We start from the raw sequence: 72,089 nt of genomic DNA on the forward strand, positions 1-72,089 counted from the left end.
GTTCTACAGTAAAAAATTAATGTTCCACATTAATCCTGAAGTAAAATAGTGATTATTACTTCATTCTCCTAACACCTCTATTAAGTATACAGAACAAAATACTGTAATGACTATTTTACCTATGGAGGTTGAGCAACATGCCCCAAGCGCCAATAGTCAGCAGGGAGCAATTTCTTGTTGGACAGACACTGTGCATGTTACAACTATAGAAACTGTATCAGATAATCACCCTAAAATGTGAACAAAAACAGGAAATTCCTTTACTAATAGCTTATTATCTAAGGAATTTTCTTCTTCTGAAATAATTTTGGGTCACAATTTGCTTGAAATATAAACTTGAACCAAAAAACTCACATTGTGTGCTAGATAGCTTTTTGTGAATTCAGAAATTAAGAACGAAGTTTTAAACAATTGTAATGAGGAATTGCTTTGTCCTTGCGTTAGATAAAAGAAAATAAGCAAGCTACAATTAATTCTGGGTGAAGTGTGAATGTGAATGATTATACTGCTAGGCTATAGCATCACTTTCTTCCTAGGCTCTCCTTTCAATTTCAAAAGTACTTTTAAAAGTGTAACAAAATGTGTAAGATGAAAGAGACAACAACTATTTTCAAAAAACACAACAGGGAAGAAATAATGACTGTTACTGTAGAAATCACATATTTTGGCAACCCATGGACATTTGGTCATTGGTTTTCAAGTTATACAAAATAAGCTGGCCACTGGAAGAAAAAAACACTTCAAAACATCGATGGCAGAAATACATTAATCCCAGTATTTTATATTATGATAATATATATGAATAATATTTTACCAGAGAGAAGGTAAATGGTCAAAGACAAGGAAAAACCTGACATGAAGGAAAACAAGAACGTTGACAATTCAGTAAAAGAAAAGGAGTTAAAGTATCAGATTCAAGTTTCGTAAAATTTTTTTTTTTAAATGTAAAAGCAGAGGTAACAAAAATTGGTCTTCACCTGGTAAGTGTGTACTCCCTGAGTCCTGAATGCAAATTCATGGCAGAAAAAGTACCTATGCATCCACGTAATCTTTTGTCTCGACCAATCTTCCATGTTACAAACAGTGGGCTGTAATGGAAGATAAAAATAGGGTAAATCAATCAATTCAATTCAAACAAGTATTTATTGAGTATTGACTGTCTGCTAGGTTAGGTGCCTGAGACATAAAGACCAAAAGACAGGCCTTCAAGGGGCTCAGAGGCCAGCCCAATAGGACTACATTTAGCAAAAGTTATATTATACTACTACTACATTATATTTAGTGTATCCTATATGTTAGGCATCTCAATAAATGTTTTAAACAAATTATGTTCATCTTCATCAACAACTCTAGGAGGCTAATACTAACATTCCTATATGAGGGAGTCTCACAGTTGATACATAATGAAGTAGGCACTCAAACCTGGGCAATCTTAACTATAGAGCCTTAACCATTATGGCTAACTGCATAATTACTCATTTAAACCTCAAATAACTGACTTATATGTAAGTCTAATTTGGAAAATCCGGGATAAAAAACAATGATTTTCATAAATACTTCCTGAAAATATAGGGGATATGTGCTGTGAAAGGTGCTACAAGGATGCCTAAAACACAGTCATTGCTCTCTAGGAGCCAGTATAAGAGGGAGGCATAACTATTACACAGATAACTAATACAAGGAAAAAGGGAATAGATACTATAAACCATGTCCAAATGCCATAATTTAAGCTATTGGGATAGAAGAAAACTTCATCAAGCTTGACATTCTTTAGCTTCACCTAGAAAAATCAGTAGGGTTCAGAGAGGTGAAGGGCAACAGCAGACATTAACAAAATAATACTCTGAAACCAGAAAATTTATTTTAATTTTTAGATAAAATTATTACCTGCAAATACAATCTCTCAAGCATCAAAGAACAAAGTATCAATTATAACAAAATATCATCAAGAATAATGTGGTTTTAGATGAAGTTTAATACAGTAGATGTTTGGATTCTGCTGCAAACTACTGACAGCCTCAATTAATGGTTAAGTCTAAAAACAATTACGTTCTAATTAGAGCAACTTTGTATGCCAGTTTTTATGAAATAATTTACCCATTTTAGGACATTTTGTAAAAAGATAAATACCTTACAATTGAGGATGATCTTTGGTAATATGAGTATTCACAGTAATACTGGAATAATGCATTTCTGCTTTCTAAAAACTTAAATTTTAAGGGGATATACCATATGTCATTTTTCCTCTAACACACTGGTGAGCTGGAGAACATCCTTTCTTTAAAATACTCTTTAGTGAGTCATCAGCAGATGGATGAAAAGATATCTCATTCAAGTACTTCAATCACCCACCTTAAGCATTTAAATTATGCTGAGCTCTGACAGCCACAATGGCAGATAGGTTCTCAAATAAGTAATATATACAAACCAGGGAGAAGTACTTACTACTAAGAAGTACTAAGAGTTACCATCTTCCAAGAGCCAAATGTCCAGTGGCATTCAAAAAGATGACTAAAGCATAAGGTCAAGTTACTGTCAACATTAGCATTCAAGTGAAGGACGACCTACACTAAAGGTATTAAAATAACAAACAAAAGGTAAAAGCCAGGTTTTTTGCTTTCTATATCATATGTAATAAACCTGTTATAACTTGAGACAAGATTCTAATGCTCCATTTGGAAATTTTTCTCCAATTGTTCTTGACTAACCACTGATCAGGAAGACAAGAATTAGATGGGATTACTTTCTCACCAATTCTTTCATTACTCACATAAATACCAGTATCTTAAAATTTAAACCTTATCTTTAAGGATGAAATTCACCTCTTCATTTTTCAGTTTCTAACTTGGCATAGTCAACATCAGCAACCATTTTTTTGTTTTGTTTTGTTTTGTTTTGAGATGGAGTCTTGCTCTGCTGCCAGGCTGAGTGCAGTGGTGTGATCTCGGCTCACTACAACCTCCACCTCCCGAGGTCAAGCAATTATCCTGCCTCAGCCTCCTAAGTAGCTGGGATTACAGGTGTGTACCACCATGCCTGGCTAATTTTTGTATTTTTAGTAGAGACGGGGTTTCACCATGTTGGTCAGGCTGGTCTCAAACTTCTGACCTCGTGATCTACCCGGCTGAGCCTCCCAAAGTGCTGGGATTACAGGCGTGAGCCACCACGCCCAGCCTGTCTCTCTCTCTCTTTTTTTTTTTTTTTTAATACTTTAAGTTCTGGGGTACATGTGCAGAACGTGCAGGTTTGTTACATAGGTATACAGGTGCCATGGTGGTTTGCTGCACCCATCAATCCGTCACCTACATTAGATATTTCTCCTAATGTTATCCCTCCCCTAGTCCCCTACTCCCCGACAGGCCTCCATGTATGATGTTCCCCTCCCTGTGTCCATGTGTTCTCATTGTTCAACTCCCACTTATGAGTGAGAACATGTGGTGTTTGATTTTCTGTTCTTGTGTTAGTTTGCTGAGAATGATGGTTTCCAGCTTCATCCATGTCCCTGCAAAGGACATGAACTCATCCTTTTTATGGCTGCATAGTATTCCATGGTGTATATGTGCCATATTTTCTTTATCCAGTCTATCACTGATGGACATTTGGGTTGGTTTGAAGTCTTTGCTATTGGGAATAGTGTTGCAATAAACATATGTGTGCATGTGTCTTTATAGTAGAATGATTTATAATCTTTTTGGCATATACCCAGTAATGGGATGGCTGGGTCAAATGGTACTTCTAGTTCTATATCCGTAAGGAATCGCCACACTGTCTTCCACAGTGGTTGAACTAATTTACACTCCCAACAGTGTAAAAGCGTTCCTGTTTCTCCACATCCTCTCCAGGATCTGTTGTTTGCTGACTTTTTAATGATTGTCATCCTGTCTCTTCTTTGAAAACAAAACAAAACAAAATAAAACAAACTTTATTTTTTGATCACAGAAGTAGCATATGATCATAAATTAAGAAATTAGAAATACAGAAATGTATCAATCCTCTTCTATAACAATGGTTATACAAAGTATCTCTATATAAGACAGGTCTTTTGGCAGCTTCAGAATGAAGTGAATCACAATGTAATATAGATAATAGCATGTTTTTAAAATACCATTATGGTTTCTGAATAAGTCAGAACTAAGTTGTATATTCTCTTCCTCAATGAATTCCATAAGAAACCTAAAAGTGTGAGTGAATTCATTTCCTATCAAAAACGCTAGAAATGAAAGTCATTTAAAAGTCTTTTACCTTCTACTTTCTCATTTATATACACACACCATTCTTACTATAACATAACCCTATCTGCTCAAGTAAACATTTAAAACTTAAAGTATAAATAGAAAAATAACACAAACTAAACACTATACTATGAAATATGTTGCAGGGCACTCAAACATATGGTGGGAGAAATTATATATTAATAGTTTCTTATAATGCCATGCTATCACTGATGACGGAATGATTAATTCAGAGCTTAGGTTGCTGGAGGACAAGCTGCATTTTACAAGGCAGCCTGAGGAGCAAAGATGCTCCAAAACAAGCATGGGTATGGACATGTAAAAGTGCACAGCACATTCAGGAAACAGGAAGTAGTCTGATAGTTTTGATAACTTTTGCTATGGGCTCTTTCAGATTTAACATTTCTTTGAATTTGAAGCACCGTGGACTATGTGTTCTCAAGACCCCTCATAAGATGTGAGCAGACACAGAATCATCTACACTCTCCCTGATCCTTACCTGCCCCTGGCAACATCCACTTTGGGAGTTGGGATTTCGGGGAAGTATGTGTGTCAAAGATGGAGGGAGTGCTACTGTGTTTAGGACAGATGCCTGAAGATGGAAGTAGTCAGACTTTTAGCAGACAGAATAAAACTATTCATTAAAAATCTGGGACTCTAATTTCTCATTACAAATCCTCATCCAACATCGTTTATAAAGTACACGTGTATGGAATTAAAACAACTAAAATACCTAAAAGCAACATTTAATCAGGGAAAGAACCTGGGAATTTAAGCATTTTAAAGTAGACAGACACATAATAAACATCACTGAGCACAAGAGATTGTATCTTGTGTGTGATAACCACATTGTACAGGGCAATGACTACTAGAACATTCAATACATATTATCTAAAAATAGGAACAAATTTTTTTCTTCACGCAACACAGAGGGAAGGAATAGGCAATTTCATTTTTAAATGTGCTATTAAAACATGTATGAGTTCCAAAAAGGACCTAATACATCAGCATAATCAGAGGTAGATCAAAATAGAAAAAGGGTTTTGAGTCTGTTGAGAGGAGCTGCTCAGTGAGAAAAAAATACAGAAAACCAGTTCATAGTAAGACAAAGATTGGATGTTTTGGGAAAATGCTTTTGCCATATGGTTTGAGGCCACCTACATACATTGAAAAAATACTACAAACTAGAAGAGAGTTCAAAATGAGATGAAATATTAATGGAAATGTTTATCTGAAGGTAACCAGACAAAGCTTTTAAAGTAATTTTCCTATTTCTGAGAAACCTTTGCAGAAAAGTAAACACTCCATTTTTTCATGTCTGTAGACAGGAACAGGAAGTAATCATTTAATCTAGATGAATCCTCCCTGCCAACTAGCAGCCAATACTGTCAGGTCAACAGTAGCTCTAGGGAAATGTAGTTGCATACAATCAGCAAAAGTACGAAAAGCAATGTAAATCTGAACAGGACACTCCCCATCTATTGATGTGAGCCAGAACAAATTAGAAATATGTTTGCAGGAGCAGAATACAATTAAGTGATACAACGAAAAAGGTGTATTTACTTAATACTATTTTACCTTAAACTCTATCTCTCCTGCCATATCAAGGCAAAATAGAGGTTACAAAAAAGTCTTAGACCCTGGCAATTTGCTCTTTTTTAGAATAAGATTATTTAGAATAAGATTTGTAGGAGTCAGCATTAACAAAAAACATCAATCTCTACCAATGCAATAATAATTAATAAAACAGGGTACTCAACAAGGTTATTTATATTGGAGGGGGGGATATAGGAAAAAAGAGAAGCCCTGTAACTTATTCTGTTCTTCTGCCATCAAATAATGATTGTTTCTCAACTGCATTCAGGTTTCTCAGCAATTTAGCTCAAAAATACAACTATATTCCTCATAACATCCAGCTAAAAATACCATAATTCCCCAGGATCTAGCAGCTTACAGAAGTACAGAAATGACGGTGTCTTCTTTCCACCACCAGGTAAAAACCTTTCACTTCCTGTTTCAACAAAAAGAAGCTTTACATTTCATTTCTAAATCATATAAACTACAGATTCAATTCATAAAAACATACCTAATAAGGTTAAATCATGTAATAGGGATGCTATAATAAAATACTGTACACTAGGTGGCATAAACAACAGAAATTTATTTCCTCACTGTTATGGGGGCTAGAAAGCCCAAGATTAAGATACTGGCAGAGTTCAGTTCCTGGTAAAGGCTCTCTTCCTTTACTAGGCTTTAAGGCTGCTATACGGCCACTTTGTACTCACATAGTCTCCTCTGAGTGTGTGCAGGGAGAGGGAGAGCACGAGCTCTCCAAGTGTCTCTTATAAGGACACTAATCCTATTGGATCAGGCCCCCATCTTCATGACTTCATTAAACTGTAATTAATTTCTTGTAGGCCTTATCAAATACAGTCACATTAGGGGTTAGGGCTTGGACATATGAATGCAGAGGTTGGGGGGGTGGGTTACAATTCAGTCCATTACAAATCCCTAACCCAAACTTTAGTACATAGTTTAAAGTGTGTATAACAATGTATGTAAGCTCATTCACTGAAAGAGTCTTTAAGAGATAATCCATTTGCTTTTCATTTTACAGGTGAAATACAAAAAGACATCCAGGCAGACAGTGCAGAATCACCAAATTGGTTAATGTTGGAACCTGGCAAGTCCTCCAAATTTTCTTACTACTGGTTTAATAAGGGTTTTTTTTTTCCCCACTACAGGAAAAAAAAAATGTGAGTGGCAAACCTAGGTGTCTTCTAAAAGACCAAAGAATAGGAAAATTCTATGAATACCACATAGCACTACATAGGTGAGCATAAGCACAAATCTCCTCTTCCTCCTGTTCCTCCCAGTAGGGGAGACAGAAAGATTAGCTGAAAAGATACCAGGACAAACTAGAAATGCTGCATCAGCCTGGAAACACTAGCCCTGATTTATAAGTTTCTACATTATCACATAAGAAACCCACAGTAAAGCCTACCATTTTATGCTTGATGGCTTCCCAACACTCTTTCTGATCTCCCTCAGCCTTCTCACTTCATTTTTTCCTGTTGTCTAGCTGGACTTCATCAAACCCAGGTACTCTGTTAAATACAAATTTCCTCCAAATCGAAATTTCCATTTATTATACCATTGGTTAACAACTCATCAGCTAGGTATTGATCTGATTATTTGATTAAGTAGTTCATATTATAGAATGAATGAGACTCCTCCAGATAATTTGAAAATCAAATTGAGAGGAATGGAGAGAAATAGGAGGGGGCTAATCTGAGTCAGGGTCGAGAAGTAAGATTCAGATGCATTTCTCATCCAACCATTTGCTGTAGATAAAATGCACTAAATCACCACTGTATCCTTATACCATACTCCTCCCTCCAACCTTTGTATAATAAATAGCCTGTATCCCATAGGGCTCAGGAAAATAAGGTCACACTGCTTAGACAGACAGCATAAATTAGTATAGGAGACCACAAATATCTGAAAGCGGGGATCAGGAATTACCAATCTTTCAATACTTTTCTTTGCCTGGTGTTCCAAGAAATTCTATCATAGCAGCATTATATTCTCTTTCTCCCATTTATGTAATTCTAATTTAACTGGCAAATGCCAGAGGAAGGGATGCAGACTAAAGTCTTAACAGATGATTGGGAAGGTAGAATTTTTTGCTGTTGTTAATCAAGTGTAATCACCACAGACATACAATCAACCAAAGCACAAACATACAGTAAGGGATTAGCTTGATTCTGCCAATTTTTGAACTGAAAGAACCATTTCTTCCTTTAACAAGAGCAAATCAACAATTTTCAGCAAACAAAAAATAAATTAGTCCCAGACTTGATATGCTGAGACAATCTTATAGTTTTTTAGAGCCATAAATTAGATGAGAAAGACCACCTTAATTGGAAAAAAATAGAATTTTTGCACATATTTTCTTAGTTTATACTGCAGTTGGGTATTCAATTTAATATATAGTAACATTTCAAGGGAAAAATAGCTGTGGGTTTTTTTTTCCTGATAATAGGAACACACCACAAATCTCTATTACCTGAAAATCCAACTTAATTTTAAATGACATTTTGCTATAGATTTCAAAAATGAAGTAATTTCTATTTGGAAGTCCTATTCTGAACCCATTTGTTCAAAGGGCTTTAAGGTTTGAGACTTACTCTTTACTATTAAAAAAATTAATTATTTTAGGCTGGGCATGGTGGCTCACGTCTGTAATCCCAGCACTTTGGGAGGCCGAGGAGGGCGGATCACGAGGTCAGGAGATCGAGACCATCCTGGTTAAAACGGTGAAACCCTGTCTCTACTAAAAATACAAAAAATTAGCAGGGCATGGTGGTGGGCGCCTGTAGTCCCAGCTACTTGGGAGGCTGAGGTGGGAGAATGGCATGAATTGAACCCGGGAGGCGGAGCTTGCAGTGAGCCGAGATCATGCCAGTCACTCCAGCCTGGGCAGCAGAGCGAGATTCCGTCTCAAAAAAAAAAAAAAAATTATTTTAATATGAAACAAATCAGGCAAAAAAGAGCTTCTATTGAAGTCTTCCAATTCCTATGCTAAATGTTAAGCAAAACTAAGAATAACAGAAGAACTATGTCCAGAAATTTTAGAATGAATATTAATTGATACAGTCAACTCCTATTTTTTATGCCGTTAAAAACTTGTATGGAACTTTGTTTTGGTATTTCCATTTGACTGTGTATGCAGGATGGTCAGGGAATGCATAACACTTCAAACAAAACAATGAAAACAGTTAGGGGTTTCTTATTTGTCTTTATTTTCTTTTAGGTTTAGGGTTTACACGTGCTTGTTGTTACATGGGTATACTGCATACCGGTGAACACTTGGTTTCTAGTGTACCCATTACCCAAATAGTGAACACTGAAATGGATAGGTAATTTTTCAACTCTCACTCCCCTCTCACTCTTCCCACTTTTGGAGTCTCCAGTGTCTATTACTCTTTCCATCTTTATGTCCATGTGTACTCACTGTTTAGCTCCCATTTACAAGTGAGAATACATGGTATTTGGCTGTTTCTTAGTTTACTTAGGATAATGACCTCCAGCTCCATCCATGTTGTTCCAAAGGACACAATTCCATTCTTTTTTTTTATGGCTGCACTGTATTTCATGGTGCATGACACACCACATATTCTTTGTCTAGTCAACTGTTGATGGACACTTACACTGGTTCCATGACTTTGCTATTGTGAATAGTGCTGCAATGAACACATGAGTACAGGTATCTTTTTAATGTAATGATTTATTTTCCTTTTGGTAGATACCCAGTAGTGGGATTGGTGGGTCAACCAGTAGTTCTATTTTTAGTACTTAGAGAAATGGCCATCCTGTTTTCCACAAAAGTTGAACTAATTTACATAGCCTCCAACAATGTATAAGCGTTCCCTTTTCTCCACATCCAAACCAACATCTGTTGTTTTTTCACTTTTTAATAGTAGCCATTCTGACTGGTGTGAGATGATACCTCAGTGTGGTTTCAATTTGCATTTCTCTGAGGATTCACGATGTTGAATGTTTTTTCATGTGCTTGCTGGCTGCTTGTATGTCTTCTTTTGAGAAATTTCTGTTCATGTCCTTTGCCCAGCTTTTAATGGGTTTTTTCCCCTCTTGTTGAGTTGTTTGACTTCCTTGTAGATACTGGATGTTAGTCCTTTGTTAGAAGCATAATTTGCAAATATTTTCTCCTGTTCTGTAGGTTCTCTGTTTACTCTGTTGATTATTTATTTTGCTGTGCAGAATCTTTTTAGTTTAAGTTTCATTTGTCTGTTTTTGTTGCATTTGCTTTTGGAGTTTTCATCATAAGTTCTTCACCTAGGAAAATGTCCAGAAGAGTTTTTCCTAAGTTTTCCTCTAGGATTGTTATAGTTTCAGGTCTTACATTTAAGTCTTTAATCCATCTTAACTTTTGTATATGGTGAGAGATAGGGGTCCAGTTTCATTCTTCTGCACATAGCTAGTCAATTTTCCTAGCACCATTTATTGAATAGGAACTCTTTCCCCATTGTTTATTTTTCTCTACTTTGTTGAAGATCAGTTGGTTGTAGGTATGTGGTTTTATATCCAGTTCACTATTGTGTTCCACTGATCTGTTTGTCTATTTTTGTACCAGTATCATGCTGTTTCAGTTTTAGTTACTATAGCCTTATAGCGTAATTTGAAGTCAGGCGGTGTGATGACTCTCAACTTGGTCTTTTTGCTTTAAGATTGCTTTGGCTATTCGGGATCTTTTTTTGTTCCATGTGAAATTTAGGATTGTTTTTCTAATTCCATGAAAAATGACATTGGTAGTTTGATAGTGATTGTGTGGAATCTGTAGATTGCTTTGGGCAGTATGGTCATTTTAACAATATTGATTCTTCTAGTCCATTAGCATGGGATGTTTTTCCATTTGTTAATGTCATCTATGATTTTTCATCAGTGTTTTGTAGTTCTCCTTACAGAGATCTTTTGCCTACTTGGTTAAATGTATTCCTATATATTTTATTTTTTGAGTGGCTGTTTTAAATAGGATTGACTTCTTTATTTGGTTCTCAGCTTGAACACTATGTATAGAAATGCTGATTTTTGTACACTGATTTTGTATCCTGAAACTTAACTGAAGTCACTTACGAAGTCTAGGAGTCTTCAAGGAGTCATTTGTGTTTTCTAGGTATACAATCATGTCATTGACGAACAGAGATAATTTGACTTTCTTTTTCCAGTTTGTATGCCATTTCTTTCTCTTGCCTGATTGCTCTCGCTAGTACTTCAGTACTATGTTGAATAGGAGTGATGAGTGGACATCGTTGTTCCTGTTCTTAGAGGGAATGTTTTCAAATTTTCCCTATTCAGTATAATGTTGGTTATGGGTCTGTCATAGATGGCTTTTGTTACTTTGAGATTATGTACCTTCGATGCCTTATTTGCTGAGGGTTTTTATCATGAAGGGATGTTGTTACTTGTTCTGGGTTTTGTACCTATATATTCCCACCACCAGCTAATGACCTATCTTCTACCATCTTGTCTTCCCCAGAGCCCATCACTCAATTAGCAGAAATAGAGTAGAAGGGAAGTAAATATACTGATTGATTTAAACATAAATATTAAAAGAGCTAGAAAACTATCCATATTCTTCATTCCAGGTTTTTATGTTGTTTTCCACTCCAAAGACATCTGATGCTAGCTTAATAAGTAAGACTTGCAGTAAAACTGTGATGTATTTGTTTTTCACATGTTTTCTGGATTTAGAAAGGTAACTGTTAATGAATTTAAGATCCTTATATTAGATTACTCACTCCCATGAAAGAAAAGAGCTGGAAAGACAGCTTTATAGCAAGCCCTCCTCACTGTAGGGAGAAGAAGAAAGGCAAGATCGAGGGATAAGTCACCAACAACTTGAGACCATATTTTGTGTCAGGGCTGTGTATGTTGCTTTTGCTTCTGCCGCCCCTTCCTTTACCGTTCAGAAAACAGTTCTGCCTCTTGAGAACCTCTACTAGGAAATATTCAAGAGGTTGATGCATTTTTAGATGAAACTGATATCCTTGCCTCCAAAGTGCTTCTTTTTAAAAACCAACCTTATTAAAATATAGTTTCCACATAATAAAAGCACCCATTTTAAGTGTAAAGTTTAATGACTTTTGGCAAACGTATACATATATGTAACCTAAACCACGACCAGGGTATAAAACATTTCCATCACCCCAAAGATCTCCCTTGCATCACTTTGCAATCAATCCCGTCCCCACAGTCCTGGACCCTGGGGCAAACACTAACCTGCTGTCACTATAGTTTTGCATTTTGTAGAATTTCATATAAATGGAATCATCCAATATACAATCTTTTGTGTCAAACTTCACTTAGCATAATGCTTCTGATATTCATTTATGTTGTCTTTTTTTTTATTGCTGATTAATATTCCATTGAATGGATATATCAGTTTTTTGTCCACTCAACTGTTGATGGCTTCTAGGGTTGCTTCCACTTTGGGCCTAATATAAATAAAGCCACCATGAAACTTGTGTTCAAGGCCTTTTTAAAAAGTAGCTTTGTTGAGTATAATTGATATAAACAGAACTGCACATATTTAAAGTGTACAATTTGATGAGTTAGCACAACTGCAACTTTATACCTGTTGAACAAATCCCCATTCTCCCTTCCCCCAACCCCCGGTAACCATGAATATAGTCTATACTTCTATTTGTTTGACTAGTATATATCTCCTAAAAGTGGAAATATGTGGTATTTGTCCTTCTGTGACTGGCTTATTTCACTTAGCATAATGTTCTTTAGGTTGAGCCACTTGTTGCAAATAACTACTACAATAATTTCCTTCTTTTTAAAGGCTAAATAATATTCTGTTGTACGTATATACCACATATTCTTTATCATTTGTCTATTAATAGATACTTGGGTTGTTCTCTATCTTGGCTACTGTGAATAATGCTGCAATGAACATGGGATCTGAGATAATCTCTTCAAGATCCTCATTTCAATTCTTTTGGATATATACCCAAAAGTGGGATTGCTTTATGGTAGTTTTATCTCACATTTTTAGGAACTTCAATGCTGTTTTACGTAGCTGCTGCACCATTTTACATTCCCACCAGCAGTGTACAAAAGTTCCAATTTTTCTAGCCTCACAGTTTGAGTTGGGAAGAATTCTATCCTCCTCTATTTTCTATGAGTTTGGTTTATTTGTTCCTTAAATATTTGATAGACTTTACCATTGAATTCATTGGACACTAAAGTTTTAATTACAGGATGTTTTTAAACTACAAATTTAACTCATTTAATAGACATAAGGCTATTCAGATTTTCTAGTATTTCTGAGTCACTTTGTTAAATCGTGTCTTTCAAGGAATTTTTCCACTTCATCTAAGTTGTAGAATTTATTGGCATAAAGTCATTCAGGATATTCCCATATCATCCTTTTAATGTTTGTAGGATCTGTATGTCTATTCTTTCATTGTGGTATTGGTAATTTGTTTTAATTTGTGACTTTTCTCTCTTTTTAATCTTTATCAGTCTAGCTATTATCAATTTTATTAATCTTTTTAAAGAGCAGGTTTTTGCTTTTATTGATTTTCCCCATTTTTTGTTTTCTATTTTCCTGATTTCTATACTTCTATGATTTCTGTTACTTAATTGGGGTTTAATTTGCTCTTTTTCTAGCCTCTTAAGGTAGAAGCTTACTGATTTCAATCTTCCTTCTTGAAAAGCTATAACTTTCCCTCTCAGCACTGTTAGTTGTAGCTCATAAATTTTAATATGTTATCTTTTCATTATCATTCAGTTCAAAATATTTTTAATTGCCCTTATGATTTCTTCCTTGACCTATGATTTATTTAGGGGTATAATTTTATATAATTTCCTAATGTTTGGGAATTTTACAGACACCTTTTTGTCACTGATTTCTAATTTAATTCCATTTGAGTCAGATAACATACTGCATATGACTTTAGTTCTTCTAAATATATTGAAGGCTTGTTTTATGACCCAGAATATGGTCTATCTTAGTGAATATCCCTTGTGAATTTGAAAAGAAAATGTATTCTCTTAGTGAATATACCTTGTGAATTTGAAAAGAAAATGTATTCTGGTAATGTTAGGTCCAGTGTTTTATAAGTGTCAATTAGGTCCAGTTGGTTGGTAGTATTGGTCATGTTTTCTATCTCCTCACTGATTTTTGTCTACTTGCTCTAACAATTACTGAATTAATAATGTTGAAATATCCAACTCTAATTGTAGTTTTGTCTACTTATCCTTTTATGTTTTTTTTTTCTTTCATGTATTTTGAGGATCTGTTAGGCACATACACATTTAGTATTTTGTCTTCTTGAGTTAACTACTTTATCATTGTGACATGGCCCTCATTCCTGCTAACACTGGCTGTCCTGAAGTCCAATTCATCTGTTATTGGCATAGTAACTCTAGCATTCTTATGAATGTTTGTATATCTTTTTCTGTCTTTTTGCTTTTAACATACCTGTGTCTTTATCCTTAAAGTGGATTTCTTATATACAGTATATGGTTAGGTCTTGCATTTTTTATGCAGCCTTTTAACTGGAGTGGTTAGACTACTTACATTTAATATAACTGCTGACAGAGTTGGGTTTAAGTCTACCATCTTTATATCTAATATTTGTTTTCTGTATTTCCCATTTGTTCTCCACTTCTCTTTTACTGTCTTTAAACTTAAATGAGTATACTTTAGTATTTAATTTTATCACCATTATTAGCTTATTAGTTATGCCCTTTTAAGTAATTTTTCTAGGTTGTATCGATGCATCTTTATGTTATTTCAACCTACTTTCAGCTAATATTATATCACTACAAAAGCAATGTAAAGACCTTAACAGTATGCGTCCATTTCACCCCTCCCATACTTTGAGGCTACTGTTATACCTTTAACTTCTATATACCATATAAACCTATAATAGATTATTAATTTTCCTTTAAACGATAACTTAACTTTTAAAGAAATTTTTTAATGAGGGGAAAATGTCTTTTATATTTACCTTACACTTGCCACACTTATCTGGCACTCTTCATTACTTTGTAGAGATCCAAGTTTCTATCTGTTATCATTTTCCTTCAGCCTGGACAGCTGCCTTTAAATTTCTTGCAGTTAAGGTTTGCTAGTGATAATTCTTTTCATTTTTGTCTGAAAAATATATATATTTCACCATCATTTCTTTTTTAAAGGGTATTTTCACTGGAATCAAATTTGAGATTGGCAGTATTTTTTTTTCAGCACTTTTAAGATGTCATTCCATTGTCTTCTGGAAGCTTCCATTGTTTCTAATGAGAAGTATTCAGTTCTTCTCTTTGTTCCTCTGTAATGTGTCCTTTTTTTTCCTAGTGGCTTTCAAAATGCTCTATCACTAGTTTTCAACAATTTAATTATAATTGCTTTAGTGTGGTTTTTCTGTTTTGGATACATTGAGCTTGTTGGATTTATGGATTTACATTTTCATCATATTTGGAAAATTTCTAGCCATTATTTCTTCAATTTTTTTTCTGCCTATTTCTCACTCTCCTTTCCTTATGGGACTCCAGTTGCAAGTATGTTAATCGGCTTGATACGGTCTCACAGTTCACTGAGACTTTTTTCCTTCCATTTTTCCTATTCTGTTTCATACTGGATAATTTCTACTGTTATGTATACAAATTCATTGTATTTTCCTCTGCAGCATCTAATTTGCTATTCATTTCATCAATGAATTTTTCATTTTTTATAATATACTTTTCAGCTCCAGAAGTTCCATTTGGTTCTTTATATGTCTTCCATTTCTTTACTCACTACATTCATGTTTTCCTTTCAATCCTTCAACACATTTTAATAGCTGTTTTAAAGTCCTTGTCTGCTAATTCTATAACCATCATTTCTGGTTCTGTTTCCACTGACTGGCTTCCTCCTGGTTATGGGTCACACTGTAGTGCCTCTTGAAATGTCTAGTAATTTTTTGTATGCCAGATATTATAATCATCATATTGTTGAGTGTTTGGAATTTGCTGTCCTCCCTTCAAAGAGTGTTGAAGTTTTGTCATGCAGTTAAATTATTTGTGGATAATTATTTAAAGTCCTTTACTTTAAAGTAGCCTTTACTACTAAAGTATGACCCTTCTGGGGTCTCTATGGAATGCCCTGGGTGTTCAACAAGGGCTCACAACTCTTGCTGTAGGAACTCATGTCTCTCAGGTCTGTATGAGCTCTGGTAAGTTTTCAGCTTATAGTTCCTGAGCAGTTGTTTTCTGCCCAGCCTCATAGTGTTGCCCTTGATACATGCACAGATTCATATTGAGTCAGAGATAAAGGGAATATCTATGCAGATTTCTGGAGCTATGTCTCTGAGTAGCTTTCCCTCTCCAGTACTCTGCTCCATAAATTTCTGCCACCTAGGCCTCCCCGAGTTCCTATCTCTGTCTCACCAATTCAGCAAGATTGCAGTTCTGCTTGGGTTCCCCCTCACAATGCTGTGGTCTAGAAACTGCCTGCTGACAAAAAGTCAGGGTGATGGTAGAGCTCACTTCGTTTGTTCCCTTTCTCTCAATGACCACAGTCCTGTGCTGTCTGTTGCCTGACATCTAAAAACAGTGGTTTCATGTATTTTGTCTGGTTTCTAGTTGTTTATGGGAGATGTGAGGTGGAAAGGAGCAAGTCTTGCACCAGTTACTTCTTCGGGGACAAAAGTAAAGTCTCAAAGCACTTTAACCCTAAGTCACATTAAGGTTCAAACTCTGTGGTAGGTTTCACATATTAAATGTGAAACTATTGGTTAAAACTCTGTGGTAGGTTTTACATATTAAATGTGGGAAAACTATCACAAATAAGAGAAGACTAGTGCCAGCAGAAAAATGGTTCAGGAACATCATTCTGAGCAAACTATCGCAAGGACAAAAAACAAAACACCACATGTTCTCACTCATAGGTGGGAATTGAACAATGAGAGTACTTGGACACAGGGTGGGGAACATCACACACTGGGGCCTGTCATGGGGTGGGGGGAGGGGGGAGGGATAGCATTAGGAGACATACCTAATGTAAATGATGAGTTAATGGGTGCAGCACACCAACATGGCACATGTATACATATGTAACAAACCTGTGCATTGTGCACATGTACCCTAGAACTTAAAGTACAATAATAATAATAAAAAAAAAGAAAAATGGTTCAGGAAGTAAAAAGCAAAAGGGACAGATCTCTTCAGCTTTGACAGGTGGTGAACTCTTAGAAGAATATGAAATGAGTCAACCAATTTCAGGGGCAACACACTACTCAGAACCCAAAGGTTAGACAAGTCACTCTTAAAAAATTTCATACTGAGAACTCTAAAGTCCAAAGTAATGAAATTTTTAAAAATTTAAAGCCATCAGGTAGAAACTGAACTTGACAAACATGTCAGTTACCAGTCACGCTGATATTTCCTTCTTTAAGCCCATGCCAAAAATAGCTCACTCCTCTTATACTACCTCCATGAGTTTAAAAAAAGTGCAATCTGAACGACCTTATTCATAACTCCTAAAAAATCTTGAGGAAGTCATTAATAATCATGCATTATGTCTAATGTATGTGTACTCTGTTATTGCTATTTTTAAAGGCCCATTTTTTCAGCTATGTTGATTTAAACAGTCTTACAGCACAGCTATTTACCTCACTACTATCCTAGAAAACACTAAATTTATCATAGTCTTACCAGTACAAATCTTGTAATAACAATGCCATATCTATAGAAGGACAGTCACCTAAGGACAGGAACCCTACATTAAGGAAACCAGATATGAAAATTTCTTTTATGATGGAACAAATAGAAAAAATAATGTGATATGTATCATTAAATTATCAAAAATTATTTTTTAAAAATTCCTCACTAACACATCAGACACGGCTTTGATAGTTAAATGTTCAGAAAGTAAACTGAGCTAGCATCTAATCTGGAAGACACAAAACTAAGTTTCCACAAAAAAATTAGGATAGCAGTAAGTAAGCCAATGTCAAGCCTATGAGAAAAGCCAAATTTGTGAAAGACACTGGCTGAGAAACTGAGGTAATAAGGCAGTGAAATAAGGATAATTGCTTACCTATAAAGGAGACTTCTTGCTTTACACATCTCTTTAGGCAATCCTAAATAACTGCCTACTTCAAAGCCTATAACTCTGTAAACAAATGAAACAGAAGCTAAACAAAGGGACCAAACTCCCTAGGAAGATAAGAAAGAACACAGTAGCCACCAATAAGCACCAGTACAACAACTTCCTATGTATATTTAAATACTTTGGTTTAAAAAGCCTCCAGCTGAACTGCTAGGTACATGACAGAAGACAAATTAGCCAAAGGTGGTGTATATGGTCTGGAAATGGCAGTGACCCACCCAGCTTATCACATCAATACCATAAAGCAAAATTTGCCACCTGAGCTATTGAACATATTCATCATCCCTAAAAGCTAATTTTTCTCTAGAGTTCCACCCAGTCCTCTTCTTTCACCAGCAAGAATGATACCCCAACCCACTGCTTCTTAGATAAATCCCACAGATAAACGTACATTTACATGTATAAATGAACTTCATACTCGATCCAGAATTTCTACATAGCTGTAGAACCAAAGACCAAAGAAAATATAATTTCCCATAGGGACTACTTCTCACACTCTTTCTTGGCATTAAACACTAACCAAATATCCAGCTAAAGATAAAGATATCTGGATTATCTATATGTGTCTCTGTTGAATATTACTAGATTGATAAAAAATAAAAAAAACCTTTGTACTTGAAAAGAAACTTTCAGTGACCAGTTTCATCCTTTCAAACTTACCCAGATTCTTTCTTTATTCTGCCAATGCAAACATACCACAGAAACACCTCTGTTTCAAAAAAAATGAAACTGAATAATGGAAAAACTATTGCAATTAGTTATTTAATAAACAGTTAATCAGTTAACTCCAAATTGTTTTCTATAGGAACACATTTGTGATTCTGTAATCTAGGACAGTAAAATTGCCAAATGATTGCTTTACTTAAAATAGTTTTCATATTGGACTACAGAATTATATAATACATGTAAGGGTCTAACCCAACATGTGATTCAATAAAAGGTAGCTCTCTCCCCCGGCCCCGCAAATCTGTCTGGGAATATCCATTTGATTAGATAAAGCTGGATTAAAAAGTTTTAAAAGAAACAAATGTAGTTTTATTATTTTGGAAGTACACTGACACCTATCCATCCCCCTCCTTCTCTATTAAAGCAGTACTTTAATAAATGAGGTAAATAATAGATGAGAGTAGCTGGTTATGAATATATCAACTTTGTGTATGTAAATAAAAGTTCTTTTATACCTAGAATGAAGCTGATCTTCAGTCCATCCAGCCCAGATGAATGATCAGTTCCAAATATGGAAAAAATATGATTGAAAACAAACCAAGTTTCTACTGCTGAAAATTTTTTGAAATAATTTCAAAGCATATAAGGAAAACTAATTTTATCTGAAAATAAGATAAAACCCTTCATTTTAAAATTAAAATTGTATAAAAGGCAGATATAAAAGGTCATTTTTCAAATTATCATGAAAATATGTATGTGTATATTGTGCATATATGCACAAACTACTAAAAACAGCCAATTTTTATTGAATATTTACTATATATCAGGCCTTTTAAAAATAAGTACTTACATGTAATAACTCTTTGAAATGCTTATAACAACCCTATGAGGTAGATACTATTATTATCCCCTATTTTAAAGATAGGGAAACTGAGAATAGAGAGTGCCATTAACTTGTCAGTGGTCACATAGCTGCTAAGTGTGGTAGGGCCAAGATCTGAACCCAGGCATTGTGGCTCCAGAGTCAACTCTCTTTATCATATACTATGAATGTGTGTGTACCACATACTATGAATGTGTGTGCTGTTTGATGTAAACCACCTGAAAAATAATATCCCAACAAGGAACTGAATTATTGCCTTTAAAGAAGAATACCTAGAAATTAGAGCAAGCAGAGGTAAAATTGTTGACATTATGGGTCATAAAAATAAACATTAAAACATTAAAAACAAAAATTCACCAAAAAATGCTCTAAAGCTGAAAATGTGGAAAAAATTATGTCATAATAATATAAGTGGACTGGATATTCATAAAAGGCATCCTTATTGAAAAGATCAAAATACTTATATAACATTTTTATTCACTATAAATTCAATAAATGTTCACTATAAAAAATTCTAGACAATACAGAAAAGTAGGAAGGAGAAAATAAATATCATGCACAATCTCAAACCCAAAGAAAATGAAAATTTATAATGTTTCCTGACACTCTTTCTATGGAAATATTTTCACATTTTTAAGATCATACTGGATGGTTTTGTATAGTTTTGTTTTTCAACTGAATTGCATACACATTTTCCTACATGGTTAATACTCTTCAAAAATATTTTAATGGCCCCATGGTAAATCATATAGTTAGACCATCATTTAGGCAACTATTTCCTTGATAAACTGTGAGGGACATCTTTATTTATTAAAGTTTATCCAGATCTCAGATTTATTTTCTAAGGATATTTAAGAAACTGAATTACTGTACCAAAGCGTATGAACTTTATTTTATTATTATTATACTTTAAGTTCTAGGGTACATGTACACAACGTGCAGGTTTGTTACATATGTATACATGTGCCATGTTGGTATGCTGCACCCGTTAACTCGTCACTTACCTTAGGCATATCTCCTAATGCTATGCCTCCCCACTCCCCCCACACCACAACAGGCCCCGGTGTGTGATGTTCCCCTTCCTGTGTCCAAGTGTTCTCATTGTTCAATTCCCACCTGTGAGTGAGAACATGTGGTGCTTGGTTTTTTGTCCTTGTGATAGTTTGCTGAGAATGATGGTTTCCAGCTTCATCCATGTCCCTACAAAGGACATGAACTCATCTTTTTTATGGCTGCATAGTATTCCATGGTGTATATGTGCCACATTTTCTTAATCCAGTCTATCATTGATGGACATTTGGGTTGGTTCCAAGTCTTTGCTATTATGAATAGTGCTGCAATAAACATATGTGTGCATTTATAGCAGCATGATTTATAATCCTTTGGATATATACCCAGTAATGGGATGGCTGGGTCAAATAGTATTTCTACTTCTAGATCCTTGAGGAATCACCACACTGTCTTCCACAATGGTTGAACTAGTTTACAGTTCCACCAACAGTGTAAACGTGTTCCTATTTCTCCACATCCTCTCCAACATCTGTTGTTTCCCGACTTTTTAATGATTGCCATTCTAACTGGTGTGAGATGGTATCTCATTGTGGTTTTGATTTGCATTTCTCTCATGGCCAGTGATGATGAGCATTTTTCCATGTGTCTGTTGGCTGCATAAATATATTCTTTTGAGAAGTATCTGTTCATATCCTTTGCCCACTTTTTGATGGGGTTGTTTTTCTCTTGTAAAGTTGTTTGCATTCTTTGTAGATTCTTGATATTAGCCCTTTGTCAGATGAGTAGATTGCAAAAATTTTCTCCCATTCTGTAGGTTGCATGTTCACTCTGATGGTAGTTTCTTTTGCTGTGCAGAAGCTCTTTAGTTTAATTAGATCCCATTTGTCAGTTTTGGCTTTTGTTGCCATTGCTTTTGGTGTTTTAAACATCAAGTCCTTGCCCATGCCTATGTCCTGAATGGTATTGCCTAGGTTTTCTTCTAGGGTTTGTATGGTTTTAGGTCTAACATTTAAGTCTTTAATCCATCTTGAATTAATTTTTGTATAAGGTGTAAGGAAGGGATCCAGTTTCAGCTTTCTACATATGGCTAGCCAGTTTTCCCAGCACCATTTATTAAATGGGAAATCCTTTTCCCATTTCTTGTTTTTGTCAGGTTTCTCAAAGATCAGATGGTTGTAGATGTGTGGTATTATTTCTGAGGGCTCTGTTCTATTCCATTGGTCTATATCTCTGTTTTGGTACCAGTACCATGCTATTTTGGTTACTGTAGCCTTGTAGTATCGTTTGAAGTCAAGTAGCGTGATGCCTCCAGCTTTGTTCTTTTGGCTTAGGATTGACTTGGCAATGCAGGCTCTTTTTTGGTTCCATATGAACTTTAAAGTAGTTTTTTCCAATTCTGTGAAGAAAGTCATTGGTAGCTTGATGGGGATGGCATTGAATCTATGAATTACCTTGGGCAGTACAGCCATTTTCATGATATTGATTCTTCCGATACATGAGTATGGAATGTTCTTCCATTTGTTTGTGTCCTCTTATTTCGTTGAGCAGCGGTTTGTAGTTCTCCTTGAAGAGGTCCTTCACATCCCCTGTAAGCTGGATTCCTAGGTATTTTATTCTCTTTGAAGCAATTGTGAATAAGAGTTCACTGACGATTTGGCTCTCTGTTTGTCTGTTGTTGGTGTATAGGAATGCTTGTGATTTTTGCACATTGATTTTGTATCCTGAGACTTTGTTGAAGTTGCTTATCACCTTAAGGAGATTTTGGGCTGAGACGATGGGGTTTTCTAGATATACAATCATGTCATCTGCAAACAGGGACAATTTGACTTCCTCTTTTCCTAATTGAATACCCTTTATTTCTTTCTCCTGCCTGATTGCCCTGGCCAGAACTTCCAACACTATGTTGAATAGGAGTGGTGAGAGAGGGCATCACTGTTGTGCCAGTTTTCAAAGGGAATGATTCCAGTTTTTGCTCATTCAGTATGATATTGGCTGTGGGTTTGTCATAAATAGCTCCTATTGTTTTGAGATATGTCCCTTCAATACCTAATTTATTGAGAGTTTTTAGCATGAAGGGCTGTCGAATTTTGTCAAAGGCCTTTTCTGCATCTATTGAGATAATCATGTGGTTTTTGTCTTTGGTTTTGTTTATATGCTGGATTACATTTATTGATTTGCATATGTTGAACCACTCTTGCATCCCAGGGATGATGCCCACTTGGTCGTGATGGATAAGCTTTTTGACGTGCTGCTGGATTTGGTTTGCCAGTAATTATTGAGGATTTTTGCATCAATGTTCATCAGGGATATTGGCCTAAAATTCTCTTTTTTTGTTGTGTCTCTGCCAGGCTTTGGTATCAGGATGATGCTGGACTCATAAAATGAGTTAGGGAGGATTCCATCTTTTTCTATTGATTGGAATAGTTTCAGAAGGAATGGTACCAGCTCCTCCCTGTACCTCTGGTAGAATTCGGCTGTGAATCCGTCTGGTCCTGGACCTTTTTTGGTTGGTAAGTTATTAATTATTGCCTCAATTTCAGAGCCTGTTATTGGTCTATTCAGAGATTCAACTTCTTCCTGGTTTAGTCTTGGGAGGGTGTATGTGTCCAGGAATTTGTCCATTTCTTCTAGATTTTCTAGTTTATTTGCGTAGAGGTGTTTATAGTCTTCTCCAATGGTAGTTTGTATTTCTGTGGGATCGGTGGGGATATCCCCTTAATCATTTTTTATTGCATCTATTTGATTCTTCTCTCTTTTCTTCTTTATTGGACTTGCTAGCAGTCTATCAACTTTGTTGATCTTTTCAAAACACCAGCTCCTGGATTCATTGATTTTTTGAAGGGTTTTTTGTGTCTCTATCTCCTTCAGTTCTGCTCTGATCTTAGTTATTTCTTGCCTTCTCCTAGCTTTTGAATGTGTTTGCTCTTGCTTCTCTAGTTCTTTTAATTGTGATGTTAGGGTTTCAATTTTAGATCTTTCCTGCTTTCTCTTGTGGGCATTCAGTGCTATCAGTTTCCCTCTACACATTGCTTTAAATGCGTCCCAGAGATTCTGGTACGTTGTGTCTTTGTTCTCATTGGTTTCAAAGAACATCTTTATTTCTGCCTTCATTTCGTTATGTATCCAGTAGTCATTCAGGAGCAGATTGTTCAGTTTCCATGTAGTTGAGCGGTTTTGAGTGAGTTTCTTAATCCTAAATTCTAGTTTGATTGCACTGTGGTCTGAGAGACAGTTACAATTTCTGTTCTTTTACATTTGCTGACGAGTGCTTTACTTCCAACTATGTGGTCAATTTTGGAATAAGTGTGACGTGGTGCTGAGAAGAATGTATATTCTGTTGATTTGGGGTGGACAGTTCTGTAGATGTCTATTAGGTCTGCTTGGTTCAGGGCTGAGTTCAATTCCTGGATATCCTTGTTAACTTTCTGTCTTGTTGATCTGTCTAATGTTGACAGTGGGGTGTTAAAGTCTCCCATTATTATTGTGTGGGAGTCTAAGTCTCTTTGCAGGTCCCTAAGGACTTGCTTTATGAATCTGGGTGCTCCTGTATTGGGTGCATATATATTTAGGATAGTTAGCTCTTCTTGTTCAATTGATCCCTTTACCATTATGTAATGGCCTTGTCTCTTTTGATCTTTGTTTGTTTAAAGTCTGTTTTATCAGAGACTAGGATTGCAACCCCTGCCTTTTTTTGTTTTCATTTGCTTGGTAGATCTTCCTCCATCCCTTTATTTTGAGCACATGAGATGGGTCTCCTGAATACAGCACACTGATGGGTCTTGACTCTTTATCCAATTTGCCAGTCTGTGTCTTTTAATTGGAGCAGTTAGCCCATTTACATTTAAGGTTAATATTGTTATGTGTGAATTTGATCCTGTCATTATGATGTCAGCTGGTTATTTTGCTCGTTAGTTGATGCAGTTTCTTCCTAGCGTCTATGGTCTTTACAATTTTGCATGATTTTGCACTGGTTGGCACCAGCTGTTCCTTTCCATGTTTAGTGCTTCCTTCAGGAACTCTTGCAGGGCAGGCCTGGTAGTGACAAAATCTCTCAGCCTTTGCTTGTCTGTAAAGGAGTTTATTTCTCCTTCACTTATGATGCTTAGTTTGGCTGGATATGAAATTCTGGGTTGAAAATTCTTTAAGAATGTTGAATACTGGCCCTCACTCTCTTCTGGCTTGTAGAGTTTCTTCCAAGAGATCTGCTGTTAGTCTGATGGGCTTCCCTTTGTGGGTAACCTGACCTTTCTCTCTGGCTGCCCTTAACATTTTTTCCTTCATTTCAACTTTGCTGAATCTGATAATTATGTGTCTTGGAGTTGCTGTTCTCGAGGAGTATCTTTGTGGCGTTCTCTGTATTTCCTGAATTTGAATGTTGGCCCGCCTTGCTAGGTTGGGGAAGTTCTCCTGGATAATATCCTGCAGAGTGTTTTCCAACTTGGTTCCATTCTCCCTGTCACTTTCAGGTACACCAATCAGACATAGATTTGGTCTTTTCACATAGTCCCATATTTCTTGGAGGCTTTGTTCGTTTCCTTTTACTCTTTTTTCTCTAAACTTCTCTTCTTGCTTGACTTCATTCATTTGATCTTCAATCACTGATACCCTTTCTTCCAGCTGATCCAATTGGTTCCTGAAGCTTGCGCATTCGTCATGTAGTTCTTGTGCCATGGTTTTCAGCTCCATCAGGTCATTTAAGGACTTCTCTACATTGGTTATTCTAGTTAGCCATTCATCTAATCTTTTTCAAGGTTTTTAGCTTCTTTGTGATGGGTTCGAACTTCCTCCTTTAGCTCTGAGAAGTTTGATCGTCTGAAGCCTTCTTCTCTCAACTCATCAAAGTCATTCTCCATCCAGCTTTGTTCCATTGCTGGTGAGGAGCTGTGTTCCTTTGGAGGTGGGGAGGTGCTCTGATATTTAAATTTTCAGCATTTCTGCTGTGTTTTTTCCCCATCTTTGTGGAAAAGACCTTTGGTCTTTGATGATGGTGATGTACAGATGAGGTTTTGGTGTGGATGTCCTTTCTGTTTGTTAGTTTTCCTTCTAACAGTCAGCACCCTCAGCTGCAAGTCTGTTGGAGTTTGCTGGAGGTCCACTCCAGACCTTGTTTGCCTGGGTATCAGCAGCGGAGGCTGCAGAACAGCAAATATTGCTGCCTGATCATTCCTCTGGAAGTTTCATCTCAGAGGGGTACCTGCTATGTGATGTGTCAGTCTGCCCCTACTGGAGGGTGCCTCCTAGTTAGGTTACTTGGGGGTCAGGGACCCACTTGAGGTGGCAGTCTGTCCGTTCTCAGATCTCAAACTCCGTGCTGGGAGAACCACTACTCTCTTCAAAGCTGTCAGACAGAGACATTTAAGTCTGCAGAGGTTTCTGCTGCCTTTTGTTCGGCTATGTCCTGCCCCAAGAGGTGGAGTCTACAGAGGCAGACAGGCCTCCTTGAGCTGTGGTGGGCTCCACCCAGTTTGAGCTTCCTGGCCACTTTATTTACCTACTCAAGCCTCAGCAATGGTGGGCTCCCCTCCTCCAGCCTCGCTGCCGCCTTGCAGTTCGATCTCAGACTGCTGTGCTAGCAATGAGCGAGGCTCCATGAGCATGGGACCCTCCGAGCCAGGCACGGGATATAATCTCCTGGTGTGGTGTTTGCTAAAAGCATTGGAAAAGCGCAGTATTAGGGTGGGAGTGACCCGATTTTCCAGGTGCCATCTGTCACAGCTTTGCTTGGCTAGGAAAGGGAATTCCCTGACCCCTTGCGCTTCCCAGGTGAGGCAATGCCTTGCCCTGCTTCGGCTCACACTCGGTGCACTGTACCTACTGTCCTGCACCCACTGTCCAACAAGCCCCACTGAGATGAACCCGGTACCTCAGTTGGAAATGCAGAAAGCACCCGTCTTCTGCGTCACTCACACTGGGAGCTGTAGACTGGAGCTGTTCCTATTCGGCCATCTTTGAACCTCCCCCTCTCTGTATGAACATTTTTATAGCTCTTGATGCATTTTACCAAATTGCTTTCCAGAAAGAAAGTGCCACTAAAAAGACTGACTTCACTGAGTTAAAATTTCAAGAATATTTATTTACAACCAGCATTTATGAATCATTTTAATTGGTGGCAGCTGCTTTAAATGTTCTCATTGTTAAACCAGTAAAACACCACAATGAAAACAGACTGTCTTAATTTAAGGTCAAACAGCAGTTATAGTTTAAAAATTAAACTCAAGTATATTTGCCTCATGGTAAGAATGGCTTCTGTCCAACTTGCAGATTCCCTGGTTCTTCAAAACTTTTAAAACACTTAAGTCAAAAGAACTTTTTCTACAGTAGTACACCATAAAACTAGAAGCATTTGAGGAGGCTGCTTTTTATGCTGTGTTCTGTTGAACATAGTATAGCTAAATACATATTTTGAAATACATCTGTTATCAGTGTTCTTGATGTGACACTCTATAAGGCAAGACATTACATTTAAAGGATAAATGACAAATACAACTCTAATAGTATTTGTTGTGAGACTGTTTCTCCAAAGGTGCTTTATTCCTAACAGTCCTCCTCTCCAATCTGTCTATGTTTGGCCATGCCCTTACACTCTGCTCGATCAGGGTTGCTCACAACCATACAAGAAAGCAAGATCTTAGTCCAAATAATGGAAAAGAAAGTAGAAACTGCACAGGGATATCAGAGACAATGTTCCTTTGCTGAGGCCATCTTCTCAATAACTAACTTTTTAGGGGGTCTATGAGGGGTCACTGATAGATACCACAATTTAGTAATCTCATGGTTTGAGTGAAAATTTTAAAGTGCTTTATTTTTCTTCACAGTACACACCACTACACATTTGCTTATTTCCTACCCACTACAGTGTAAGCTCCAAGAAAACAGAGGTTGTCTTTTGTCCGGTCTTATTCCTATCCCCTGACACATAGTAAGGGCTAAATATGTTTGCTGAAAGAATAAAATAGGTTAATATAAAAAAGCAAATGAGAATACATCACACTAGAGAGTTTTGTTACAAGTCTAGGCCCAAGAAATACTGTTTTAGAATGTGTAGTCTAGTCTAAGTATGGTGCACAAAATTTACATCAAAGGCATAAACAGCTTTCTCTGACCTCTAGGTAGAGTTTAAAACTCCCACACATAAGAACTATCTCTTAGGAAGATAAACATCTCAGAGATAAAATTAGGGGAAACCTAAGAAATATTTTGTCTTAGAATTCTAGTGATTTGATAAATCATGTACCAGAACCTCAGATTAAAAAAAAAAAAAAATGTGGCATAGTAGGATAAAGTGCTGGAATAGGGCAGGGAAAGGAGGGGTGTCAGAAGACGTAGGCCCAAAGCTCAACTCCACCATCAATCAGTCAAAAGACCATGAAGGAATCATCCAACTCCCTTCATCCTTGGACACAGATATGCAAGATGGGGACTGCTTACTTGATGAACTGCTACAGGAATCCAAGGACGCTATCCATTAAAAAGTTCCTGGAAACTGCTAAGTATTATAATGCTATCAGTAAAGGTATAATTATTAATGCTATCATCATTTTGGGTCAATAAGACCTCTACTAGGTAGACCCCCAAAATTGTTAATTTCCTTTCTTGGGTACCTTGAAGTAGGGATACTCTGAGATTATCATTTTTTATAATAAATATAATTTAGCAGGTAGTTCTTAAGTGGATTCCATATCTAGGAAACGTAAGATTCTGGTGCTGATGGGGTACACCATGAGAGATTATGCCTTGCTCAATCGTGTTTCAGGGCTTTAAGAACATCAAGGAGGAAAGCAAGCATTAACATTCAGTGAGAGCATATTATGAATCAAGTACTATTACGTGCTTTCATGTGCATTTTATTCTTCTTGGCAAGATTGGTTTACTTGCCCAAGACACTTAATATGGAGCAGACTTTACACTACCAACCAGGGATATCTGACTCTAAAGCAACAGAAAAGGTTTATCGTCTCCAGCTATGAGTGAGCTGGCACACCATTTCCTTTTTTATTTCAGTCATTCTTATGGTTGACATATGGGTTAACAAAAAAAAATGTTGATCTGCTGTATACCATCAGGAACCAGACCAGCAGGAAGAAAATTATGAGTCCACAAGGAAAAGGAAATGTTCAATCTGGGTAAGGTAGTTAAATCTGGCCTCTATGTGCAGATGGGTATGACAGACAGCCCATTTAAGCATGCACTGGATAACTGTTCAAAATATTTTTCATATAAACTAAAGATATCTTTGGCAACCAGAAAAGTCAATTACTAATATTCCCATTCTCTGGTTCAGGAATTTATTGAGAGAAGACTAAGGAAGTCTGTTATAAAAAAATATATATACCTAGGCCAAGTGAAATGCTCTGCCTGAAAATACCTAGAGAAATATCTGTTGCCTTAGTCTGTTTGGACTATTTACAATACCATAAAACAGGTAGCTCACAAATAACAAATTTATTTTTCATAGTTCTGGAGGCCAGGAAGTCCAAGATTAAGGAGCTGGCAGATTCAGTGTCTGGTGCGAGCCCATCCCTCATAAACAACAACATCTTGCTGTGTCTCACATAGTGGGAAGGATGAATGAGCTCCCTTGGGCCTCTTTTATAAAAAGGCACCAATCCCATTCATGAGGGCCCCACCTTTGTGATCTAATCACCTCCCAAAGAACCCTACCTCTTAATAGCATCATCTTGGGGATTAGAATTCAACATATGAATTTGGTGGAGGGTCACAAATATTCATACCATAGCACATAGTAAGGGTCTCTTTTCCTCCATAGGAACAGAATACCAGATAAAATGTTTAATTAAAATAAACTGAGACTGGGTGCGGTGGCTCATGCCTGTAATCCCAACACTTTGGGAGGCCAAGGAGGGCAGATCACTTGAAGTCAGGAGTTTGAGATCAGCCTGACCAACATGGTGAAACCCCATCTCTACTAAAAATACAAAAATTAGCTGGGTGTGGTGGCGCAGACCTGTAATCCCAGCTACTCGGGAGCCTGAGGCAGGAGAATCACATGAACCCGGGAGGCAGCGGTTGTGGTGAGCTGCAATCTTGCCACTGCATTCCAGCCTGGGTGACAGAGCGAGACTCTGTTTCAAAAATAAAAATAAAAAATAAAACAAAACTAGAGAGCAAGGAAATGGCTCCAGAGGCAGGAGGGATTCGAAGCAAAAGCTAGTTAAGTCATGGCAGGACAGAACCAGAGGGGGGGAAAAAGAGTAAGACATCAAACTTCAGAACTAAAACTCTGAAGGCAAGAAATCATGATAGTTTGGTAGAAAGTCTCCTTCAAATATCTAGAATTTTTCCAGCTTTAGTCACCACAACTGGAAGGAAAGTTTGGTTTTGTGTTGCTCTGACAGCACCTTCTTAGACTGCAAGAATCTAGAAATCTTCCCTAGAGAAACCTAACATCAGGGTAGCTAAGGAATTGTGTGGATTCCCACACTGTCACCCCTTTTGAGGCAAATTTGCAAACTGACAATTAAGACAGAATCTTAAGGTATCATTGATAGTTATAAGGTAAGGGCAGTGGCCATGAATGGCAGGCTCACAGGCACAATTCCTTAGCGTATATTCTTCTCAAGCCATCATATACCAAAGAATGTGATCTAGATGAAGCCAGAAGACAAAAGTAGCCCGCTCTTAAAATTCCTCTGACTTCTGTATCTACACTGGATGGTGGGGGAAGGTTGGGGTGGAGAGGGGGTAAACAATCATAAAGGAAATATGCAATCAAGCTTGGCCAAGGCCACACAAAGTACCAAAGAATGAATTACACAGAGGTCAGTCTGAAATTCATGGAGTTCTCCCAAGGTAGTCATCACCAGTGATGGCAACAGAAGTTGGAGCTGAGAAAATTCAAGTGTGAAAGCCATATGAGCTCTTCATATCCTTAGGTCTTGGACTAACTATCACCTCCTCAAAAAGACCCAACCACTATCCTTTAGACAGGGTTCTCAACCCATCTAAAGTAGAGGATAGCAACTCTGTTGTTCTCTACGGCAATTCCTGTTCACTTATCCCAATAAAATTAGTCATCTGTCCCACTAGACTATAAGCTTTATGAAAACAAAGACCCTGCCTTACCTTTTCATTATTATACCCACAGTGCTTAGAACTGTGCCTAGAACACTGTAAGTACTGAATAATAATTTGATGAATAAAAAATAATTAGTATGTAACAATGACTCAAAGTGTGGTCCCTGGACAAGCAACATTGGCATCACTGGGAACTTACTAGAAATTAAGTCTCAAGCTTAATTTTACACACTTAATTCTCACACTTACTGAATCAGAAACTGGGAGTAACAAGCCCTTCAGGTGGTTTTCATGCATTCTCAAGTTTGAGGACCACTGGTATACAAGAAGAATGTATAAAAATTCATCTACCAAGAGTACAGAAATACTTATTTCCTGGTGGTATCAAGTAAAAAGGTAAAAGTTCTCTTCTATAATGGGGTAAGAATCATTGGTCAGTTCATCCACAATTCTAAGTCTGGTATGGGTACAACTAATATCTTATTGGAATGTAGCAAGGATTTCCAAATGTAGGACCTTGAAAAATTCACCTAAACTCTCTAAGCATATTTCCTTATCTGTGAAAAGGGAACACTACCAACCTCACAGGTGGTTAGGATTAAATGAGATTTTTAAAATATTTTACCCAACTTCTCATACATAGTAAACACTCAATAAATGGTAGTAGTAGTAGTACTGCTTCTTACTGAATGTGTTTCCGGAGGCCTCTGAAGATAAGTATCTCACAGAACAATTTTCAACCTCTAAGAGCACCCTGGGAAAAAAGAAAGTGTCCCATTTTTCAAAAGAGTACATCCTATTACCAAAATGCTAGGATACAAGTAGCTCTGTTAGAGTATAAGGATATACAATTTGCTGGTGTCTCCAGAGGCAAGGAGACACCAAAGAAAAAGAGATACATTAACTCACAAAGGGTTAAAGTAAGGGGCGGGGGATACAAGATGGGAGCAAAATCAGAGACTGCTGGCAGTTAGGATGGCAGGGTTGAAAGAGCAAGGCTACGCTGTGATGAACTGTTTTCAGTTGGCAAGAAGGAAGTCCTTATATGCCTGATGTCCATATTTTCTAAGCCAAAAACTGGCATAAAGTCCAATGAATATAACTATACTTATGGACACAATGGGACAAAATGAAACAGGGCTGTCCTGGGAAATCCAGAATATATGGTTACTATCTGGAAATGGTCTATTTTTAAAAGAACCCAACCCTAGCATGACTAAAGAACTGCATAGAGTTTCACAATACCCTTATACAGTCTCCAGTTATGACTCACCTGAATGATGAATGCTGAATGGGCACATGACCATTAAAAAAATTAGAGCATAGGCCGGGCATAGTGGCTCACTCCTGTAATCCTATCACTTTGGGAGGCCCAGGCAGCCGGATCACTTGAGCCCAGGAGTTTGAGACCACCCAGGGTAACATAGCAAAAACTTGTCTCTATAAAAAATTTACAAAAATTAGCCAGGCATGGTGTTGCATGCCTGTAGTCCTAGGTACTTGGGAGGCTGAGGTGGGAGGATCACCTAAGCCTGGGAAGTTGAGGCTGCAGTGAGCTGTGATTGCGCCACTGCCCTCCAGCCTGGGTGGCAGAGTGAGACCCTGTCTCAAAAAAAAAAAAAAAAAAAAAAAAAAAAAAAATTAGAGCATGTATGAAAAGTTACTTAGCCTCATCTTCTCTGTCCTCCCATTCCACCAGCTCCTTCTGGTTTCATAAATTCATTGGCCATCTGGAGACCTTAGTTAAAAAAAAAAAAATCATGAGGCTAATGCCTAGTATCCTACATTAGTTACTACTGAATTTTGATACCAGTTCAAGGGTCCTTTTGGACTATCTGATTACCTTTGATAGCCAGGAGGCCCACAAGGTGCTTCAATACTAAATTATGTTCATAAGTTAATAGTTTCTTGAGATCCAATAGATAACTAAGTAGAATTTTCAACCATTGGCTAAAAGAGATAATGGTCTTACTGCCAATGAGTCTGTCAATTATGAGATTAGCTACTATCATGTGAGCGATAGGTGAGTTTAAACAATTTGCTTCTTGTGAAGGTAGTAGGTTTAAGAAAGATAAAAGAACTCCAGCTATCAGAATTGAAGAGCAGGGTGTCAAAAGAGGGGATGAAGGATAAACTGTCTCTTACTATTGTGTTACTTTCCCATACAGAAACATTTTTCTCAAATAGAACCAAAATGCAGAGACACACTAACTGGTGTAGTCACCTAATGTGACTGAGACTGAGGAGGAGTTGTTGAATCAGAGGATCTTTTTACTTCAGGGAAGTGCCTCCAGACCTAGTTGACAAAAACTTTCAAATTGTTTTGGTTTCCTCTCCAATTCTGGAAAACACAGACCACCTTGTAGTTGTAGGGAGGATATCTATTAGACCTCAGAGTTACAGTAATGAGGATGTCTTATTCCAATTTCTATCTGGAGCAGTTCACACTTCCTTATGTAACCAGGGGCTCCCTGGTTTCCTGAGTATCACCATTCTGGGGAATAAATCAGTGTGTATACTGATGCTCAGAATACCTGACCTCAACCATTTCTTACACCTTAATCTTCCAAGATACTAATCTACATGACACTGTCTAGTACAAGGTAGAGTTGTGAATACTATACCCCTGAAAGACTTAGTCCATTACCTGGAAGCAAGTCAAAACTAGATATTCAAAGCATAGAGTGGTCCGGAATAAAAGAAACTAAAAAAAAAGTTAAGAAGTTTCCTTGCCCCATTCTTTCACAATAGAGAGAATGGTTTAGACAGTGTACAAGGCCATCCCACAAGGATAAACAAGATGAGAAACCAAACTGCGGTTGACGGGGTCAATTTAGTACAAGAAACCATTATTAACCACCTTCTCTACTATTTTTGCCATGCACTGGGGATAAGAAAGGAAAAAGACCATCCTCACTCTTCAGGAGCTTATACTCTAATAAGTGAAGGAGAGAAATACATGAATAGAATTTAATATAAAGCAGTAAATGATAAGAAAATAGTTATGAATGAGGAATTATGGGACACAGAGGAGAGACACTTACCCAGTTTGGGAGTTCAGGGAAGCAAGAAAGAGGACCATGACTGGAGAAAGTACTTTAGCTTGGTATCTGTGACTTGGAGCCATCAGATAGCATACATGAAAAAGGGTAAAAGGAAGAAGGCAGGCTAGAAATCTCCCAAAGAGCTGAAATAGCACCATGGCTTTGGGCATTTTTTAGGCGGCAAAAATTTTAAAGAGTGGAGAGTTCTCCCTCAGCACGATGCCCATTTACCTACCCACCCTCATACACCTTTACAGAAGATTTGATTTGGTGGAAAAACAGGGAAGCAAAGCAGGTATGTTAAACATCCAGAAGGATGTACACCATATAATAGGTTCTCGGCAATTTCTCTTGATTTCTCCTCACAAGCTCTACCACAATTTCAAGAGTCAGATTGTGTGCTCTCAGAATTTGACAGAATACTGGAGATCTTCAAAGTATACCTGCAAGCAAAATCATAGACATTACTGCAGGGCTTCATCAATGTATGGCTGACAGAGCTCTCCAAATTCATTAGAAATGGTACAGCCCTTCTCTTTGGATGAACAATGCTAGCCTAACATGAGCCTCTAGATCACCACCCACATTATTCAGTTAAATGCCAAACTATACCATTTATTTCCTGTACTGTTATTTGTAGTTATTCTTTCCTCACAAATCTAATTTCACAGCTAATTCTTATGCAGACTAGAGTCCACTCTGGACTAAACTATTCTTATATTTTCTTCAGTAATGACTCTGATGTAAATGTGACTAATCCCTCACTTATTCAACCATACAACTTCTACAGCATTCCCACATAGGTTAGAAAATCAAGTCAAAATGAATGAACAGATGCTTTAATTTTAAGCCACTCTGCTCTTCCCTCTCTTGATTCAAGAATTCTCAAATAGACTTATTTCCCAACAGCTTTCTAAACAAAACTACTCACTCAGCTCTGTTTACAATCCTCACTGACTAGAATGTCTAGTCCTCTCCCCATAAATAAAATTCTAAATCCTTATTTGAAACATAATTCAAAACTGTCCATGAATCTTTCCCCCAACAAATAAGTCCATTAACTTCAAAATGATTAATATGCCTCCCTCATTCCCATGTATTATCATAAATATCCAACTCCCCATTATTCACATGTGGCTATTTCTACCTCTTTTAGTCACCCACATGTGACCACTTAAGGCACTGGAGCAAGAGAGAGAAGGCACATAAAGCCAGTTCACAGAACGAGGGAAAAAGTCAATAAAAGGAGGCAAGGATATTACTGTTTTATACTATTTACATTAGGATCCCCCACAGAAGCAGAGATGAGAGATGATTACACACACAGACACACACAATATTTAATTACATCAATGTATATTAAAATTTGAAACATAACCAGTCATAGAAATAGCCACCTGCTTAGTTAGCTAGAAAAGATAGTTTACTTACATATGTCCCAGTGGAAGAACGAGCTGGTAAATTATTCTATTTATACTGGAAGTTTACAGGCCAAAGCTAATATGAAACATGTATGTACATAAACACATATACCTACAAGGCAAATGTGCCCAGCCTATTCATCCCTGTAAGAAATCCTGCAAAACCAAAAATGCACTATTTTATTCGTTAAATTCCTATTAGTCCACAGTATACTGTCAGATACACAGATGGCACTCAAATAGTAGTTGACAATGCTCTTCAATACAAATCTATCAAGCCAAATTCACGAAGAAATTAATCTTTAATCATAAAAACGCTCAAGAAAACATCTTGCATGTTACAGCATTCTTATAATTGTACTGGAAGATATACTGTAATTTACTTAGTATAGCCAAGAATTTATAGAACCATGATTCAGAGTTGCACACAATCTGATTTTAGCACTAAAGCTGAAAAATAAAACATACTGGAATCAACCCAACTTGCTTTATTTCCTGGAATACAGGTAGAAACCCATTATAGTTAACATCAGGAAAACAGGAACTTCTATATAACAATGTAATATCCTATAGTGAACCCATAGTACTTTGTTGATTTGGTTACAAAAAATTATTTACAGCAAATAATCAAGGAAAACAAATATTTACTCCAATGCTTTCCCAGTAACAGTCATTCCCTATAATGAAAAAATATTTATGTGTTGCTAGCAAAGCAATTCTCACTTGATGATGCACTGTGAACATTAGATCTAAAGAGCATTTCTCACTCTTGCGTCCCCCGTTTTATTCAGCCCAACTTCTCCAATGTTTACCTCCTTAAATAGTATATACAAGCAAACATGACCACCTGATACTGATGTCAAGCTACTTTTGCAACTACTATTAACTATTTTAACTTGTCACTTGTATAAGATTTATGTGCTGATTAGGCTTACTCTGCTAATTTTAGTTACATTGCTAATATAAAGTCTATGTAATAGAAACACATTTTTTTAAAAAAGTACGTTTCCATTCTTGTGTGTTTGTAGCAGTCCTGATATGTACCACATATGATTCCAATGATTTAAGTTTTAATGAAATATTTAATATTATTAAAATTTTATAAAATATTTCTGGTGCTTAACAGTAATGAAAAGGCCAGTGTTAAAAATGGACAACTTCCCTCCTAAATCAATGGCATATAGAATTTAAGATCTGAAGAAATTAGGAATTTTTAGGGCACAAGACTTATGCAACTTCTCAGAATTCTACTTATTGAACACGAGTGTACAATACATATAAAATACTTCCCTGCTTGCAATGTCACAAGTTCCACTACCCTATTTTCTTCAATACTACAATGCTTATTAATGTTTTTGAAACTGCAGCACCCCATCATTAGTTGGTTGACTTAATAACACACTCTTTTTCTCTCCTATGAGTATGGAGTGTGTGGGTATTTTAATTGAAAATAATTTTGGTTTAAAAATTTAATGACACCTCTTGAAGTATTGAGAGGCAGATTTAAAAACTCACTGCTCTTAACTTCCTCACCTTAATAAAAATTTTAAACAAAAATTCACTTAACACGTTTATAAGAAACAATGTTCTATGTAGATTGGTAATAGTGGTGTGGGGAAGAGAAGGGAAAGAAAATACAAAGATGAAGACAGAAGCTTACTATCCAATGTGGGAGGTAGACATGTACATAAATAATAGAAAATACCAGCCGGGCAGGTGGCTCATGCTGGTAATCCCAATACATGGGGAGGTTGAGGTGGGCAGATCACTTGGGGTCAGGAGTTCAAGACCAGCCTGGCCAACATGGTGAAACTCCACCTCTAGTAAAAATATTTTTAAAAAATTAGCCAGGCGTGGTGGTGCACCTCTACCTGTAGTCCTAGCTACTTGGGAGGCTGAGGCAGGAGAATCGCTTGAACCTGGAAGGCAGAGGTTGCAGTGAGCCCAGATCACACCACTGCACTCCAGCCTGGGCAACAGAGCGAGACTCTGTAGTAATAATAATAATAATAATAATAATAATAATAGAAAATATACAAGACCTAAGGTACTTGGGAGAAGTGATGGGTTACAGGTAGGAGGATGGGAGCACATGCTAAATCTGAAAGGGACAGCTTCGAAGTTTCACATTGGAAAAGTGATGTCATATTGCAGAATTTAAATGACACTCCATTATCCTGCATATGTATTCCCACTTAAGTTCAAAGAGATATACATGCAGAGATGCTAAAAAACAGTTATCTAGGTTATATTCTAGTTTCCCAAGCCATGTGCCTATGGGACTACATCCACCCAGAGAGGGCACTCTTTTCTAATTCACACAAAAGCAATGTAAACACCAGCAGTGGCCCTGAATACACAGACATATTCTCCTATCTTTCCCTATACCAGCAATACTACAATTTTAATGCCCATCAATAAAGGACTGGTTAAATGAAACACCCATGGAATGGAATGTCTTGCAGGCATTAAAAAGAAACAGGTACTGCAGTCTAGTTGATTACATTGTGACAATCAATTTTTTAGTATTGATAATACACTATAATTATACAAGATATCACCAGTGGGAAGCTGAGTGATGGGTACATAGGATTTCGTTGCACTATTTTTGCAACTTCTTGTGAGCTTGTAATTATTTCAAAATAAATAGTTTTTAAAAAGAAAAGAATCAGGAAGTTGCAGGTGCGGTGATACAAAAGCATCTTCAAGGATGTACAGCAATAGCAGCTCTTGTTTGTTGGTGGGAATGCAAAATGGTACAACCACTTTGGAAGACAGTTTGACAGTTTCTTACAAAACTAAACATACTTTTACCATACACTCCAGCAATCATGCTCCTTGGTATTTACCGCTCTCTTACTAGAGTATAAACTTCTTAAGGGCAAGGAAGCCTTATTTATCACAGTATTCCCATAGTTACTTGTATCTAGGTCAATCATCTCTGAAGACAGTTCATTTAATTAAAATTTCATAATTTAAAAATTAAGTAACTTTTAAAAGATGATTTAAAACCAAACTAATTTGCTTAAAATAGTACAGTGGATTTGCTCTGAGGGTAAATATTTTTCCAAGTATATTATAGAAAGAAATTACGTTACCATAACTAGACCAAGCCTCATCCCTTGAGGATGTTGCTCTGACTTCATGGAGATGAGATCAGCACTTTTTCTATCTATATACTAGCACCGTGTCCTTTCTCCCTTCCTCAATCATGTATAGCTTACATCTAAGCTGAAACATGTCTAAAAAATTGCTAAGCTACTCTTTTGAAATGTGGTAAACAAATGCTAAATAAGGAGACTAAGATCCCTAGTGGGGAGAGGGAAGAAGATGGTAGTCACTTCTGAGAGTACCAGTTTAATAGCTTCCTACACAAGGAATCTTGTTTTGTCTGCTGGACATCCCTGATCCTGACAGCCAGCTCCAGAAGCACTGCAGTACTGGCTTGGTGCTAATAGCAGATGGTTCAAGATGCATTAAAAACCGTTGAGAGCTTTTATTCATTTGGTTTGCCACATTAGTTCTTTCTCAAATAAACAGAATTCAAACCAAGTCAAAAGGAGAGCTGATTTTCTCCCCAGAGGAACAAATCAATACTATAACGTAAGCTATAATGGTAATGATACTGAACTTTGTAATTCTGTAAGTCATTAGGTGAGATACATTATGCTTAAACTTGATTATAAAAGGTAATCCATTTTCATATTACAACTCTTTACACTTGTCCTTAATAGCAAAACACGCAATTACTTTTGCACCAACCTAACAGGAAGTCTTGATGAGGGCAGAAATCACATCTCTTCTATCTTTGAATCTCCCACACTGCCTTAGATATAGTAAACTTTAAAAAAAAAACTTGAATTAATTTTTTCAAGGATGCATTTAATCTGCTATTAATAGATAACTAAATTCTAAAATTCAGAAACCTCTATTTAAAAAAAAAAAAGACTCACATGCCATGTTGGTGTGCTGCACCCATTAACTCGTCATTTACATCAGGTATATCTCCTAATGCTATCCCTTCCGTCTCCTCCCTCCTCACAATAGGACCTGGTGTGTGATGTTCCCCTTCCTGTGTCCAAGTGATCTCATTGTTCAATTCCCAACTATGAGTGAGAACATGTGGTATTTGGTTTTCTGTTCTTGCGATAGTTTGCTGAGAATGATGGTTTCCAGTTGCATCCATGTCCCTACAAAGGACACAAACTCATCCTTTTTATGGCTGCATAGTATTCCATGGTGTATATGTGCCACATTTTCTTAACCTAGTCTGTCACTGATGAACATTTGGGTTGATTCCAAGTCTTTGCTATTGTGAACAGTGCCGCAATAAACGTATGTGTGCATGTGTCTCTACAGCAGCATGACTGATAATCCTTTGGGTATATACCCAGTAATGGGATGGCTGGGTCATATGGTATTTCTAGTTCTAGATCCTTGAGGAATCGCCACACTGTTTTCCACAATGGTTGAACTAGTTTACAGTCCCACCAACAGTGTAAAAGTGTTCCTATTTCTCCACATCCTCTCCAGCACCTGTTGTTTCCTGATTTTTTAATGATTGCCATTCTAACTGGTGTGAGATGGTATCTCATTGTGGTTTTGATTTGCATTTCTCTGATGCCGAGTGAGGATGAGCATTTTTTCATGTGTCTGCTGGCTGTATGAATGTCTTCTTTTCAGAAGTGTCTGTTCATATCCTTTGCCCACTTTTTGATGGGGTTGTTTTTTTCTTGTAAATTTGATTGAGTTCTTTATAGGTTCTTTATAGGCCCTTTGTCAGATGAGTAGATTGCAAAAATTTTCTCCCATTCTGTAGGTTGCCTGTTCACTCTGATGGTAGTTTCTTTGGCTGTGCAGAAGCTCTTTAGTTTAATTAGATCTCATTTGTCAATTTTGGCTTTTGTAGCCATTGCTTTTGGTGTTTTAGACATGAAGTCCTTGCCCATGCCTATGTCCTGAATGGTATCACCTAGGTTTTCTTCTACGGTTTTTATGGTTTTAGGTCTAACATTTAAGTCTCTAATCCATCTTGAATTAATTTTTGTAAAGATTTAAGGAAAGTATCCAATTTCAGCTTTCTACATATGGCTAGCCAGTTTTCCCAGCACCATTTATTAAATAGGGAATCCTTTCCCCATTTCTTGTTTTTGTCAGGTTTGTCAAAGATCAGATGGCTGTAGATGTGTGGTATTATTTCTGAGGGCTCTGTTCTGTTCCATTGGTCTATATCTGTTTTGGTACCAGTACCATGCTGTTTTGGTTACTGTAGCCTTGTAGTATAGTTTGAAGTCAGGTAGTGTGATGCCTCCAGCTTTGTTCTTTTGGCTTAGGATTGTCTTGGCAATGCAGGGTCTTTTTTGGTTCCATATGAACTTTAAAGCAGTTTTTTCCAATTCTGTGAAGAAAGTCATTGGTAGCTTAATGGGAATGGCACTGAATCTATAAATTACCTTGGGCAGTATGGTCATTTTCACAATATTGATTCTTCCTATCCATGAGCATGGTATGTTCTTCCATTTGTTTGTGTCCTCTTTTATTTCACTGAGAAGTGGTTTGTAGTTCTCCTTGAAGAGGTCCTTTACATTCCCTGTAAGTTGGATTCCTAGGTATTTTATTCTCTTTGAAGCTACATATGTAACAAACCTGCATGTTGTGCACATGTACCCTAGAACTTAAAGTATTAAAAAAAGAAATACAATAATAATAATAATAATAATAATAATAATAAAAGACTCAACAGTTTTATTGATGTGTCATAATTATTTCAGAAAACAATTTTCCACAGTCTATTTAGAGACTCCACCTGAGCTAAAAACAACTTTCTGGGCAATAGGTGCACACATTAAGTGATAGATACTTCACATCAGACTGAAGGTCTCTTGAAATTGTTCTGAAAGAAAGGCAGAGAAGCTCAAAGAGATTCTTAAACTTCAGTTTCTTGAGAAGTGTCATGAAATCATTAAAGATATTACTTTTAATATCAAAAATATCATTAAGCACTTTTAGGAGAGGGGAGGGATATGTTACTAAACCATGCTTGAGTACTGCAACTCTCACCACATTAGAAATCATACTTGGAAGAGGCAGGCAAGTTTAAAATCTCTTTGGTATAGTTTTCTCATATCAAAAACTGGAGCAATAATCAATTCTTAACTCATGAAAATGTTCTGAGAATTAATGATTATAATTTTTCTCTGTATTTTGTTACAGTTTATCTAAAAATGTACCAAATATTCTACTTAGGCAATATACTTGTACATGTTTACAACATATGAAATTGTCAACTAAAGCTTAAGTTTGGAAATAATCCATAACCTCACTTTCAGAATCTAACCTGCATGCCAAAGCACTGAAATTTCTAAAGCTAACTACCAATTCTTTACTCTAGATTGAGTCACTTTCTTAATGGCTGCCTTAAGAATTACAATTAACATCTTAACCTAAAGCAATCTAGTTCAGATTAATAACAATCAGTGTCAATAACATACAAAAACTCTGTTCCCCTATAGCTCTGTTCCCTCCCTCCCTCTATGTGCTATTACTGTCATTCAAATTACATCTTTATATGAAATATGCCCATCAACAGTTTTATAATTAGTTTTTTATGTAGCTCCTGTCTTTTAAATCAGATAGAAGTTATAAACAAACATACCTTTATACTCTCTTTTATGTTTACCTATGTAGTTACCTTTACCAGTACTCTTTATTCCTGCACATTCAAGTTAATAGTTTCCTTTCATTTCACCCTGAAGGATTACCTTTTGTACTTCTTCCAAAACAGGTCTTCAGCAACAAATCATTTGTTTGTTTATCTGGGAATGTCCTAATTATCTTTCCTTTATAAAATATGGTTTTGCTAGATATAGAATTCTTGATTGACAGTCTTTCTAACGTTTTGAATATTTCATCCCACTGCCCTTCCGGCCCAGTTTCTGATGAGAAATTAGCTATTAAGCTTATTGAAGATCCCTTGTGAGTCTCTTCTCTCTTGCTGCTTTTAAGATTCTTTTTGTCTCTCAACAATTTCAGTATCACTGTGTCTGGGTGTGAATCCTTTTGAGTTTATCCTACTTTGAGTACAAGCAGCTTCTTGGATGTTATACTTAGTATTTTCATCAAATTTGGGAAGTTTTCAGCTGTTATTCCTTCAAATGTTCTTTTACCCCCTTCAGGTACTCCATTATGTGTACATTGGTATACTTCATGGTGTCTCACAGGTCTCTTAGGATTTGCTACCTTTTTCTTTTTTTCCACATATGATAATCTCAGTTAACCTATCTTCCAGTTTCTTGATTCTTCTGTCGGCTCAAATCTGCTGATGAACCCTTTTAATAATTTTTTTTTCATTTCATCTATTGTAATTTCCAACTCCAGATTTTCTATTTGGTTCTTTATAACGTCTCTCTTTCTCTGTTGATATTTGCTATTTGGTGAGACATCATTCTCTTACTTGCCTTTAATTCTTTGCCCACAGTTTCCTTCCATTCTTTGAACAGGTTTACAATAACAGATTTAAAATTTCATCTAGTAAGCACATCTAGGCTTCCTCAGTGACAATTATTATTGACTGCTTACCTCCCTGAATTAAGTGCCATAGTTTACTGCTGGTTTTAATTTTTTTTGGTTGAAAACTAGACATTTTAAACAATATAAAGTAGAAAGTTTGGAAATCAGATCTCTTCTCCCCTAAGGTTTGTTGTTACTGTTTAGTGACTTTCCTGGACTAGTTCTGTAAAGCCTATATTCCCTGTCAAGTGTGTCCATTGAAGTATCTGTTCAGCTACCTAGCGGTCAGCTAATGACCGACATATTTTCTAAAATGTTTTGAACCAACAGATCTTTCATCCTTTGCCAAAAAGCCCTGTGTTGGGTATGCCTTCAATGCTCTGAGAGTTTACAATTCTGCCATAGCCTTCACTTCCTGCTTTCACAGGGTCTAAAAGTCAGCCACCTCAGGCAGATACAGTATTAAACAAGATTGCTGCTGCTTGTTTTCAACAAATGTCCTGAGGATAGGGCTTTTCCACTGAGTCAGATCAAATAAAGACAAGCCTCGTGAACGGGGCCTTCCCAAGGAGCTGCCAGACACGTCAAATAGTGACAATTATCTGGGGAAAAGATATTTGAGGAGCTTGCAGGGGGTCTTAATCTAGAGTCCATTAGGAGGTCCTAGAGTCCAGGGATAGATTTCAGGGGTGTTGTGAAGCCGACTTGTACTTTCCAAGCCAAAGTTAGTTGATACTCCTTGAATATTCTTAAGAAGCCAGCACTATAGGAAGCTTCTATAGAAACCTGATGAAAGATATGAAACTTCTAATCAGAAAAATGCACTTATACAAACTTTTGCATAAAATTTCATTATGTCTGCCAACCCCCTAAAATCCATTCTTAGACACTAAATCAAAAACCCATGACTTTAAACATATTAGAAAAAAACTGTTATTTAAACATTTTGAAACCTACAATTTAAAACAGTAGAAAAAGAAGAAATAAATAGTGCCAAATAATTTTCCAAGCATTCCAATCTTCCATAGGAATGGAATCATAGAGTAAAAGATAAGCCTGTGCCATACTTCACCGAAAACCATAAACACGAAGTCCTACCATCTTGAATACAGCTACATATTAACCAGGTCAGTCTCTAACTAACAAACAAAATCAAATAAATCCACAATGATCTTATGGTTTCAGTTATAAGCATAAGAGAAAAAGATACCTACTTTCAGGTAAGGCACAGGAGGAAGGGGTACAATGGGACATCTCATTTATTCTCTGCTTTAAAATCACCCTAGAAAAAATTCTAGAAACTTTTTAGATTTGTACTGCCCTGATTCCAAAATTCCCCCAGTTAGACAGTGTCTATACACTGCTGTAGATACTCAAATCCAATGACTGAAAAAAACTTGGAAGTCATAAATTTACACCTCCCGATTCCCATCATTCTACCACCTCCCCACAACAGAAAACCAGCAGGACCAGTAAAGAACTTTGCTAGTGGTAAACACTGCTAGAATTTACATAGTAAAAATTCTATAATGAAGGTGCTACCAAGCTTTCAAATATTCAAGATTACTGCTCTTGAAAATGGCAAAGCTCCAGCGAGAAACTATGTTGAAGAACGGGTAAGAGGAGAATTTTCCTAGGCCAGGCACGGTGACTCACAACCGTAATCCCAGTACTTTGAGAGGCCGAAGTGGGTGGATCACCTGAGGTCAAGACTTCAAGACCAGCCTGTCCAACATGGTGAAACCCCATCTCTATTAAAAATATAAAAATTAGCCAGGCGTGGTGGCAGTCACCTATAATCCCCACCTACTTGGGAGGCTGAGGCAGGAGAATTGCTTGAACCCAGGAGGCAGAGGTTGCAGTGAGCCGAGATCGCGCCATTGCACGCCAGTCTGGGCGACAGAGCAAGACTTCGTCTCCCAAAACAAAAACACCACAAAAAAGAGAGAGAGATTGACTGATTTTCCTAAATTTATACTTCAAATCTGGGGTGGGAGAGATTGAAGTAAAAAGTGTTTAAATAAATATAACAATTCTGAGAAAATGAATGGACCTGAGGCCGTGCTGGACTGGTACAAATTATTTAAATTAGTTAAGAGTTAATGAAGGGTTATTATGAGATGGTGAATATAACTTAATGAAAGTGAAAGAAACCTTCAAGACTAAAGCACTCCTCTTCTGTAAGAACTGATCTGAATTTCTCTAGACTGAGCAAAAATAAACGGAAGCAAAGGTTCTATGTGTAGCCCAATGGAGACAGGAATCGGCGTCCGTTGGACCTACATCCATTTTTTTCATTTTAAAATGGGTTTGCATGTTCTCTTGCCACAGTCAAAACAGAAAAGCCCTGACTTTTTCCCCCAACTGTGCTCTACACTATGGAGGTGCCTATTTAAGATGCACATTGTTTGAAATCTGTGAAAAATGAAGTTGAAATCTAAATAGTTCAACCCTCTATAAACAAAATTGCCTCCCACTCCCCTGATGAGGGCATCCACCTTTGTTAACAAAGATTTATGGATATTAAAAGTGATCAGGAACCTCTGTGTGGTCTGTACTGAAAACCACTGGATTCCATTTGGCCTCGTATCCCATTACGTGGCAGGAGTCTATGATTATTACATAGGGTCAACATCCAACTCTTCTTCAACAACTTTTAATTCAAAAATATTGTGCTACTACTATTTTCTGTTAATATCTGGTATTTTTTCTCCTCACTGTAATAGTATATAATTCAAATTGCATATTCGACTATAAGAGGGAGAGTTCATTTACTTATAGACATAAACTGACTACACAGAGAACACTGTTAGTGAGCATCATGCTAGTGTTGTTTTCTGTTTCCTGAGTATACTGATAAAATGCTCATGCTTTACAATCTGTCAGAGATTAGTCCCATATTTGGAAAATAATTTTCTTATATTCTAAAACATATTCTGGGAATAACAGAAGGGACTTACTAAAATAGAATTTTACAGTGATCACTGAAAAAGAAGTTTAAGTTCTAAACTTATGTCTTAAAGACACATCGTCAGCTACAATATTGAGAATTTTGCTTGTTTTTTCCTTCAAAGCATAATAATTCCTCAACATAAACTAAAAATATGCTGCTCATTGTAATTCAGGAAACTATTTTAGAATTTTGTTTCTAAATAATAGTATAAAACCTTTAGAAGTTTGCTTATATAGATTGTTTCTTAGAGTTGTAGCATTCTTAAAGCTCATGTGAAGAACCATAAGGAACATTCCCATTAGCCTAATCTATGTTTAAACTAATTTCATAAAGAAGCCTGTCATCATTCACAATCTTCCTAAAATTATTATAATCCCTAGTACCTAAATTATCTCAGTTAAATTTGCAATATCCAAGTAAAATTTATTCATTAAGAGGAAAGTGATCAAACCATTAATTGTGTCATAATTATGGTATTTTTAAACTACATAACTTTGTAGCTAGACAATTTTTCTAACTTCATGTTTGAGACACTGAAGTTCAGAAGAAAAAAGATCACTGAACATAGAAGGCACTCAGGCAGTGTGACATAACCAGTGTTAATCTAACTGACTTAAGCTGAATGCGTACTGAAGAATGAAAGCACTTTGTCTACAGAGCAGACACCTGCTTGTATTATTTCCTAGTCTCTTGTCCAGGCTTCATGACATTCACAACATTAAAGGTGCTGGTGAGACATAAATAAATGGACAAAGAGAAATTTTACCAGGAAAGAGGCCACTCACAGGCCATTAAAAGTTTAAAACTGTCAACTGTTAGACCTTCATTTCCCAATGCTTGTTATAGCTAGTCTCCTTACAGGTCACCTTTCTTGCTAGGTTCTCCCCCACTTCAACCTACTTTTGATTGGTACCCATTGACCACTGTATAATGCTCATCCTGACCTGTGTCTAAGATATTTCTCTGCCTAGACTGTTTTTTCCATCTATGAAAGTTCTACCTAGCCGAAATCCTATTTTGTCTGTAAAGCCTTCCTGTACAATCTTAGCCCACATTAGTCTACCCAAACAATGAGTCCTACAGACATCATTGTCTCCATCACTCATTTAGCTGTTGAATCATATGTGACATCATTGTTTGTTTCATGAATCTTGACTTTTCAGTATGACTGCAAGCTTTTTAAGGACATGAAGCATGGTTTATGCCTATTTTATAGACTTCTCACCCATACTCATAAAGGGGTCTAGCATAGTGTTCTACCCAGAACAGCTGTATTACTTGTTGAAATGAAATATTAGAACCAGTCATAATATTAAGAGGAGTACTTGCATAGCATAAGAGATAGGTATTGATGTCAAACACAGTCTTAATACTGGCAAAAAAGACTTGAGACTTCAACAAATATTCATTTTAAAAGTCTGTAAGCAAAGGGATAATCATAGTAAAAATTCTACTTTCTTGTTTAGAACTGCAAAGCTATCTCTAAATGGAACAAGTTAGATACTGCTCCAAAACCCAAACTGATACATTACAATTCAGTGATACTACTTTTAAAATGTCTACACCCCAGCTAATGATAGAGAGCCTCATACTGGTTGTACAAAAACAGGGCAAACAAACAACTTTTGAGACTTGCAACCTGACCATATCTATTATTTCACAGATGCCACTGTCACATTTAGATGTAAGTTTTTCATTAGAAACAAGCGTGTATGCTATAAGAAGCAATTTCAAGAAGTGCTTAACTGAAATGGTTATGTAGTCTATATATACACATATAGACTTAAAGGCTTTACTTATAATATCCCCTTATGCAATTTCTCTTCCAATTTTCCATCTCTCTAGAAAACACATTTCCTCAGAAACACCATCTCTACTAAAAATTAAAAAAGAAAATCAGCCAGGCATGGTGGCGCACACCTGTAATCACAGCAACTCGGGAGGCTGAGACAGGAGAATCACTCGAACCTGGGAGGCGGAGGTTAGTGAGCCGAGATCACACCACTGCACTCCAGCCTGGGTGACAGAGCAAGACTTCATCTCGGAAAAAAAAAAAAAGTTACTTCTGATTTTAATTCCTTTAGTTTATTCGTGATTTTCAATAGGTTTGAAAAAATAAATACCTCAAAGCCTAAATTAGGCTCTCTTGTAAAAAGGATTTGTGCACCTCTAGTACTTTTTTTTTTTTTTTTTTTTGAGACGGAGTTTCAGTCTTGTTGCCTAGGCTGGAGTGCAATTGCACGATCTCAGCTCACAGCAACCTTCACCTCCCAGGTTCAAGTGATTCTCCTGCCTCAGCCTCCAGAGTAGCTGGGATTATAGGCACGCACCACCACACCCAGCTAATTTTGTATTTTTAGTAGAGATGGGGTTTCTACATGTTGGTCAGGCCGGTCTCAAACCCCCTACCTCAGGTGATCCACCGCCTAGGCCTCCCAAAGTGCTGGGATAACAGCCATGAGCCACCGCGCCTGGCCCCTCCAGTAAGTTTGTAAGATTAATTTGTGAAGGATTCCCAAAATTCCTATAAGAAATGAGTTGCTTTAGGTAAAGCCACTATTATGTGCCTTTAAAAATTAAGCTAAGCATAGTGCTTATAGTTAACATTATTATACACTTAAACATTTACTAAGAGGGTAAAATCTCATCTTTTTTACAACCATAAAAAATAAGTGGCTGGGCGCGGTGGCTCATGCTTGTAATCCCAGCACTTCAGGAGGTGGAGGCGGGCGGATCACCTGAGGTCAGGAGTTCAAGACCAGCCTGGAAAACATGTTGAAACCCCATCTCTACAAAAATACAAAAATTATCTAGGCATGATGGCAGGTGCCTGTAATCCCAGCTACTTGGGAGGCTGAGACGGGAGAATCACTTGAACCCGGGAGGCGGAGGTTGCAGTGAGCCGAGATCATGCCATTGTACTCTAGCCTGGGTGACGGAGCAAGCTTCTGTCTCAAAAAAAAAAAAAAAAAAAAAGTAAACTAAAATCAGCCTACATGTATATGATAAAAGATAAACTGATAAACAAAAAATTGCTGGCACTCCAGTTATCTGTGAGAATGTAATTTACAAATTAAATTGACCATAGTAGGTCCTTCTAAGATAAAGTACAAAAGAGATAAGTATGTACCTTTGTATGACTGTATTCTGCAGCCAGTCAGAAATTATACCTAGGTCTATCATTTAATAGTGTCTGTTCCATAATCTTTGTTATAGATAATAACTGTGAGCAAACTATATGAAACAAACTTCACACATCTAAGTAGAGGCTATTAATATAAATATACATGCCTAAAAAGAAGGTATGTCTGAATACCTGAGGATTTATAACTATGTGCATAGACAAGTCAAGAAAAATAAGTAAGGATAATTACAGGAGAGTGGCTACATTCATGCTCTTTTGGGTAAAGCTACTTGTCCTACAGCTTCCAGAGTTATGTAGAGGCCTCATTCTGAAGACACCATACAAATGGTTTTCAATGTGGTCTCTTAGAAGTATTAAAAGGACCCATAGCAGGTCTTCATATTATGAAACTTCATGATATGCATTTGTTTATGATAGAAACTTTCTTTCTTTTTTTTTTTTTTTGGAGACATGGTCTGACTCTGTCGCCCAGGCTGGAGTGCAGTGGTATGATCACAGCTCACTGTACTCTCGACCTCCTGGGTTCAGGCAATCCTCCCACCTCAGCCTCCCGAGTAGCTGGGACTATAGGCGCATGCCATCATGCTCAGCTAAGTTTTTCAAATATATAATTTGTAGAGATGGGGGTCTCACTGTGTTGTCTAGGCTGGTCTGGAACTCCTGGGTCAAGCAATCCTCCTGCCTCGGCCTCTCAAAGTGTTGGGATTATAGGCGTGAGCCACGGCACCTAGCCAGAATAATTATTTATTTATTTTATTTTTTATTTTTTATTTTTTGAGACAGAGTCTCGCTCTGTCGCCCAGGCTGGAGTGCAGTGGCACGATCTTGGCTCACTGCAAGCTCCGCTGCCCGGGTTCACGCCATTCTCCTGTCTCAGCCTCCCGAGTAGCTGGGACTACAGGCACCCACCACCACACCCAGCTAATTCTTTGTATTTTTAGTAGAGACGGTGTTTCACCATGTTAGCCAGAATGGTCTCGATCTCCTGACCTCGTGATCCGCTTGCCTCAGCCTCCCAAAGTGCTGGGATTATAGGCGTGACCCACCACACTGGCCCAGAATAATTATTTTTTAACAAGAATGCTGTGGCCATTGGTCCTAAAGGAGGGACATCTAAGTTTTATGACGTAAAACATAAAAAGCACTCCTGCTCCAGATCAGGTGCTCAGTCTCCCTTTTCTGCCCTGAATCCATGCTTCACTTCACTTGAATACAATTCATTTTACTCCCTCCCTGATTCCCATAAGCCCTCTGTCCCTGCCTCAAGCCACATGTGACTCTCTTTCTCCACACAGCCAATGCCTACAATGTGGGAGAGTCAATTTCCACAAAACAACTTGCCAGACAGGACAATAGTTGGAGGAGTTTGTGGAGTAAAGTATACCACAAACCACATATCACCCACCTCATTAGTGTCAGAAAAATATAATATTATTCCTTTTTGTTCTTGTGAGGGTTTTTTGAATGGACAAGTAGAAGAGTGTTGGGGTAGATGGATCTGTGAACTCAACAAAAAGTTTTAATACTCCTAACATCAAAGACCCAGCCAAGCTAGTGGCAAGTTTTTTATTGGCTTGTTTTAATGCGAAAGAAGCTGTGGCAATTTTTTTTATTTGTTTTTGTCATTATCATAGGAAAACTCATGAACTGTGTTGAGAACACCTACAGTAACATGGAAAAAGGCAAAGACTTCATGAGATTCTTCTTTATTGAATAAATTACCAATGCCATCTTCTACCATATAAAAAAGGATGTAAAAAGCACCCGTCAATCTAAACACTTCACTGTTGTTCAAAATCAGCACAAAGTGTTTGCCTTGCTACAATGAATTATGTGCTGAAGCCCAAGTTTTACAAGCTATATAATTTATTTGCACCCCAAAGTACCTAAACCTAACCGTGTGGCTGCTAGGCTACTATAAGCAATAATGATGTCATAGAAAAGAAACACACTAATGTAACTAGCACATAAGCATTTATTTGAGGCAGATACAGTGCTGTGGGACCCCTAAGCTAACAGCATCAAAACCAGTTTTTTCAGATATTCCATTCTATAAGAATGACTCAAAGATCCACTAACACCTGAAACAAAGCAGAGAATCTGATGTTACCACCTTGCAGCAATCCAAGATCTCAATAGAAAATGTTACTAAAGTTGTATGTAATATGCTTACAGATCACAGTGAAAGTATATGGAATGGCAAGGTGAAGTATATAGGCTCTTAATTCAATCTCACTACTTTCTATTACTAGAGAACTGGTCAGCATCTTCTGGCAGGATATTGCATAACACAGTCAACTGTGCTCTCCCAGTATTGCATGTGGCTTTGGGTAACAATGTGGATTATCTGTATGAAACAGACAGGGAAAAGGCAAGAATCATCAAGACTATCACAGACCTTATTGAAAAAAAACTAATATTAATAGGCCTTTATTTAAGCAAAATTTTTCACTTTTGCCCATCCACTGAAGATTGCAAAGACTCTAAAGCAATATGGCTGATCCCATCAGTTCATAACATCCATCCTTCGTCATTGAGCAAAGCCTCAAAACAGATTCAGCTTGATTCAATCTATTTTACTTTCTAAGCTTTAGGACACACAACCTAGAATCTTGCACCAAAAGGCACTTCTAGTTCTTCAAAAATTTCCTTTTAGTTCTGAAGTTATGAGTTCCTGAGATGGCCTGCCACGAGGCTTTATTTTGCTCAAGGCTGTGCTATGATATACACATAAGGAAATAAAAGGATCACTGCCTGCTTTACAAATTGATAAGCCTGAAGACTAAGAAAATGTAAAAACCTACATTAAAGAAACCCAAAATTCTGCCAGGTATTTTTACTAGCAGTACAAAGCTGAAAACTATCACTGATTTCTACTTATCTGAGCCATTCGAAGTCACAAAGTGGGGGAGTGATCCCAAGGGACCAACCAAACCATCGCAATAGCTCTGTTGCTGCTCTGTGGTTCTGGTAATTCAAAAAGAAATAACATTTGATAATTGCCAACACTTGGAACTACACATAGTAAGAAATCTATTTCACCTGCCCAACCATTTGTTTCTTCCCATATTCCGCCTATGTTTTTTAATGGCACCACCATCCTCATGGTTCCCCAGTCTTATGAACTCTGAATTATGTTCAAAGCCTCTCTTCTTTCACTTCTGCCAAGCAACCAGAATTTGTTTTGTTTTGTTTTCCCTGCAGTGCCTCTCTATGCACGTGTAGTCACCTAATCACAGGTCCTCATCCAAAAGCTATTCCAGCTATCTTTATATTTGATACAAATTCTATAAACCGATGTGTCTTCTCATCCTTTCTCCCAAATTAGATACAGTTGGGAATAGGTGAAGAGGGAAAGGGGAGGAGAGTTCTTATACCTGTGATCAAATTTCATAGCCATTTCAACAGAGCTGTTTAACAAACTTTTTCTGAGCACAAGGATAGCTAGGCACAGAGCCAAGAAAAGAAGAGGCAATGATGGAAGCCAAAAACAGGTGAGCTACAATCTTTCCACTCCTACACAAAACCTGGCCCTAGAGTACCAGCCCTTGCATATGCTGATAACTTCTTCCAATTCTTAATTTTGCAACATTCCTATATTCACAAACTCTGCCCCTGGGGTGGCTTTCCCACCTTCCAATGCCAGTTTTCCTACTGCCCTCATAACCTTAAGCCTAGTTAGTCTCCCCTATCTTGAGACTCTTCTCCCAATTCATCTGATACTCTAGAGGACTCTTCTGCAAATCCTGTTCTCTTCCTAATACAAGAAACTATAAGCAGATGCAAGATCTCTTATCCAGCCTCCCCAGAGGATTCTCAACACAAAGGCTACTTTTAATTTCCTTGAAGTTTTATGATCTTAGAGACCAGAGCAAGGGGAGTGATATGAAGAATGCTGAGAGTGAAAGTTGCTGACTGAAGACAGCTGCTGGGAATCCCCAAGTCCTGTGGCAAGGGGTGTGGTGGTGACAGCAATGGGTTTAAGAATAACCAAGTAAGACTTCAAGATCTACTGGTCAAACAGACTCTACCAATAATGTCTGTACCTCCTCCATTTCAAAACTTGGTTCCAGTTATTCCCTCCCTATAGCCTTCTCCCTGACCACTCCTTTATTCCATGTCATTTCCATGTGTAGGTATTTTATGTGTATTTTATTAATCTACAATCATGGATATATTGCTTTGTAAGTATTTCAAGCAACTTTGATAATGGTATCATATCTTGAACAGGACTGTAAACTTTGTGAGGATAGAACTATTTCTTCTATTTTTCTGGTTTCCAACCATGCAACTCAGGATAATGTACATGCTTTTTTACAAAAACAGGGTTTTTTTCCTCCAGTGACATATAATTTCCACTCAGCTATTCAACACTAACATTTTTAACTTTGAGCAAGTTTCAATGTCTGAAACATTAAGAGCTGTAGAAAATACACCCACACTTGATACAAAAGATGCCACTTATAGTTGGACTGAACATAAAATATGCTCCACCCAACCAACTATACTATTACACTGTACTTCTTCCTTTGGGTTATTTTCTTTATACTACATAAGCTGTGGGTCATTTTTGCTCTTAGCAACACTAACTACAGAAGCTAAACTCTAAATAAGCTTACTGTTGGGAATCTACTCTTCCCACCTACACAACCACTGGTTTCCCACACTGTCTCCAGTGTCCTGTGAGCAACTGCCCAATTACTGATTGTGGAAAGACAGCTTAGACATTGAGGGTCCATTCTTGGCAGATGCTGGGTTTTACTGCTGGTCCTCACTTACTTAGCTTAATTGATTCAGAACAGTATCAAAAAGAGACATTATTACACAAGTTTGAAAAAGAGACTATTTAACAAAATTTAAATGTAAAAGCCCTGGTCATTGTGCTGCTTTATAAGAGCCAAGCATGTGTGACATCGAGAGTACAGAATAATGCCTATTGAAATCAGGAAAACTTGGGAACTGACTAATCTCATTACACAAGTTTTAGTGTTTCACACATAAATTCTCAAAAAGTAAAATTATCTATAAATAGGAAATGCAACTCACTTCAAAAATATAATCCACTGCAGCTAAAGGTTTTAGTATTTATGACACAAATTTGGTTTCAAAAAGCATACGGTTTTTAAAAAGACAACAACACAAATGTTAACATGTGCCTGAGAAACACATACTCTGAAAAACAACTCATGCATGGGTTAACAGACCATTTTTTGCTTTTTCAGTAGTGGTCTTTCTTCCTATTGGACTGAGAGATTTCAGCAGAGATTCCTACTTGGCTGCCACCCGCTAACTGAAACCTGAGTGCAGCACAAACATAATTCATAAGCAAGAAAAATTATGGGCTAAATTATCACTCCGTTTGGCCATATGGGGGAGAAAGCAAAATAAGCATTTTCTTTTTAACTAAATATACCTTGTCTCACATACACCTTTATGCATGGATATAAAAACAATTTTGTGATTTATATGTCTCCATCCTTCTAGCTCAGTCACTGATGGCTTTTACAGAACTGACAACTGGGAAGATGCCTGCCTTCTTTTCTATCTGTAAGATATGACATCAGATTGTCTTTCAATGGGAATCAACATTGTTTTAAAAAAAAAAAGTTACACCTTCAAAAAGACTCAACAATTTTTCAGACAGTGTTTTTCTTTTACAAGAAAAACTATACATTATGACCAGAGAATGCAAGTTAGTACTATTATGTTAGTGTGGATAAGGAAATCTGTCATGGCCTCATGGCATCATCTGTGATAGACAGATACATCTTCTGGCTATTCTGGTCAATCTTCATCAGAAAACATAGAAATATAATGGCTCATGTTTAAAAATGCAAATTTAATATCACTTTAACCTGAGCTGCACTATCAAATCATCTTTTTGATAGTGCAATAGGATTGCTACAGTTCTGTCTAAACAAAATGCCTACTCCCCAACACAACCCAATTCCTCCCATGCACACTGAAAAACAGTAACTTGACTACGGTGGCAAGATGAGAAAGAGTTAACTGTTCAAACACCTCTTCAGAGTCTCACAATCTGCATATCTGGGAGTGGATTTTTTAAAAAATACATTTAATTAATTGCAATTTAAAACCACACTTACTGATGTACTTTAATAATAAAGAATCTTCTACGTGCTATGGTCCATAAAAAATGTAGTACTGCGTTAACTTCAAAGGTGGTAAGATGATTAAAATAAAAAGTTCAAGTAACATGACACGCAGCAGCATTAAAGATATAAGACTGAACAATCCCAGTGCTTTAGCAGAATCATTTCATATTTTTGTTACAGAAGGGGTCTTAAAATGAAATCCAGCAACCATAAGCATAAATAAAAGCTTTTAAAATCTTTTCACAATATGTTAGTGAAAGAATCATAAGAGCATTTTATGGGAACAAAGGGGGCTTTACTTATTAAAATCAATACAATTCACTTTAAGGTATCGTATTTGTAATGTTTTTAATTCCTAAAATGTATCCCTTACATTTAACAATTTCTGAAAAAGGACCTAAAATCATACCACAGGTTTCCAAGAGTCGCCCTCACCCCTCAACTAAAACCATCCCGAGAACCTCAGACTCTTACACTCTCGGCAGCACTCAATCTCCTGGGTGCTAAGTTAGAATGAACATGCTAAAGCATAGTGACACAGAAGCAGGAAGTTTTATACTGAAAACTGGCCTTGAAAATTGCCATTCCATTACAGTCGTTCAAGTACTTATTCAGGTCCTCACTTCTCTCTCCCTAGGTTCTTAACGTGTGGCCCTGGAACTGTAGCATCAGCATCACCAGGGAACTTGTTAGAAATGCAAATTCACAGCCCCACCCCACACCAACTGAATCAGAAACTCTGGGAATGGGGCCCAACAATTTGTGTTTTAACAAGCACCATAGATTATGATGTACTACAAAGTTTGAGAACTAGTCCTTCTCAAACTTTAATGTGCATAAGAATCACCTGAGAAGCTTGTTAAAATGCAGACTCTAATTCAGCAGGTCTGAGGCGGGGCCTGAGAGCTTACATTTGTAATGATTTCCCGGGTGATGTCTTCTGCAGACCACAATGCAAGAGTTTCTCAAATTGGTTGTTTACTGAAATTTAGGGTGCTCATAAAATACAGATTCCAAGGCACTACCCTAGCCCCAATTATCCAAATCTCAAGAGAAAGATTCAGAATATAACCAGTGGTTCGCCACCTTGGCTGCACATTAAACTCACCTGGTGAGCTTTTACTAATCCTGATTCCCAGGCCCCATCCAAGACCAATTAAGTCAGAATCTCTGGAGTTGGGGCTCAGGCATCAATATTTTTAATAACTTCCCAGTGATTCCAATGTGCAGCCAAAGTTAAGAATGACTGCTCTGGAGTCTAACTAGCTCAACACCTGGCACAGTGGATCCCTTTATAGTAGCAAACAGGTTCCTATAAAATAGCTTTCTGGGCTCCCTGACATAAATCCAAGACTGCTGATTTTGAATATCAAAATGCAGTAAAGTTAAGTTTTCCTCATGTCTTTAACCAGATTTCTGTGCACAAACTTGCCTGTACAATGCTTTCTGCAATTGGGTAGGTAATCAAAAAATGGGAGCAACAGTGAAGAATTTGTATCCAGACAGCCTGTTCATATGTTGACATCCCCTCAATACTGAGTGGAAGGATAACTAACTGATGGATCTAGAGCTTCTAAACCCATAAAATGAGGATTTCACCAGTTACAGACATTCTGAGAGAAAAGTCCTGGGAAGGGATGAAAAGAGTGTGCATTTATGTATGAGAAGTTAAAATTGTCAAAAGCACAACATCTGGTGGGCAAACACACTGCTCATGACATGATAATAACTAGGAGAAAAAAAAAAATCCCAGTATGTCTGTTTATGTCTTATGGCACTTAGGATAAAGCAACACTAGTAAGTACACAATGCTGTTAAATATGTAAAACAGAAAGACAAATGTGTGGTACTTACTAAGGCACTGTTGAAATGCTTAGTTATTTCCCTCCCATAATGAGGAAGCTTTCCTGAATTTTCCACAGTACACCTCAAAAATGAGTTGAAGATATATGGAAATAAGACAGTCCATTTTCCACTTAAGTGAACTTTCATTCTCCACTTGGTCATCTTCAGTGTCTACTCTACATTAGTTATTTTATAGAATACTTGACACATTCAAGGTCTGCTAAATGATAATAGTTCTTCTTCTTCCACCACCGTTTCAACACATCCACAGTGGTCAAAAGTGTGTCCTATTATCTGCTTAATTCCATGAAAAAGAAATCCAGGGGCTGGGGTGTTTGAAGAGAATAATATCTAAATATGTGTGCAAAGTGGCTACTGTTAAAATGAAATTTTCAAAAGCATTTTCTGTATGAACTGGTCAAGCTCACTTTCCTTTTAAAATTCTTGCTATAGTCATTGAGTTAACCCAAACTCACTTTAAAATGTGTGAAAATAGCACCTCCTGAAAGTGTGTTCTCATATGCTTTGGAGCAATGGAGCGTGAATACTAAAGCAGCCTTTGCCAAACTCATGTAACAGCTCAAGAACTAAACAGGAGTGAATTTTTGCAGTCCCATGACTTTGCAGAGCCAACCTAAGTATCATCCCAGGACTAGCTTTAATATATCAAAGACATCCAAGAGAAGGCAGAAAAGTCACAAATAAGTGACTCAAGCTAATAAATATTTCATAGATTTTTTTACATGGCAGTCTTTTCAAAATCAATTTTACTTCTTAACCAAAAAAATTAATTGGCTAAATAAAGGTGTGGACTTAGGATTTAAGCTTCTAGAATTAACACTATGAAATTTATAAAGATATTTGACAAAGTGTTCTCCTGGATGCTCTTCCATGCACTTCTCATGAACCAATGCCCAAAGATTAACCAAGTCTAAAAGAAAATGCACAGACCACAGAAGAGTCATACAAAATTAAGACATTTAAAGAATAAAAGCCAAATAAAACAAACAGTACAAATGCACAATTTCCAGGACACTTTATTGTAATTTCCACTTTACATATTAATATTTTAGTCTAGGCAGAAGTGTTTATACTTATACAATAGTAGTCCAATCCTCTAATCTCACAAAATGAAGCAGTTTTAAAAGAACATCAATTAAGGTATTTATGATATGGGGGACAAGCGGCACTTTTAGCTGGAAAAGGGGGTGATGCCTTTCAGTACGAATTTCACTGAAATTTTTCCTGTATTATTTTTCTTGTTGATGCTAAGTACTCAAATAAAAGCAATTGCACTTTTTCTCATTCTGCCCTCTCTTGGTCTTTACATTCTGTCTAGCATTTAACTCCAAAAGTCAGTTTACATTCAGTTTACACATTAAAAAAAAAACCATATGCCCCATCTCCCACACATGCAAATGGACAGGGATTAGAATTAACCTGGCTTTTAGCTGTAACAGTGCTATTTAAAAATTTTCAACCACACACTTGAAGGGTAAGATAATTTAAGGTACAAAACCAAAGGAAACCATAACAATTCCTACACATTTACTATTTAACTGTTCTCAAATCATCGAGTATAACATGGATTTCTTAAAAAGTGAAATCGACACAAAAGCGAATGCACGCTTAATGTACAAACTGACAGTGGCTCTGTGGGGACAGTTCTCTTTGAATGAGCTATTATCCAGACAGTGGAATGAAAAAAAAAAAAAAAAAAAAAGGTCTCACTCTTCAAATGTGAGGAAGCCGGCAGTGCGCTCGCTTCACGAGAAACACATTTTAATGGGTGTATTTGGATAAAAATAAGTAGTAAGGGAAAATGTGTTTTAAGAAACCTCCCCCCTTCCCAGGGCACAAGGAAACCCAGAGGAAAAGATGGGTAACCTCACAAGCTCCAGAGCTAAGTTCCATCACTAACAGAAGTTGGATACTTGCTATTTTTCGCCCTGCAATGGGATAGTAGTTCTCCATGTGCAAGGTACGCGGGGCGGGAATACTGGCGGGGCTTTCACTTGGGGTAACGGAAACCAAAGTGAGGAGAGGTCAACACCTTGAGTAACCCAGATCTCCAAAACCGGGGCAGGGTGAGGGGTGGTGGGGGTGGTGAAGAAGACAAGTAAAGGGGTCAAAACTCCTCGAAGTCATCGCAAAGAGAAAGCTAACACCTCTAGGAGCCACGGGGCCATCCCTTGCAGCAGCACCCTGCTCCAAGTGTGGGGTGCCTGCCTCGGAGGGCAAAAAGCGCAGGGTGCCCTTAGTTCAGTTGAGTGGCTCCGGGGACCCGGGCAGCGAGAGGGCAGGGGCATCCGCCGGCCGGGAGGCGGACTCGCACTTTGCCTCAACTCTGAGCCCCATCCCGAGCGCAAGGGAGAGGGCGGCGGAGGGCACGGTACTCACTAGGGCTCGTTGGTGAATCGGGGGGTCCGGGGCTGCTGGTATCCGTACAGGTGACAGTAGAGCACATCGAAGCAAAAGCAGCACATCTCTGCTGACACCACCATCTTCCGGGAGCCCGGCGATGAGGACGAGGCGGCGGACGATGAGGAGGGTGAGGAAGAGGTGGCGGCGGCCGGGGTAGAAAGTAGGGTCCCCACTCCGCAGCTCGGAGGTGGCGACAGGGCGATCCCCCCGCCGCCGCCGCCGCAGCCCTGGGGGGGAGAGAGGGTACAGCCGCTGCCGCTACCTCCTCCGGTTAGACCTCCCAGCCCGTTGAGCCGCGTACCGGCGCCTCCTAGTCCCAGCTCCCCAGCTCGGCACTGGCTCTCTCCGCTGCAGTGGGAGGAGGAGGAGGCGCCACCACCGCCACCCGAGCCAGAGGGGGGCGAACTGGACAGTTTCTGCTTCTTCACCCCGCAGCAACCCGCCGCCATCTTGGAACAGTCTCCCCCACGCAGCGTTTCCGACCCATAAGTGAGGCGAGCTGGCGGCGGGGGCGAGCACGCTGCGGCCCAGGCCGCCGGGGGCGCGCCAGAGGCTGGCGGGGCGCGCGCGCGCCGTTCCCGGCCCCGTCTGCCTAGCCACGCGGCTGCCCCGCGCGCGCCCCCGCCTCGGTGCGCGCTCCTCGCTTTCGCGGCTGGGCGCCTCGCGCCTGTCCCGCCGGACTCGTGCCTCTTCTGAGCCGCAGCCCCAGCCCCAGCCCGAATCTCAATCTCTGCGGCCGGCAGAGGATGGAAGCCAGGAAGCCGATTAGAAAGGAAGGTGAAGGAAACAAGAGTCAGATAGTGGAAAGTGGGAGCTAAGGGAAGAGGTGGGCACGCCCGGGAAGGAAGGAGGGAAAGGGAAACTAGTGGGGGCAGGGGGGAAGAAAGAAGAAAGTCCGAAGTAAGCATCCAGGTCCCAAAGCACAGCTCAGTGACCCCCGCTGCAAGTAGTATTAATGACACTTAAGCCCAGTTACGTGGAACCTGAGCCACCCGGCCTCAAATACACGGGTTTCTGAACTGTTGGAGTGTGAGCGAGCAGGTGCCTGAAGCTCCATACCTGAGACCGCCCCTGTTAAGTATGTACAAAGCAGTCGGGGAAATGGCCACGCTGCTCTTTTTAATTCCAGCCTAAGCACACACCAGGGTACTCTTTCCTTTCCTTATGGAGAAATATTCAAGTCCGATTGAATCGATGTATCTTGTACTTGTTCCCCCAACTTACCCTCCTAGCCGTTTGTAAACATTTAAAAGCCAAAAATAAAGTCCTAACTAATACTTCACTGGTTCAAAGATATTAATTGTGCTTTGGGACTTGCAGTGGTGGACTTTTCTGGTTTTGGTTTTTATTTCTTGGCTTGGGTAAAAAGCAATTAGGAATATTATCTGTAGTGCTCAGATCTTAGAGATAAATAGGGAAGGTAATGTACTTAGTCACAAATTGAAAGATTTTGTTTAAGTATATAATTAGCTCTTAATATTCATTTTAAAAATTTCTCAATTAAATGCTTGGATGGATGAGGAGGCATATGAGTCAGTCCCTTTCTAGGTGCCTAAGTGTAGCTTAATAATAAAAATAATGACAATAAATGTTAAAATTTGTAGAAATGAACCTGATAGAAAGCGTAAGTTATTTGCATTGTATCTACACCATGCTAGAACATCTAGATAAAGTCAGGTATCTGCATATTTTAAAACTGCAGATTGATTTTTGTCACCTTTTATCTACATGCGTGGGATCTTGCAGATAGCTGGGGGCTGTTCATTCCACTCAGGGAATAAAAACAAAACAATTTATTCATTCAGTAATATTGAGCCTCTGCACCATACTATGTGCACAACACTATACTTCTGTTGAAATCCAGGGCGTGCGCAGGAAGTATGCCTCCCACTCTCAAAGAGTTTATGAATTAAGTCAGATACATGCACATAATCAGATAAATAGCTATTATAGTATGTACTGAACGTTTTTTAGGTGCCCAGTACCATACCTCATCCTACCCCATAATCCTTCAGAATAAGATATTATCTCATTTTATCTTCACAACAATGCTCTGAGGTTACTCATTAACAGATGAGGCTATTAAACCTCAGAAGTAATTTGCCCAACATCACACACCTAGAAAGTAACAGAGCTAGGATTGGAATGCTGGCATGTCTGATTCCAAAAACCATGCCATTATACTATATTGCCTCTCACTAACAATATATGATAATAAGGCTACTGATGGACAAAAGATAGTGACATTACACTCCAGCAGGTGCAACTGAGGTTAAACAGAAATAATAACTTAGTTTTTATGGAAAGATTGAGAGACACTGAAATATGTTACCAAGGAAAGATTAAAAAATCTCCTTCCAAAAAGATTTTGTGAGATAGACAAATGAAAGTCTGGAATGGTTAGGTGCAGCCTAAAGACAAAAGAGATAGTTTAATTGGTCAGTGATATGTAATTTCATCCTCTCAAACTTCATCACTGTTAGAATTAACCTTATGTTTGACACAAATAACAATTCTTTGTCAACTACTAGTGGAGCAAAAAAAAAAATGCATTAATATTTTGTCTATGTTACAGAAGAGAAAGCAGATTGGTTTTTTTTAAAAAGCACCACAACAACTGGTACATTACGGTATTTTGTAGGTTAGGGTGTTTTGTACTTTGTCCTTAACTATCACAGCCCACCTTTTAATTTTTTTGAAACTAGATTGAACATAATATCAGACAATAGGTATCAATTTACTCCCCACCCCACTAAAGTGATCATTTCTAGAGTAAAAAACCAGAGCCATTTAATGACATCACAAAACAGTTTAGCACAGGAAGCAAAGTAGGATATCATGGATGGCTGCTTCTGCTAGGGGAATTTAGGAAAGCAGAATGTAATCTCCCAATTTAGAATTTGGCCAGTAGACAAGAGTCTAACGCCCCTACTCTTGTGAAAAATAGCAAGGAATCTTTAATAAGCACCAGTAGTCATGTCCTTAGTTCTGCATTTCATCTAAAAGACAAAGCACTATCATGGCTATCCTGCCAGGCTAAGGGACTGATGCAATGGGAAAACCCAAAGACAAGGACACCCCAGCTGAATTACAAAAATAGCTTTTCCCTAGAGGATTTTCAATTCCAATTCCAAACCTCACTAGCATAAAGAAAATAGACAAACACAAATGTGATAATTGCAGAAAAGACATCATTACCTGACCACTAGGGGTTACTATCTAAGTACTTTGTTGTATTGGCTAACTAAAACGGGGGAAAACACTAACCTTTATCTTTGTGTTAACTTCTTCTGAGCCTGGCTCATCTCCCATACTAACCTTGAGCCTCAAGATGCTTTATAAATCCCTTGGCAAGTAGTGGTGGTGGTGGTAATGTCTCCTTTAGGCCTTTGAGGAAATGCCTCTCCTGGCCTGGTTTTCTTGCAAAGTCACCAGCATAAAAAGAAACATATTTCATTCAAACATAAACGAAATCCACAGGACAAATTCTGTGAAAAAAATTTTTTACATCTATGCAAAGTGCACACTGCGTGGATAGAAAAACTGACCTTGCTCAGGATTCTCTTGGCTTGAAGTATAAAGGTCAAAGTATGATAGAGCACATGGTTTCTACCCACTGCTGATACTGGAGTGCAGTGATATACCCTCCAGAGGAAACTTTAAGGTGCCTTCCTCTCTTTGTAACTGACTGTCAATCGGGGAGCTGAAGATTCCACTTAAAAAAATAAAATAAATAGGCCATAGTCTCTTTGTCAACAAAGCACATTCAAATTGTGAGCGTTTTTATTTCTGCAATTTAGAGGCAGCTCTAAATTGCTGTTAACTAACTCCTGTCAAAGGCTTTGTTTTACAACTGTGGAAAAAAATACTTGAACAGAGGTTATGCATATTATTTACTGTGCAGCAAAGCTAGTAATTGAATTAAACCCAATAGTTACTTAATATATTATCATTGCCTCAATTTGTTCTCGTGTTTATAACATAGTTATTTTTTCATTTCAGAAAATAAGAATAATTATAATTTGATGAGGTAGTGAACTTAATGTTGCAAAATTATTTTCTTAGGTTTCTGGGGTTGTAGGTAAAAGGGGAAACATTCACATATTTCATTGAAAAAAAAACCTGCCATTTATGCCCAAACAAGTGTTATTTTTATCCTCTGTCATCAAACTTTCTCAACTGTCATCCTTGAACAACTGCAGAATGTAATATTCTTAGCTACCACTTTGATCTAACCTTGTACACATATAACACATGGTTGTTGTGGTGGCGGTGGTAATCAGTTCCCTTTTATGTTTGAATGAATACGTGAGTAAATACTGAAATTCTTTACCTACTTTTCAATTCAAATTGGTAAATCAGTTTTTTTTTTTTCTGATTACAAAACAGATCCTTCTTTCCAAAATTCTTTATCTAATGAACACATTTATGAGCGAAAGCACCATGATCTACCTTGTTTTCTAGTTGTTTCATTTACATCTTCTATTGTCAACTTGAGTACAAACTAATTGAATGTTGTTTCGTTACCTATTTCCTTTAGAGAAAGTTCTATAAACTCCTTAATGAGATTTAGATATGCTAATATCTACTCTGAATGTGGAAGAATCAATAAAGCTAGCTAGTTGTAGATTGGAGAAAAAGGCTTCTTAGGAAGAAGATGATCAAACAGAGTGTTATTTAGGGCAGTTAGAGGAATTATGAACAATCAAAACGTGAAGGTGTCTACTATGGTTTGAAAAAGTCTTTACTTGACTGTTTTTCTCTTTTCTCTCTTTTTAAAAGAATTCATCTACTAGCTTCTGTACATATATTGGGGTTTGAAAATGTACATGATGAAGCCCAATGGGCCTCACCTCAAAATTTAATTATAAAAATATAGCTGTTTGACTAATCTCATTGTGTTCTGGGGCACCTATTCCAGTTGGTTGGAGGCACAGTTTGGGCAGGGTGAGGATTAACATTGTCAATTAAAATATAAAAGTCTGTTCTGAATTAAGTTTCTCTTGTACAAATAATCAATTTAAAGTTCAAACTCACTCATGGAACCAAGGAGCAGAAATCTGATCCCCATAACCTCTGCTGGATCCCAGTTGAAGTGTAGCTCATTTTGTCTCACTCTATTCACTGCTTAAATGTTCACAATTTATGGCTTATTCTCTCAGCATGAGTAACACACAATGATTGTGTCAGGAAGCTCAGTCGTCTCTCATTACTTACTATTCAGGATTCCTACCCTAGCTCCTAGTAGTGCAGCTAACCCTCCAAACTTCAGCCAGATACTCCATCTGGCCCCTGACGTTGGCTATCCACCGTACAGCCTTTTCTTTGGGGCTGTTCACCTTATGCCACAGCCACTGCCTGGTAAGTAGGCTGCTGCTTAATCCTCAGCTGCCTTCTGCATCCTCCACGAGATTCCACAAGGGATTCTAGGTTTCTTTCATGCCACTTGATGGTCTTCTAAAACTTCAAGCTGCTATTTCTACTGCAGATACTTCATGGTAGCATATGGCTTTCCTTTTTTTTTTTGAGACGGAGTCTCGCTCTGTTGCCCAGGCCGGAGTGCAGTGGCCGGATCTCAGCTCACTACAAGCTCCGCCTCCCGGGTTTACGCCATTCTCCTGCCTCAGCCTCCCGAGTAGCTGGGACTACAGGCGCCCGCCACCTCGCCCGGCTAGTTTTTTGTATTTTTTAGTGGAAACGGGGTTTCACCATGTTAGCCAGGATGGTCTCGATCTCCTGACCTCGTGATCAGCCCGTCTCGGCCTCCCAAAGTGCTGGGATTACAGGCTTGAGCCACCGCGCCCGGCCCGCAGCATATGGCTTTTCTAAGGAGCTTGAAATTTCCCATGCTACACTCTGCTCTGTGTTTCCTCCAGAATTCTCTTGTTTGTTCTTTCTTTCTTCTTTTTATTGAGATACAATTCACAAAGGATACCACCCACCCATTTAAATTTTACAATTTGATGATTTTTAGAATATTCATGTAATTATGCAACCTTCAACATAATCAATTTTGGACACTTTAATCACCCCCAAAAAGATACCCCATTACTCATTAGCAGTTACTCTCCATTCCTTCCAATTCCTCTTCAGCCCCAGACAATCTCTAATCTCCCTTCTGTCTCTATGGATTTACCTATTCTGAGCATTTCATATAGATGGAATCATGTAATATTTGCCTTTTTGTGTCTGCTTTATTTCAGTTCACATAATGTTTTCAGGGTTCCTCCATGTTGTAGCATCTACCAGTACTTCATTCCTTTAATGGCCAAATAACATACTGTTATATGGCTATACCACATTTTGTTTATCCATTCATCAATTGATTGACATTTGGGTATTTGTACTTTTGGGTTGTTATGAATAATGCTGCAAAGAAAATTCGTTTACAAGTTTGTGTGTAGATGTGTGTTTTCATTTCTCTTGGGTATATACCTAGTGGTGGAGTTATTGTGTTATATTGTAACTCTGTGCTTAACCTTTTCAGGAACTACAGACTGTTTTCCAAATTAACAGTACTATTTTAGAATCTCACCTTCAGAGTCAAAGTTGGGATTACAATTTTAAACTTTTTTGTTAAATTTATTCCTAAATGTTTTATTCTTTTTGATGCTATTGAAGATGGAATAATTTTGTTAATTTCAGTTTTGGATTGTTCATTGTAGTTTTTTTGTTTTTTTGTTTTTTGTTTTTTGTTTGTTTTTTTTTTTTTTGAGATGGAGTCTCGCTCCAGGCTGGAGTGCAGGGGCATGATCTTGGCTCACTGCAACCTCTGCCCTCCAGGTTCAAGCAATTCTCCTGCCTCAGCCTCCCAAGTAGCTGGGACTACAGGTGCACGCCACAGTGCCCAGCTAATTTATATATTTGTAGTAGAGTCGGGGTTTCACCATATTGGCCAGGCTGGTCTCCAACTCCTGACCTCAAGTGATCTGCCCACCTCGGTCTCCCAAAGTGCTGGGATTACAGGCGTGAGCCATCACACCTGGCCTCATTATATAATTTAGATCTTGTACCTTGCCACCTAGCTGAATTCATTTCTTACTACTAATAGTTTTTTGTTGGATTTCTTAAGATTTTGTGTACACAAGATCGTGTCATCTGATAGTTTTACTTCTTTCTTTCCAATCTGGATATAGTTTTTTCTCTTGTCTAATTGCTTTGCCTAAAACCTCTAGTACAATGTTGAATAGAATTGATGAGAGCAGACATCCTTATCTTATTCCAGATATAATGGGGAAAGCTTTCTGTCTTCTAGCATTAAGTATGACGTTAGCTGTGAATTTTTCATAGCTTCCCTTAGGTTGAGGAAGGTCCCTTCTACCCTAGTTTGTTGAGTGTTTTTTTTTTTTTTTTTTAATTTATCATGACAGGTTGGATTTTTTTGTCAAATGCTTTTACTGTGTCTATTGACAGGATCATGTGGTTTTTGTTCTTTATGTTGTTGATGTGGTATATTACTTTAACATACCACAAAATTAATAGTTTATATTAATTTTGGGATAGTAAACCAACCTTCCAGTCCTGAGATGAATCCCACTTTGTCATGGTATATAATTATTTTTTATATGTTGCTGGATCCATTTACTAGTATTTTTGAGGATTTTTACATCTATATTCATAGTACATCTACATTCAATGGTCTGAGTTTTCTTGTGATGTTTTTGTCTAGTTTTGGCATCAGGAAAATACTGGTCTCGTAAATGATTTGGGAAGTTTCCTTCTTCTTCTATTTTTTGGAAGAGCTTGAGAAGGATTTGGTGTTTATTCTTCTTTAAATGTGTGGTAGAATTTACCAATGAAGCTATCTGGTCCTGGGCTTTTCTTTGTTGGTAGTTTTAAAATTTATTTATTTTTTAGTTTGAATTTTTTTATGTGTTCATAGTGTATATATTTATGGAGTACGTGAGATATTTTGAAACTAGCATACAATGTACAATAATCACATCAGGAAAATAGGATATGCATCACCTGAAGCACCTGTCATTTCTTTGCATTACAAACATTCCAATTATACTCTTAGTTATTTTTAAATGTACAATAAATTATTGTTGAGTATTGTGTTATCAAATACCAGATCTTATTCATTCCATCTATATTTTTATAGCCATTAACCATCCGCACTCCCCTCTCCCTCACTGGGAGTTTTTGTTATTAGTGACTCAATCTAGTTATTTGTTATAGGTGTGTTAAATTTTTCTGTTTCTTCTTGAGTCACTTTTGATAGTTGGTATGTTTCTAGGAATTGGTTCATTTCATCTGGTTTATCTAATTTGCTGTCATACAAATGCTCTTAGCATTCTATTATAATACCCTGTATTTCTGTAAGGTCTGTGGTAATGTTCTCTCATTTCTGATTTTAGTAATTTCAGTCTTTTCTCTTTTTTTGTCTAACTAAAGACTTGTCAATTTTGCTGTTCTTTTCAAAGAACCAACTTTTGGTTTGGTTACTTTTCTCTATTGTTTTTCTATTCTGGATTTCATTTATCTCTGTTTCAATCTTTATTTCTTTCCTTCTGTTTGCTTCTGTTTGCTCATCTGGCTTCTTAGATGGCAGGTTAGATTATTGATTTGAATTATTTCTTCTTTTTAAATATAGGTATTATAGCTATCATTTCCCCTCTAAGCACTTCTTTAGCTGCATCCCGTAAGTTTCTTTTTCTTTTCTTTTCTTCTTTTTTTCTTTTGTTTTGTTTTGTTTGTTTGTTTGTTTGAGATGGAGTCGTGTTCTGTCTCCCAGGCTGGAGTGCAGTAGTGCAATCTCAGCTCACTGCAACCTCTGCCTCCTGGGTTCAAGAGATTCTCCTGCCTCAGCCTTGTGAGTAGCTGGGATTCCAAGAGTGCATCACCACGCCTGGCGATTTTTTTTGTATTTTTAGTAGAGACAAGGTTTCACCATGTTGGCCAGGCTGGTCTCAAACTTGTGACCTCCAGTGATCCACCCACCTTGGCCTCCCAAAGTGCTGGGATTACAGGTGTGAGCCACTATGCCTGGCCTGTAAGCTTTGATATTTTGTGGTTTACATTTGTCCCAAAGTATTTTCTAATTTCCCTTGTGACTTTTTGGCCTATTGGTTATTTAGGAGTGTGTTGTTCAATTTCCACATATTTGTAAATTTCCCAAATTTCCTTCTGTTCTTTATTTCTAATTTCATTCCATGGTGGTAGATAATATATTTGGTATGATTTCAATCCTTTTAAGTTTTTTGAGGTTTCTTTTATGACCTAGCTTATGATCTGTCCTGAAGAATGTTTCATGTGCACTTGAGAAAATTATGTATTCTGCTATTATTGGGTGGAATGCTGTATGGATATATGTTAATTCTAGTTGGTGTATAGCGTTGTTCAAGTCTTCTGTTTCCTTATTGAGGTACGGGAGTGGATCATTCGTAGCCATGATAAATAATTTGGCTTTTATTCAAAGAGCAATGGAAAGACACTGGACAGTTTAGTGAGATCAATTTTGCTGGTATTTGGAGAATGTAATGGAGGAGAACAGAGCAGAGATAAGGAGATCAGTCAAGAGACTTCAGTAATTCAGGATAGGCCTGGACCTAGGTGGTGGCAGTTAAGATAAAAAGAAGGGAGAATTTCTATGTAAATTTTGGAGGTAGAGTCAACAAGACTTACTGACACGTATTTTGTTGAGGTCAGGAAAAGGAAAGAATTTATGATAATGACTAGATTTCTGGTTCGAGTAAACAAATAAGTGGTGATGACATATTGACATGGAAAAGATAAGGACAGGAGCAGGTCCACGGGATATCAAGACTTCTTGACAATGTAAGTTTAAGGTGTCCACTAACGCAAATAGGGATATGAAATAGGTAGACAGATATGCGTGTCATGAATCAAGACTAGATAAATCAATTTAGGAGTTAGCATACAGATAGTATTAGAAGCCATGGTCTGGACAACACAAAATAGAGAAGGACTATAAAGAAAAAAGTGAAAACCAGGATTGAGTCCTGAGACTGCACAATATTGAGATGAACTAGCCAATGAGACTAAACAAGAGTAGCAACTGACGTAGTGGGAAAGCCAGCAGAGTGTTGTGTCACAATATCCAAACAAGAAAATCTTTTAAGAAGGGAGAATGGCTAATGATGTTAAATACTGCAGGGACTTCAAATAAAATGAGGATAGAGAAGAGTCTATTAGATTTGGCAACATGCATGTTGCGTGTTGCAATAACATGAGTAGTTTCATTAGAGTGGCAGGGCCAGAAGTCAGACTGGAGTGCATTGAAAAGTGAATGGGGTGGTGGGGAGCTGTAGATAGTGTATATAGACAACTCTGTTGAAATACTTGACTCCGAAGAGGAACAAAGAAATGAGATGGTAGCTGTAGAAGAGCACTAGGTCAAAGGAGGGTTTTTATTTAATTAGGGATAGTTCCTAGAAATATTATTTTAAGTAGTTGTTATTATCATTATTAATATTATTTCTTTGATGGTCATCACTACAGTGTTCAGTGAAATATACTTACAAGCAATTCTTGAACAGAAACACTTCTATCCTGAAAAGAGCAAATACTGAGACCTCAAAGCATCGATTATTATTCTTTTCTAGTCTCATAAATAAGGAGATCAATGTAATAGGGCCTACTAGAAAAGAATAAGAACCGATCTGGATGGAAATGATGAACACAGAGAAAAGACAGGCAACAAAATGCTGTTTATAGAGTTATGGAGTGAGAGAAATAGTTAAAAGGTAAAGAAGAAGGGTGTTAATTTTATAAACTAGCCTTGAGGCTCCAGCGAAAATTTTGATGTCATGATATTTTTACTGGTTCAGCAAACTTTTGCTCCCCAAATCAACAACAAGGCCTAGTGATTACTATGAGCATAGCTTGCCTGGGGCTGTAGCAAACATCTTCTTGGGCCTTTAGCATATCACCCATTCATTTACTGCACAACTTCAAGCAAGTAATTTAACTTTATTTTCCTTATCTCTTAAATTGCATATCAGTACATACTTCTTAAAATGGTTATAAAGATTACATAAAAGAATGTGGCTAAGTTAAATGCCTGTACCAGCTAAATAAAGTGTTCTAACAAGTAGACCCAAAGATATAATGGCTTAGTAAAACAAACGTCTATTTCTTTTTTCTTTCTTTCTTTCTTTCTTTTTTTTTTTTTTTTTTTTTTTTTTTTTGGTGTTTGACTTTATTTTTATTATTATACTTTAAGTTCTGGGGTACATGTGCAGAACATGCAGGTTTGTAACATAGGTATAGACGAGCCATGGTGGTTTGCTGCACCCATAAACCCGTCATCTACATTAGGTATTTCTCCTAATGCTATCCCTCCCCTAGCCCCCACCCGCCGACAGGCCCCGGTGTGTGATGAGCCCCTCCCTGTGTCCATGAGTTCTCAGTATTCAACTCCCACTTATGAGTGAGAACATGCAGTGTTTGGTTTTCTGTTCCTGTGTTAGTTTGCTGAGAAAGATCGTTTCCAGCTTCATCCATGTCCCTGCAAAGGACATGAACTCATCCTTTTTTATGGCTGCATAGTATTCCATGGTGTGTATGTGCCACATTTCCTTTATCCAGTCTATCATTGATGGGCATTTGGGTTGGTCCCAAGTCTTTGCTATTGTGAATAGTGCTGCAGTAAACATACGGGTGCATGCATCTTTATAGTAGAATGATTTATAATCCTTTGGGTACATACCCAGTAATGGGATAGCTCAGTCAAATGGTATTTCTGGTTCTAGATCCTTGAGGAATCACCACACTGTCTTCCACGATGGTTGAACTAATTTGCACTCCCACCAACAATGTAAAAGCGTTCCTATTTCTCCACATCCTCTCCAGCATCTGTTGTTTCCTGACTTTTTACTGATCGCCATTTTAAGAGGCATGAAATGGTATCTCATTGTGGTTTTGATTTGCGTTTCTCTAATGGTCAGTGATGATGAGCTTTTTTTCATATGTTTGTTGGCCACATAAATGTCTTCTTTTGAGAAATGTCTGTTCATATCCTTCGCCCACTTTTTGATGGAGTTGTTTTAGAAAAAAATCCATTGTTAATCAGGCAGATGACTTTGGAGGAAATATTTTTTTAAAGCCATCCAGCAGAATGCCTTCTCATCTTTATAGGACCCACTTCCTGGTCCTTCAACTGTTTCTGTGTCTTCTCACCTTAAAAAAATAAAATACAATGTACAGTAACCTTTTAATCAAAACACAGCATTGTAGGTGGAGACCGAAAGCCTGCCATTGTTTGTTGTTTAACAGCTGATCCTGGTATTCTGGTGATGCCACTGTGCTGCTTCGTTACACTGAACACGTAATTTTTTCACTATATTAATGGTATGTCATTTTTTTAAACTGTTAAGTACTTATGTGAGAATAACTGTAAGAAAATGATTGCTTATCAGTAGCATATAAATTCAGAGTCAGGAATGATGGTGATACCAAACAACCACATTGTCTACCTGGGTTGCTGAAATAATGACACCTTTGCTTTGTTCAATGTATACAAACTTTGTTTCATGCACAAAATTATTTAAAATATTGTACAAAATTACCTTCAGGCTATGTGTTTAAGGTGTATATGAAACATAAATGAATTTCATGTTTTTAAGTGCTTTTAAGCATTTTTAAGTGTTTTCCGTGGGACAGTTTGTATATCTAGCGCACCATAGTACCAGTATTCTATCATATGTTTTCTCCACCCCTGCTCTGAGGATGTAAAACTGTTAGAAAAAATAAATCACAAAATTGAGCTGATTGGCTCCATAAAAAATTTATGATTTTCAGCCTCAGCTGGGTCTTCTCTATTGTTCTACAAATCTTTAATTCATCTTTATTCAGTTCCCTTTCTGATTTCCCACAGCAGCTGTTTCAACCCGTTACTACACTTCAATCCTCCCACTCCAACCTCTTCATCTTTTAATCATTTCGGAAAATGAAGCTTCCTACTTCACAACAAAAAAAAAGACTTTCAGGTGAGAATCCATTCAACCCTTCTTCATTTCATTCTGAAGTTTCCTCTGTTTTTCATCCTTTTCCTGCTTTCCTCCTCTCTTGGAAGAAGGGGTGTTCTTTCTTACGTCCTTTCCCGCTCTCTCTACCTATGGTCTAGAATAGTGTTACTCAAGGTGTGGTCATGGACC

General features: G+C 37.6%; 1 protein-coding gene across 1 annotated transcript; it reads right to left on the reverse strand.

The window, feature by feature from the left end:
• Positions 1–973: 973 nt before the first annotated feature.
• Positions 974–59,579, reverse strand: AMMECR1 (Alport syndrome, mental retardation, midface hypoplasia and elliptocytosis chromosomal region gene 1). The gene is made up of 2 exons (XM_025371851.1): positions 58,945–59,579; positions 974–1,088 (listed from the first exon to the last, which is right to left on the reverse strand). The coding sequence occupies exons 1-2, from the start codon at positions 59,415–59,417 to the stop codon at positions 974–976; spliced, it is 588 nt and encodes a 195-aa protein (XP_025227636.1). The 5' UTR covers positions 59,418–59,579.
• Between the last annotated feature and the right edge of the window lie 12,510 nt (positions 59,580–72,089).

The sequence above is a fragment of the Theropithecus gelada genome, chromosome X, assembly GCF_003255815.1.
Source record: "Theropithecus gelada isolate Dixy chromosome X, Tgel_1.0, whole genome shotgun sequence".
NCBI lineage: Eukaryota > Metazoa > Chordata > Mammalia > Primates > Cercopithecidae > Theropithecus > Theropithecus gelada.

Excerpts from the sequence above, each read along its gene's own strand:
- AMMECR1 (XM_025371851.1), bottom strand. The coding sequence starts at position 59,417 with ATGGCGGCGGGTTGCTGCGGGGTGAAGAAGCAGAAACTGTCCAGTTCG. Across the intron at positions 1,089-58,944 it reads CGATTCACCAACGAGCCCTA|CCCACTGTTTGTAACATGGA; the intron begins GTGAGTACCGTG and ends CTTCCATTACAG.